The following is a 72089-nucleotide window of genomic DNA, read 5'->3' on the forward strand; positions in this document are numbered from 1 at the left end:
TGGGACGAAGTAGGAGAAAGGTAACTTCTCGGTCCCAAAGCTGTTAGAAAAGCTCAAGAAGCAGTAGCGCTAATTAGATAGCGTATGCTTGTTGCTCAAAGTCGTCAGAAGAGCTATGCGGATGCCAAGCGACGCGATGTGGAATTCAAACTCGGAGATCAAGTCTTTTTTAGGATATCTCCTATGAAAGGTGTGAACCAGTTTGGGAAGAAAGGCAAACTTAGTCCCCGATTTATAGGTCCTTTTGAGATATTGGACAAAGTGGGAGTAGTTGCATATAGATTAGCCCTACCGCCAGCCCTAGCAGATAGCCACAAAGTGTTCCACATCTCAATGCTACGCAAGTATGTGTCAGACCCATCTCACGTCCTCAAGTACGATACGATAGCACTCCAGGAAGACTTGAGTTATGAGGAATGACCGGTTAGCGTCCTAGATAGAGGGATGAAGCAGTTACGATCCAAGAGTATTCTGATAGTCAAAGTCCTATGGAGTAATAGTTCTGAACGAGAGGCAACGTGGGAGTTAGAGGAGGATATGCAAGGCCGGTATCCGGAATTATTTGGTAAGTAAATTTCGAGGACGAAATTCTTTTTAGTAGGGGAGAATTGTAGAGTCCAAGAACTTTACTTAGTTAGCTAGATAGATAGTGATAGCAATAGCTAGTAATAGTTATAGTATATTTATTACTGTGGATTTTGGTTCAAGCCGGGACTTAGTTGGGCACTTGTAGCAACACTTGAAGATTTTATAAGTTTAACCTATAGTTTAAGAATATTAATTATAACCTAAGGTTTGATTAATATGAATGGTTATGAAGATGATAATTATTATAATATAAGGTTTAGATAAGACCCAATAAGATATTAACACTTGTCATGTGTATGCTTCATGAGAAAATAAGTATTTTTGAGGAATAAGTTTATTAAGAATAATATTTGAAAATCCTAGGGTCTTCCAGCAGCTTTGAAATCATTAAAGGACTTAGTCAAGGTTGTTTACTCAATTCAAATTATGCTGAAAAAAGTGTAATTACGTGTATAATATTTCAGCGTAAGCCGATATATCGCAGCTTTAGGGGCGATATATCGCCACACGAGGATACAAAAAACACGTAACTTCGTACAACCACCTCGACGAGCCTCAGGCATATGAGCCCAGGCGATATATCGGCCCTAGGGCATAAATTTTGAATGATTTTGAAATCGAGCTCATTTTAATCCTTAACCTCTTGATAACTGAGTCTTCAGCCTCTGCTGAACGATTATTCAAATGTTTTTCAATTAAAAAGCCATTATTTTATTCAAGTTAAATGAAGATCTTTTCATTCTTGAACTCTATATATAGGACCTAGTACCTAGCCATTTCTTCATTCTTCAAGCTGAGTTCAGAGTCTACAAGCTGCTAGGTTTACTTTAGAGTGTTAAACACTTGGGTTGGGGTTATAAGCTTATCAAACACTTAGGAAGTAAGGTTTATAGTGTATTTCAGTTTCGAGGCGTAGTTCATTCATAGAAGTATTCGAAGGTATTCCTATTCTTAGTTCCTTTCAGTATTATTTCATTAGTTTTTTAGTTTTTCTCTACTCAATTCCTAACTCAGTATTATTTATTCTTGGTTAGGCATCTAAGTTCTTTGAACTTGAGGTTCTCGTTGGTAAATATCTTCTCGATGGTTTAGTTCATTCTTTTCATCTTTTTCTTTTAGAATACTCACCTTTCTCAATTATGGTTTTAGGAGTGTTCCAAAATCCCGACCTTGTTCTCATCATCCCGGTATTTTGGTAAGGAAAATAGGATAGTTCTTATGTGATATATGCTATGTTTATATAAAAGTGTTATGATTATGCTATAGTATGACTTTATGTGTTATGATATAAGTATGTTTGGGGCTTATAGTTGTTATATAGCAAACCCTTTCACATTTATGTTTTGGGGCTTATAGTTGCTATATAGCAAACCCCAATAGTTATATGTTTTTGGGGCTTATAGTTGCTTAACTAGCAAACCTCATTATAGTACGAGGCTTATAGTTTCTTAGTTAGCAAACCCCAATAGTCACCATGTACATGGATTAGAGTTATGATATATGTGTTATAGTATATGATTTATGTTCATAGTTTATGTGTATGATTATGTTTCATGTTTGTAGTAGATTTTCCTTGGTGGGCATTAGGCTCATTCCTTTATGTTTTATATGTGCAGGAAAATAGTTATGGCGGCGAGAAGGTTCTTGGCAACTTGGGAATGTGTATTGAGGGAGAATGGAAATCGGTGGACTGCGCGAACGATTCGAGGATGAAGTTGTTTAAGTCTTTTAAATTATGATTTCTATGTATTTCCGCACTAAATTTTGTAACCAATTTATTTAAGTTATGTTCTATTTTATTTTCAAACAATGGGATCCCATATCCTAACTAAATTTTATGTATTTTAACCTTGGTTTTACAGTTTTTAATAAAGTTACGACTGTTTTGTATGTAATTTTTCTTAAGATTAGTATCTACGAATAGTAGTTTATTAATGGTCCAAAGTGTAGAATAGTTGGGTCATTATAGTTGGTATCAGAGCAACGGTTCATCTGCATGAAGTTCTCCTCGATACACACACTCAAAGCTCCGAATCTAACCGCCAAGTAAGTGTTTAAGTTATAGTTATTATCTTTATATGTATAGCTAACGATTTTAGCCTTTATGTTTCAGTTAATAATGAATGGAGCATTAACATATGAGGATATCCGAGCCATTAAGTCTTTAAAGAGAATTAGAGAACCGAAAAACACCGTAGGAGTGCTAGAAAGAATCACTCGGAGGCTGGTTTTGTTCCACAGCGAAATAGGTCATCTCCAAGAATCTAAGCAGATCATGATGAGAGCAACGGAGCAATACGTTTTAGTAATTAGACTATTTAGAGATTATCATACTATAATTGCAGCCTTAGAGGAAATATGGGAAACAATGGATAATGAAGATGAATTACCGGTAGCATTGAGATATTATTTTCTCTTAATTAGGTTCACTTCAAGAATGGTATTTCAGTTTACAAATGAGCAAAAGCATAGGATTTTTACGAACCTTCCTCGAGGGCATTTTGAGGCACATGATAATGAGGACTGTGAGGAGTTAAATGATGATATGCTAGATGAAGGATCGGATATAGAAGATCCCGGTTTTTAGAATAATTAGTTTCATTGTTTGTTTTAATTTATTATTTGTTTTATTTTATGGTTGTAAATAGTGGAAACTTTCTTTTCCAAATTAATATCATGGTTATTTTGTTATCATGTATGAGTTTGATTTTCTTTTGCAATCATAATAAATAATAAATAAAATAAATAATGACTAAGTTCGGTGAGGGTTGATACAAATCAATGAACCAAGTTTCTATATTGAGAGTTAGGGAGCCATAGTAGTGGGAACGATTTTTACTGATCCCAGCCCTCCCTCAATATGGTTAACTTTGGATCAAAGATGAGTTTTGAGCTTGAGAATTAAGTCATATAGGATGATTAGAAACAGACTTAGAAAATAATAAAGATGGCTTATTTTTCTAAGTATAGAAACCTACTCTAACAATAAAGAAGACTTATATAATTTTCATAAGAAGTCATAATCAATAGGTCCGAGTTGTGTTTGTTTTAGAATAAGTTTTGCCTTAGAGCCTATTAGGGTAAAGTTCTGGCATGTTTCTCTCAACTGTTAGAACTCTGCTGCGATGTCGCTCCGAAGATCTGCTAGCACCAACGAAAACGCCTCCAACGCTGCTCCAGTGAACAATGAAGCCCCTCTGATTCGCAAAAGGGGGGTGCGTGCTACTGCCAGCTACAACGCGCCGCCGACACCAGCTGACAACACTGCGGAGATCACCAGACTACGACAACAAGTCGAGGAACTATTGCAGCAACAGGGACAACAGGCTCATCCCTAGACTCAGCCTCCGCCGCAGCCACAGCCACAAAAAATGGCCTCAGCACCCCAACAAGTTGGTCCATATGGGGGATGGCCAGTGGCGAATTATGCATTGTATCCAGTACAGCACATGGAGCCAGTTTATGAGAGGTTCTGTAAACATCATGCTTCGAACTTTGAAGGGACTACAGACCCCTTCGAGGCAGAAGAATGGCTAAGAAACGTGGAGCCAATCCTGACGCAGATGAACCTCAGCAATGTGGACCACATATCCTGCATTTCGTCTCAAGAAAGATGCCAGGATATGGTGGGACTTAGTCCAGCAGACGCATGATGTTGCCACCATGACTTGAACTCGATTTGTGGAGCTGTTCCACAAAAAGTACTATAATTCGGATGTACTCGCTTCAAGAGTTGAGGAGTTCACTGACCTAAAGCAAGGAAGTTTATCAGTGGCAGAGTATGCTCGGAAGTTCGACCGTTTGGCTAAGTTTGCACAGGAAATGGTTCCAACTGACTATCTGAGGGTGTTTAAGTTCATTAGAGGACTTCGACCGAAGGTCGAGCTAGGGGTTAAATTAGCAAACCCAGGAAATACTACTGATGCCGACGTTCTAGAGACGGCAATAGAAGTAGAAAGGCTGCAGGCTAACATTAGTAAAGAAGAAGCTAGTAAGCCTGAGCCTAGGCAACAGGGTCAATCTCAGACAAGTCAGAACAACAACCACAACAACAACAACAATCAGTCCAGCAATAACAAAAACAATGGTCAGAAAAGAAGGCAGCCTGACAATAAGCAGTCCGACATTGATAAAAGGGCACGGACAAATAATGGAGGAAGTAGGTCAGGTTTTGTAGAATACCTGCCATGTTCTAAGTGCCAAAGGAAACATCCTGGGAAATGCCAGGCAAACACCATAGGATGTTACAACTGTGGTCAAGAGGGACACCGAAAGAAAGAATGTCCTCAGCTCAAGTCAGAGGGGAAGAAGGAAGATAAGATGGTTCCTGCCAGGGTTTTTGCCTTAACCCAAGGAGAGGCTGATGCTAGCAATAAGGTGGTCACAGGTCCGGTTTCTATCCTCAATAATATATGTTCTGTATTATTTGATTCGGGAGCCACTCATTCGTATATCTTGTTAGGAATGATAGAAAAACTAGACAAACCTTGTGAAAGATTTAGAACTAGGTTTGTAACCGAATGCCCTATGTGCAAGAGGCGTCATTTGGGAGATTTCCCTAAAGTAAGGAAGGAAGAACCCAAGAAAGCGGACAGCTCGGCCCTAACTCGAGTGTTCACATTGACACAACCAGAACCTGAGGCGTCACCATCAGTAGTTACATGTCAGCTTCTTAGTGCTAGAACCCCTTATACTGTTTTGATTGATTCTGGTGCTACACAATCTATCAATAATTCTACTAGCAACAAAAGAATGTGTAGACCCTGTGATTATTATGCTGTGGGGTTCAGAACCTTGTTACCCACTGGGGAGTTAGTGGTATCCAGGAGATGGGTTAGATCTTTGCCCGTGACAGTGGAGGGTAGAGAGTTGTTAGTGGATTTGATAGAGTTAGTTATGACTAACTTTGACATGATTCTTGGTATGGATTGGTTAGTGAAGTATGGGGCAATTATTGATTGCAGAAGGAAGATGGTCACCTTTGAGCCTGAACGTGAGGATCCTTTTGTGTTTGTTGGTATTGTGCATGGACCTCGCATACCTATGATTTTTGTTTTGAGGGCTAGAGACCTATTGCAAGGAGGTTGCATTGGATTCTTAGCCAGTGTGGTGGACACCACTCAGGTCATCCCAGTAAGACCAGAAGAGACCAAACTAGTCTGTGAATTCCTGGATGTGTTTCCAGAAGATTTACTAGGGTTGCCACCACACAGAGAGATTGAGTTCGTGATAGAACTGGCACCAGGGACGGAGCCAGTTTCTAGAGCACCTTACAAAATGACCCCAGCTGAGTTGAAAGAATTGAAAGTATAGTTGCAAGAGCTGTTGGATTTGGGTTTTATCAGACCTAGTTTCTCACCTTGAGGTGCGACAGTTCTATTTGTGAAGAAAAATGATGGTTCTTTGAGGATGTGCATTTATTACAGAGAACTTAACAAGCTAACAATTAATAACAAGTATCCTCTGCCAAGGATAGATGATCTATTTGATCAGTTGCAAGGTATGGTTATCATCAGTTGAGGGTCAAGGAGGGAGACATACCAAAGACTGCTTTTCGCACTAGATATGGGCATTATGAGTTCTTAGTCATGTATTTTGGATTGACTAATGCCCCAGCTGCTTTTATGGATCTGATGAATAGAGTGTTCAAGGATTATCTAGACCAGTTTGTGATCGTCTTCATCGATGATATCCTGGTATATTCTTAGTCATAGTTAGAGCATGAGCAGCATCTAAGGTTAGTTCTACTGAGACTGAGGGAGCACAGACTATTTGCAATGTTCAAGAAATGTGAGTTCTGGTTATCTCAGGTATCTTTTCTTGGGCATATTGTCAGTAAGGAGGGGATTACGGTAGATCCAGCCAAGATCGAGGCAGTCAGAGATTGGCCAAGGCCAAAGAATGCTTCTGAGGTTAGAAGTTTCCTTAGGTTGGCAGGTTATTATAGGCATTTCGTGGAAGGGTTCTCTAAGATTGTTACTTCATTGACTGAGCTGACACGTAAGAATCAGAAGTTTGTGTGGTCAGACAGGTGTGAGAATAACTTCCAGGAATTGAAGCAGAGATTGATTACAACTCCAGTTCTGAGTCTCCCTACAAATCAAGAGAAGTTGTGATTACTGCGATGCTTCACATCAAGGTTTGGGCTGTGTTCTGATGCAGTCAGGGAAGGGGATCGCTTATGCTTCATGTCAGCTGAAGGAGTATGAACAGATATATCCCACTCATGATTTGGAGTTGGTGGCTGTGGTATTTTTTTTAAAGGTATGGAGGCATTACCTATATGGGGAGAAGTGTGAGATCTACACTGACCATAAGAGCCTAAAGTATTTCTTCACATAGAAAGACTTGAATATGAGACAAAGGCATTTGCTGGAGTTAGTAAAAGATTATGATTGTGAAATTTTGTATCACCCAGGAAAAGCCAACATGGTAGCTGATGCTTTAAGTCGGAAGGGTCTTGGAAAAATTTATAGTGTGAGGCTGATAGCCAAAGAGTTAGCAAATGATATGACCAGAGCTGGTATAGAGTTGCTAGTGGGCCAGTTGGCCAATATTATGCTATAGTCTACACAATTGGAAAGAATCAAGGAGGGTCAGTTGGGTGATCCACAACTGATCAAGATTAGAGAGGATGTTTTTGCTGGAGCATCCAGAGATTATACAGTGTCTGATTTGGGCTTACTGAGATACAAGGGTTGGATATGTGTTCTGTTAGACACTGCATTGAGGTGGGAGATTCTGGATGAGTCTCATACTACACCTTATTCTTTACATCCAAGCACCAATGAATATGTATCAGGATGTGAGATCGTTGTATTTGTGGCCTGGGATGAAGAGGGATGTAGTGGAGTATGTGGCTAAGTGCTTGACATGTCAACAGGTCAAGGTTGAGCATCAGACGCTGGTAGGGCTATTGTAGCCTCTGGATATCCCAGAGTGGAAATGGGAGGACATCACGATGGATTTCGTGGTGGGGTAACCCAAGACTGTTGGTCAACATGATTCTATTTGGTTTATTGTGGATCACTACAATAAGTCAGCTCACTTCTTGCCCATGAGGACTACATATACAATTGACACTCCATGGAGCATTGAGGTTGATCGTGTCAGATCGGGACCCCACTTTTACTTCCAATTCTAGGGGAGTTTATAGAAGGCCATGGGAACACAGTTGAAGTTTAGTACTGCTTATCATCCTCAAACAGATGGACAATTTGAGAGGATGATCCAGTTATTAGAGGACATGCTGCGAGCATGTGTGCTGGACTTTGGTGGATCTTGGAGTAAGTATCTACCTTTGATAGAGTTTTCCTACAACAACAGTTATCAGTCTACCATTGGGGTTGCACCTTATGAGATATTGTATGGTAGGATGTGCAGATCTCCCATTCATTGGGATGAGACAGGAGAAAGGAGATACATGGGTCCTGAGGCAGTTCAGAGGACCAATGAGGCCATTGAGAAGATTAGAGCTCAGATGCTTGCTTCTCAAAGCAGACAGAAAAGTTATGCAGATCCCAAGCGCAGGAACGTGGAGTTCCAAGTGGGAGACTATGTTTTCCTTAGGGTCTCGCCATGGAAAGGGGTAAGAAGATTTGGGAAGAAGGGCAAGCTGAGCCCTAGATTTGTAGCTCCATTTGAGATCCTGGAGAGGATTAGTTAAGTGGCTTACAGGTTGGCCTTACCACCGACATTGTTAGCTGTGCATAACGTGTTTCACGTTTCATCTCTTCGGAGGTATGTATCTGATGGGACTCATGTTTTGGGCCATGAAGATCTAGTGCTTGAGGTAGATCTCTCCTATGAGGAATAACCAATTCAAATACTTGACAGAAAGGATAAGGTCCTCGGGAATAAGGCCATACCTTTGGTTAAGGTATTAGGGAGGAACAACAAGGTCGAGGAAGTGATCTGGGAGCTGGAGTCAGATATGCAGGATCAGTATCCCGAGTTGTTCAGGTAAATTTTGAGGACGAAATTTCTATAAGGAGGGGATAATTGTAATGCCCTAAAATCCCTAATGAGGTTTAATGGTTGGATTAGTAGGCCGAGAGGGCCATAATTGATTTATTATGCCATTAATTGATTATGTGCATGTTTATGTGAATTATATTATAATATGATGTTAAATGCATGCATGTGGGTCCACATTTCATCATAGGGGCATTTTGGTAATTTGGCCCATTGAGGGCGTAATTGTGTCGGCGGGTTGTAATTTTTATGCTGTAATGACCATTTTGGATTGTAAATAATTTGTAAACATTTTTATGGGCCCATGAACAATTTTATGTTTTAAATAAAATATATCATTTCCTTTTGATCGGTTTTTCACCTTAGCCTGTTAATAATACCTAAATGCACATTTATAACCAAAGAACTCGATTAGCGAGTTAAGAACGGTTCAAAGCTCACAGTAAAGGTCTTGGAGTAACAAGGGCGTTACAGGTTTGCTTTCCCTAGCATGCAAGTTCTCATGGTCTTCTTCCACACATATATACTTTTGCGCTCTTTCGAAGAAGTCATCTAAGTTTGTAACCTCCTTATTGAGCATGTTATCCCATAACTTGCTTCCTGGATGAACTTCAGCTGTGATAGCCATCTTGAGCTCTGCTTTAGTTCAACTTCTCATGGTCTTCTTCCACACATATATACTTTTGCGCTCTTTCGAAGAAGTCATCTAAGTTTGTAACCTCCTTATTGAGCATGTTATCCCATAACTTGCTTCCTGGATGAACTTCAGCTGTGATAGCCATCTTGAGCTCTGCTTTAGTTCAACTTCCCAGCTTATTTGCTTCCATATTGAATCTATTGATATAACTCTTTAGGCTTTCACTTTCACCTTGTTTTATGTTAGCGAGGCTGGTATTTGGCATAACATAATCACAGACCGCATGGTGCTGCTGAAGAAATTCTCGATAGAACTACTGCCATGACCTGATTGTTCCTGGCCTTAACCTCTTGAACTACTTGTACGCAGCTCCTTTCAGTGTAATGGCGAAGCAATGGCACCTGGCCCTGCTATTGACCCCCCTTAACTTCATCAAGTCATTGAAGGCTTCTAAGTGATACTTTGGGTCCGTATTGCCCTCGTACGGAGTCATGCAAGGCGCTTTGATGTTGGTGGGGAGTTGCTCAACCTAGACCTCCCTTGTGAAGGGTGACTCGCGATCGAACTCATCGTCACCTCTGTGCCCCCAGGCGCAGTGACTATCTTGCTTCGAATGCTTTGCATTTCGATGTCTAGTTCCCATCTCTTTTTGTTTAAGGAGTCTCGTGGGTTCTCAGGGTGAACCCTTGCTTTGGTTGTGTCCCTCGGGGGAACTGCAGGGGGTGTGGTTTTACCTCAGACCCTCTCTGATTAAGTTTCTCCCTCGAGTCAGGTGAAGCTCTTTTGGAGGTGGTCCATGGTTTGCACCTCCCGTATGTGGGGTTCGCGCCAGGTTGAGCCGTTGGTGTAGAACCTTCGTTGTGTCCTGGGCGAAGGGTATGACTAGTAGAGAACCTTCCACCATCCACGAGTATGGTGGTTTCTCCTCGTACAAGTTCTTTCTATCTATGCTTGGGAAGGGGCATGCTTGAATTCCATTGCAGCAGGTCGCTCAACACCTTTAGCATATTCTCTATTGTCGCTTCCCGCCTTTGATTCTTTATGTGAAACTTGCGTATATCATCCTTGTAAAAGCGAGTTTTGGAGATGGAGCTCACGGAATGCACCCGCGTACTCTTGTCGGGCCTGCGCGTAGAGGGACCTGGATCCCAGTGGCCAGAGCACGGTGCAGTCAGCGGTTGAGGAGGAGGGTGCATACCCAGGCTACCCACAGGGGTGGCAGATGGTTCAGGATGACCTTCATTAGGTTGGATAGCTAGGGATGATGCCTCCTTCTCCTTTCTAGGGGATGGATGTTCCTCCAGCATACCTCCATCCTCAAGTGGTGGAGGGTCTCTTTTGGAGAATCTTAGTTGGTCTTTGTTAAGGTGGGTCTTAACATCCTGAGATTCTCGTAGGCGTCTTGAACGCCTTGGCATTTCTTCTTGTTGAAATTGATGGAAGAATAGCAGCTTGATACTTGTCCTTCCTACAGACGGTGCCAAACAGTTGATAGTAAGAACTCGTCAACCAAGTTAGACCGGAAAACTTATGAGCTTAAAAATAAATGAAGAGCTGTGCAGAAACTTAGAAGAACCTAGGATAACTATCTGAACTTAGAATCAAGTTGCAGAGTGAACATGGAGAGAATATTTGTACTATCAAGAACTTCTGGTTACAATGCATCACTTTCTGACCCCTTTCTTAGTTAAAGGAAGGTCTTATTTATAGGTGAGCTCTAATGGCTCTTACTACAAAAATTTTCCTATATGACAAGGCACTTCAGAGGATCATGGAGAAGACGTTAATGGTGTCGGGCTTCAGGCCTGTCGGGCCTAACATTTTTCGGAGGCGTAAGAGGAGGTATGCCCCTTCTTAGTACTTTGTACAACCACTACTCTTTTTGGCTTATGTACGTCCACTACTCTTCTGATGGTCATGTCTAGTTCGTACTCCATACTAATTGAGCCTTTTTCGTACCTTTTCTTTACCCATGCCTTACTATGTCCATGAGAGCTTGAGTGCAAGGAATTTATAGCTCGAGGTCAAGGAGGAACTTTGCCTCTAGACTATAAGGACTCTCCGAACTTATTTCCTTTCAAGCTTAGGGATGGCGTTAAGTTGGTATTCCAAGTTCGTCGAGGCCTTCCAAATCATCTCCTTAGCTTCAAGGGAGCCTTGCACATGTTTCATAGTCTGAGGAGGGGTTACTCCTATGCTTGGGCTTCAGGGGGTACCCTGAGCTCGCCCCCTGAGCTTTCCCTCCTAGGTTGCCCCCTAGGTGAGCTCACCCCCTGAGCTCGCCCCTAGGGTCCTAGGGGTGTGAGCTTGGCCCTCGTGTCTCCTCCATCTCCTCAAAGAAACTCTTGGGTGTTGGCGTCTTGTTTGGATTTTCTTTTCATTTCTTCATGCTCACATTAGGTTCTTAGTAAATAATAAACTCCATGGAGCCTTGAGCTCTCCCGCCAAGCCCTAGGGAGTCTTGAGCTCGCCCCCCAAGCCCTACAGTGGCTTGAGCTCACCCCAAGCTCCAGGAAGGTGCGAGTTTGATCAGGCTTTTCCTATTTCTTGGGACTCCTTTTGGGCGGTTTACTTGATGTGGAATTTTGACATCCAAAAGAACGACAATTGGAAACTCTTTTGTGTTCTCAAAAAGGAAAAATCAAGACTATGAGAAACTTAAAGAAGGTCTCATGAAAAAACTAGAGGGGTGGAAAATGAGGGCCTTATCTTACTCAGGGGAGCAGATCATGATCAACTCAGTGGCTTGCAACACTCCTTTTTATACGATGTCAACCTCCAATCTGCCTGTTACTTTTTGTAGAGAACTTGACATGTATGCCATGAGATATTGGTGGATTGGGAACTTGGATAAGAACAGATTCCTAGCAACAAAAATTTGGGATACTTTTTGCCAACCAAAAGGGTGTGGTGGTCTTGGTTTTAGAAGATTTGAAGACATGAACCGAGCACTACTAGAGAAATTGGCTTGGCGAAGTACTGTAGGAAATAGTCGTTCTGGACTACTCAGCACATAATAAGTGATTCCTATGTGTTGAAAGGGATTCTTTCGTCAAAAGTGCGATTCTAAAGGGCACCAGCTGTGTCATTGCAACTGGGAATCAGATCAATATATGTAAGCAGCCTTGGATACCTTGGCTTGAATATGGGCCTTTCAGAGACTGTATGGAAATAATGAGACCAAAATCTCCTCATTTCACTAAAGTAGCAGACCTATTTCTCCCTGATAGAAGAGAGTGGAACTTTCAATTGCTATGCATGCTATTTGGTATTCATTTCGGGTGACAAATTGGTATTATCCTGATTTTGAGGCAAGAGGAGATGTATAATGTGGTTTGGAAGCCAATATTGGATGGTTATATGGAGCACCAAAAATCTCGATTCAACTATTGGGACAATCTGTGGAAAAAATTGTGGAACCCAGGCATTCACCCTTTGCTTAGCATAGTTCTCTAGAGGATAGCCTCAGAAGTTTTACCAACAAAGAGTAAGCATCATTTCCTAAGTGAAAAAAGCTGCTTGTTTTGTGAAGACAAGAGGAAACGGTTAGACATTTGTTCTGGGAATGCCCATTTGTAAGGGCTCTATGGTATGCAAATCCAGGAAGCACAAGAGTTGACCGAATAACTGTTGACTCTTTCAAAGAATTCCTGGAATTTATGTTAAGCTCGAACCATTGTAGGGCTAATATTGAGCCTACTCTATACTTTGCGTGTGTTTTGGACATCATCTGGAAAACACTAAAATGCTTGTTTGAGAAAGGGAATCAAACTATGTTTACTTTCGCCCATCGAAAACCTAAAGAAAAGATATGATGAGTTCGACAATTGTATCCTGGAATCAATGAGTCATCTTGAAGTTGAATTGAAGTCAGTAGTAATCTCCAAGTGAGGGATCATGTAGATAAGCAAATTTTTGTTGACGAGGCTTTTAAGGATAAGTTGGCTAGACTAGCAACTTATGACAGACAAATTAATGCACAAGGTTGGCATGGGAAAACATAATGCACATTTGCAAATAATGCCATGCATGGGGAGTTGCTGGAAATTAGAATGGCAGTGGAGAATGATTGGAAGAGAATAGTTGTTTTCTAAGATTGCTTGGTAGCAGTCAAAACTTTGTCAGCTGGGAAAAGGTTATCAAATGGGTGCTATTGGAGTTTGTCAGAAGTTCTTAGCCTCATTACTAGATTCAGGTTTTGTAGTTTTAATTATGTTAGAAGAACCGATAATAGTTTAGCTGATGGTTTGGCAAAGCAAGCTAGAATATAGCCAAAATGCCATTGTTTTTCATAGGGAGGGACCCCTCTTGTGGTACCCATTTTTTTTTTAAGTTAATGAACACTTTTCATTCTTGAAAAAAAAATTAATACCCAAATTGATTTCATCTATAATTCACAAACCCAACTCTTATACAATTAAAAAAACCAGCTCTTTGTTCTAAAAAAATCAAACCAAATTTCAATATCACATCTCAAAATCAAAACATATATCCTTTCCTTGTTTTTTTCCTTCTTCCTCAAACAGTCACTCATTTCCATCATTTTCCCTCTTTCTCACAGATCCATGGTCGTCGGCTCTGTAGACACGAGACCCACCTTCACCCACCTCAAACGAGCCCATGCCTCACCCACGATGACTCCTGCAACCTAGAAATGAGCATCGTCGACAATGACTCTTGTATCCTAGATCCACGACCCAGAAGGAGCCACTGCCCCTCCTCCCTAAAGGGCTTCTGCTCCCTCACCTTCAGATCCACGACCCAGAACCATGACCTCTACAAGAAAAGTCGAGATATACCAAGCTTCATCATCACTCTCCTCAAAGTTCCACTCATCACCTCTTCCAACCCAGGTCGAGATCTGCCCAAGCTCTCCTCTAAGGTTTGTGCTCGTAACTTGTATCAGTAATAGAAGAAGAAGAAGAAAGGATTTATATTTTGAAAGAAACGTGTTTCAATTTTAGATTTAGGTTTTATTTTAAATTTAGTTTTAAATTCAGTTAATATAAATTAACTCCAATTTCTAATTAATTTTGGAAATGTTTAATTTTAAATTTTTAGTATTTTTTTGACAAAATTATTTTTTGTACTTTTTAACAAAAAAATAGATTTTTTATTTTAAAATACACATTATTATTTCGTTAGCTACCTAAAAAAAAATCTAACAAAAGTATTATTCAGAAAAAAAATCTAACATTCAGAATCATTCACACAGCAAAATCTCTATCAGTCATAGTTTCAACAGCAAAAATACTATTTATTTACAAATATATATATCTTGTTTTTTTAATACCAAACAATAACAAACTATTATCACACCCAATATATCATCCTAAGTATTTACATGTAAAGGGAAAATCACATAAGGTCCACACAACACAATTCATCATTGGTACCGTCGTCATTAGATTCCCTAACAACCGTCACAAATCATAATGGGTACCTGGACATATCTGACTCTTTTGCCTCTCACACTGTATCTCTGTCACCCTCATGTCAGCTGGCGGGGAACCGCTTTTGTTTATGAGAGAGAAGAAGAAAAAAGAAAACAAACAAAAACAAATCTACCTCTACTATACTATACAACAAAACATTGAAATTATTCAACCTCTTTACAGCACCAATATTAATTTATTAATTTATTGCCATACTTATTATCTGTATCCTTGTTTTTCCCGTTTCGTTATGTATGTAATTTAGCACAAATATGGGAAAAAATAACATATTGTTCTCAATTGAAGGACAAAAGAAAGATGTTAAAAATAATGGTTATGCTGTCTTATTTGGATTCAAAATACTGATTATTAATTATTTATGATTTGAGACACATAAAATAAAATTTAATAACTATTTATATTTTGTAAATATCATGTGTGGCTGATATAAATTTTTATGTCTGGGATAAAAAGCGGAGAGTTGATATTTAATGGAGAATTAGTTTTCATCTAGCTAGCTATAGCAAAATATATATATATATATATATCCTTACAGCCATATGTGTAGTTTTTAATTATTGTGGGAGTGGGTTTGAGTGAGTGCGAGAAAGAGAGGGAGATAGTACGGGTTTTCATAAAACCGCCCACATTGTACAAACCACTCACACCACATCACACCGCACCGCACCGTAATTTGTGGTTTAGAACCCTTCGCGGTGCGATTGCGGTTTGTATTTTTGCCAAACCGCACGGTGCGCTGCAGTTTGCGGTTTTAAATTTTATAAATGCGGTTCAAACCACACTGCACCGCATCATTATATATATTAATTTTTTTATATTATTTTTTTCAATTATTCTACATTTAAAGTTAATGCATAAATATTTATAATATAATATACACAATATCTAGAAAGAAATATAATGTTTCATAGGATTCTAACATATATTATACTTCAAGCTAAAGATATTCCTCCTTAATTAAAATAATATTTACTTTTATATTACATTTTTTATTTATTATTAGTTTGTTATATTTTTATTGTTTTGCTTATAGTTTATTAGCTTGTTGTACATTTAATTATTTTGTTAAACACTCTATGATTATGAGATTTATTATGAATCTTTCTTAATTATAATATTTAATTGTTAAATTATTTGGCTATAGGTATAAACTACCAAAACTGCACCGCACCACACCGTATTTTTGTGGTGCTGTTTGAGGTTTATGCGGTGCAGATTACAGTTTGGAAAATTGTTCAAACTGATATATGGTGCGGTCCAAAAAATTAGAAAAAAACCGCGCCAACCGCACCATGAAAACCCCTAGGAGATAGAGATAGTGAGAAGACGAGAAAAAGAAGTGGGGGAGTTGTGACCTTGATTTCCATTGCCGTGCTTTTGTGGCAGCCTTTATAAAAAAATTTCTTCTTTAATGCAAAAATTGTGACCCTAAAGCTATTAGCCTATCACATTGTATTATATATCATCCCAACAGTGAACACTAAGTACTAAATACTTATTCTCACTAGTAGCCACACTACCTTTCTTGTCACTCCCATTGCCCTTGGGGAACTCAATAAAATGACCCTATTTTATAAGGTAATACTAACTCTAACCCCACATTTATGTTTCTCATATTTTTAACATTATACCCATGTGAAAAGACTAGCTTACCCTTATTAACATTAGGCGTCTTCCTCCCATTTTTTCCCTTCCCATTTCGTCTTCAGCCCCTTCTCTCTCTTCCTTCTCTCTCATAAAGAGAATAAACACTCATCCTTCTCCCTTTCTCTCAAATCATCATCAAAGAGAAATCATCACAATTTTTCTTCTCACGAAGCTTTGGAAAATGATGTAATCTATCATAATTTTTTTTTTCTTCTCACCCAAGTTGAAGAAGATTGAAGATTCTCCCAAACTTGAAGAAATTTGAACATTTGATTTGATAATGAGTAAGTTTTTTTTTTATTTATAGGTTATGGGTGTCTTGTTTAATAGTTTAAATGGAATTTTGGAACTACTATACACTAAAAAATCTGTGAAAAGAAATAATTTTATGTTGAGATGACGAATTTTCGAATGATTTTCGTGATTTAGGTCACTGTGTTCACACTTTGTTCACACATTATTCACACTTAGTTCACATTTTCGCGATTTAGGTCACTGCGTTCACATTTTGTTTACACATTATTCACACTTTGTTCACACATGATTCATACTTGGTTCACGAGTACTTAACACATGATTCACATTTGGTTCACATATGATTGACACTTGGTTCACACATACTTCACACTGGGTTCACACACAGTTCACACACGTTTCACACTTGGTTCACACATGCTTCACACATGCTTGCTTCACACATTTATTTCTTATTTCTTTTGGCTAGTTTTACCTAATAACCTTTGGATTGCGAACCTTTTGTCGTATGCTATACAGGTCAAACACATATAAATATTGTGGTGTTATATAATGGATCGTGGGAACAAGTTTTGAACGAAGGTTGGTCATTTAGTGCTAAACAAAGCAAGGGTATGAAGGTGCCAAAGACTATCACTTACAATAGTCTTGTTGATCAATTGTATACTTTAATCGGAGCTGACAAGTCTCGTATTGATCTTGACTTAAATGTAATCTATCATTTTGGAAGTAAAGGTATCCCTTCATCTTTGATTAGTAATGATGATGATGTTGCTTTTTTTCTTGATGAGATAGGAACATCTATCAATCATCGGACACCCCTATGTGTGTCTACTATAGAGAAGAGAAGAAATGATCATTTGGTTACTAAAACACGTGAGTTGTATACTATTCCTCAAGTTGAAACCAAAGTGAATGATGATTTTTGCATTGATGGCAATGAAGACAGTTGTGATGATGATAATAATGATGCAGATGGTAATGAAGACAATTGTGATGATGATGATAATAATGATGCATTAAGCTCAGATGATAATGAAAATATTGATAGGCCTACCTACAATGATATACTTGTGAAGCATAATTTACAACAGTCAACCTCCAATGAAGTATTGAAGAGCCATGATTCCTCAAATAATAGAGGTCGTAAAGTAAGACAGGTTGGTGAAGATAATCTATGGAGTACTCCACTTTTGTTGAATCAAGGGGAAAAAGGCTCTACTTCAGCCTCAACAGCTCAATTACTGACATCTTCTTCGAGTATCAATTCGTGGGAAATAAAAGAGGGTCAAATATTTGAGAACAAGCAAGAGTTGAAGATGAAACTCCATCTTTATGCATTAAAGAAAAACTTTGAGTTTAAAGTAAAGAAGTCTGCGAAAAATATATAGTGTACAGTATGTGTTGATGATAAATGCAAATGGAGGTTGAGGGCTACAAAATTGGTTAATTCCAATATGTTGGAGGTTCGTAAATTTTTCGGTGAACACACATGTTCATTGGATGTTCGACATAAAGATCACCATCAGGCATCCCCATGGCTTATTGGACATGTCATAAGGAGAAAATTTGAGGGTGATAATGTTAATTACAAGCCAAGGTCAATTGTAAAAGATATGAGTTTATCATATGGAGTTCATATGAGCTATGCTAAAGCTTGGAGGTGTCGAGAGCATGCATTGGCTTACATAAGAGGTGCACCAGAATCATCATTTCAAAAACTTCCCTCATTTCTATACATGATGGAGCAAAAAAATCCTGGAACTGTTACTCATTTGCAGATGGACAATGAAGGTAGGTTCAAATATTTCTTCATGGCCTTAGGTGTTTCTATAATGGGGTTTAAAACATATATTCGCCCAGTTATATGTGTAGATGGAACCTTCTTGACTACTCAGTGTGGAGGTACTTTGTTATGTGCCATGGGACAAGGTGCTAACAAACAAATATATTCAATTGCATTTTCAGTAGTTGACTCAGAGAATAATGACTCATGGTTGTATTTTCTATTGAGGTTGAAGGAAGCGATTGGTGAAGTGGAGAATCTAGTATTCGTGTCTGATAGACATACTAGTATAGCAAGTGCCTTGACTAAAAAAATTTCTAAGGCACACCACGGTGCTTGTATACATCATGTTAGCGTGAATATTTAGGTGAAGTTCAAACTGACCATTGCCATGAAGAATTCTTCGTTGCAGCGAAAGCTTATAGAAAGCGAGAGTTTTTACCCCATTTTGAGAAGATTAAATTCAAAGATCTTGCAATTGCTCAATACTTAGAGAATCAAGTGGGTTTTGAAAATTGGGCTCGTTCTTTCTTTCCTGGTCATCGATATAATTTAATGACTACAGGTATTGCCGAAAGCTGGAACAATGTCATTGCTGAGGCACGTGGGTGGCCAATTACTTGTCTTAGGGAATTTATGAGGCACACTTTACAAAAATGGTTATTCGAGCATCGAACTGCAGCATCAGCGGCTACAGGTCCTCTTGCCACAGAAGTGGAAGCTGATTTGCGAAAGTTAGCAGACAAGTCCACTACCTCGTTCCCTTTTCCGTCTAGTCAGTATGAAATACAGTATTGGATGGTGATCTTGATGGAGATGTCGACCTGAGGAGGAAAACATGTAGTTGTAGAAGATTTGATTTGACAGGTCTTCCTTGTGAACACGCTCTAGCTGGTGCTCGAGATCGTGGCATTAGTCCATATAGTTTATGCTCCAGATTCTACACAGTTGAAGCGTGGTTGTCATCCTATGGTGGATCTGTATATACGCTGGGTAATGAAGAATCTTGGGTGGTACCAAATGACATAGGAAGTATGATGATAGCTCCTCCTTTAGTGAAGCAAAAGGCTGGTCGTCCAAAGAAGAAACGACGTTTATCAAAGGGTGAGAAGAATAGCAAACAACATAGATGTAGTAGATGTGGTGTCCTGGGCCACAATCAAGTGACGTGCACCATTGTTTGTCCCCCGCCGTTTAGACATGCTTAGTTTGTACTTTTATTGTTTTACTTTGTACTCTTCAATTGCGAAATTTGAATTTTTAGATTGGTTCAGTAATACGACTTTTTGTGTTAAAGTTTGTTGTTTCGGACACACCTAATTCATACATGCACGTAAATCACACATAATTCACACATAGTTCACATCTAATTCACACATATTTCACACGTGGTTCACACATAATTCACACATAATTGAAACCTGGTTCAAACTTAATTCACACCTAATTCACACATAGTTCACACCTGATTCACACATATTTCAATCCCGATTCACACATATTTCAATCCTGATTCACACTTAATTCACACCCAATTCACACATAACTTAATAAGATAAAAGTGACAAAGATTTATCCATTCCACTATTAAGATGAAATAAACGAAGTCATTCAATACCATTTAATGAGATGAAGTTGACATAGTTTCTTCATACATCCAAAAGTAAGATACATATATTTAAATAAAAGACAACTGTGGTTGTAAGTTATGGTAAAACAAATCTACACAAGTCTTTTTTCTAAAGAAATCCATGTTGTCGTCATTTACTTTGGATAGCGGTTTTTTGGCTAGCAAGTACTCCAGATGTTTGATGACATATACCCCACAATCGCCACTGCAAAGGAAATAAAGTTTTTTAATTATTGGAGGACCATAGTGATTATTTGCAATATAAATATGGTTAACAGAGTTATACCTAGTTTTGGTCTGTGGCACTTTTTCTGTGCCAAGTCTTGTGATCTCAAAACGCACTTTCTCTGCTTGTAGTTGGACATCTTTCCTATGACTTAACAACCCACTGGATTGAATTAGAAATGGTAGCATTTTTCCCCATCTGCTCATTTTATTCTCAAACTCCTTGTTGGAGACCACAGTGATATCAGCGTCATAAGCTTTTATAAGATAGCTTGTCAATGATATCTCTAACAACACCCAATGTGTCCCAAAAAAATTAATCGGGGTAAACACATCGTCAATGTCTTTCCAACTCCTTTTGAAATTGTTATCATCACCTACCAAGTAATCAAGCACTTCTTTTGGCCAAATGTAGCTTGATTTGATTTTCCTCTTGTTGAATTGTTCCCAATGTGGTTCGAAGAACTGTTGGAACATAGAATCCACGATGGTGAATCTTTCGGAGTAAGTCTTCTTGTAAGTGTACACTCGTTCTTTCATTAACCCTAAAGCTGCATAAATGTGCTGCATGCCAAATATTATAAGTATATATACATCACATTCAAATTATATATATTTAAAAAAAAATTATTTCAGTAGTCTTACCAGTCCGTCCAGCCATGTACGTGGTGTAAGTAGCTGAATAAACCATTTTGCTGTGCACGAACCAACCAAGAGAAAATAGGCTTATCATTCTTTTTTAAACCAATTACCCATTTCTTAAAACGTCTCATTTGCTTTTAGTCATATGGTTGTAGGGGATTAATTTCACAAGGATCAGTTACAATTGTCTTTGCTTTCTTTTTCTTCCTAGTTGGATCAGTAAACTCGGAACCAAAAATTCTTTTCGTTGGAACCCTCCTTCTCTTGAATTCCACCCCAGCCATATCTTCATGAGATACCACCTTACAGCTAGGGCTATCTTCTCCAACAACGTGCTCCATAATAAATGTATGGTGTGGTGAAGCAAGATGCTCATCTGATAATGAATCCTCAGAATCACTACCTTTACGTTGCGAGAGCACTAATTCAATTAGATAATCCAACTTCTCCTCCATTCTTTGTTGGTTACTTTTCAAAGTGTCAATATCAGCTAACAACTTTTCGTGGTGGGTGTTAATTGGAGTTGGTATCTCTTTCTGGTCTTGCTCGTGACGATGCCCATCTGCTACATCGGGCTTTGTGGGAGATTCCTCACGTTCTTCCCTTTCAAACTCCAATTCCACATCATTGTCTACAAAGCTAATAACACATCCCATGAGTAGTTCATCTGGTCCTTGAATAATAGAGTCATGAAATTCTTTCTCTTCGGGTCTTGGATTGAGCGTGGCCTTCACAAGATTCTGCAACAAAATAATAAATTAATAAGGTATAAACATTACTTATAAATCACAAACTCAAATAAAATCTTAATGACTTACACTTTTTTTCTTAAATACACCTTCAATATCTTTCTCTTTCAGCATTTTATGCGCTGACCAGCTAAGCATTCTTGGAAAGGCAAGGGGTTGTTGATCAGCAAATGCAGAGAACTTTGTGAAAATTTCATAGGCCCAATATTGCAGAGCAATGGCATAACCATAAATTGTGTACTGAGGTGCTGGTCTTTTTCTCTTTTGCTCAACATTCTTCAAGTATTTATTCCTTAGCCTTTCCATATCTTTTGTCAAGCCGAATAATGTCTTCTCGTACGATAATCTCCCCCAAGGATAGTTGAAGAAGTCATCTTCATTTTCCACCATGGAAAGGACATCAATAAAGCATTTCTTCTTTGGTTCACTAGGTAATAAAAGAGAGTCTACCAAAAAACATAGACTTAATTTCCATACGTCTTCTTTCACATCGCACCTTTTGAATCCATCTTCCAACTCTTCAGAAGACAAACATTCTTTATTGTTCAAGTATGTCTGGAGAAGTCTTTTACTCTTGGTCATTTCTTTATACTTTGCCTGATCCGGAGAAATTCCACAATTCAATCCAGTGATCAAACCAAATTCACTAATTCCAAACCTTGTATTCTGACCACAAATATTAAAATTCAAGCAGTATTCGTTCTTTCCTCTACCAACAACTCTCCTAAGCGGTAGCTGGTGAATAATAACTCCAGAATATTGTAGAGGCGGAGCTAAGAAGAATTGCTTGAATGGTGACTGTTTCGCTCGTTCCAACAAGTCAAATGTTGTGAACTTCGTTATTATTGTACTCATAATGCTCCCTCCCCTATACGCAGCCTTTGCTGGATAATGCCTTTCAGTAGGAAGCATGAGGAGTGACATCTGAAAAGGTAAATTAAATAAGCGCTTAATACATAACTCAGATATATTCACACTTTCTTCACATATGGTTCACACATGGTTCACGCATAGCTCACCCAAATTCACACCAACCTCACACATAATTCACACCAAATTCAGACATAGTTCACACTAAATTCACCTCTATTCACACAAAATTCTAACAAAGTTAGTATTTAACAAATATATACACATAATAATCCATAAGCCATCCCACTGTTGGTCTTGCTTGAGCTAAGATATTTCTCAATCAAAAACTCAAAACCTAAAAAAATATTACTTACATTCTGCAGAAATAAAATGATATTTCAAATGAGTTTTTCTATATCATTAAAAGATACTAGTTTTTCAATTAAATTCACATATAAACATTAAAAGAACATAAATTATTGTGAAGTACACACTCCATAAGGATTCAATTAAAAACAATTGAGATAAATATGGTACCTATTCTTTAGCTACTTTGAGCATGTTTGGCATTTGATAATACTCATTCATATATTTGATAACAAACTAGTGCATTTGAGTTACAAGTTCCTTCCACAATTGATTTTCACTTATATATCATACATAATATGCTAATAAATTTATTACAATAAACAAAAAGAAATATATACACACTAGAAATTGAGGCCGTGCAGTTTTATAATAATTCACACATTATTCACCATAAGTTCAGAACATGGTTCACACACCATTCACACCAAATTCACACATGGTTCACACATCATTCTCACATCGTTCACCATAATTTCAAAACATGGTTCGCACATCGTTCACACACTATTCACACAAAATTCACACACTATTCACACTAAAATCACACATGGTTCACACCAACTTCACTTCATACATGGTTCACACTAAATTCACACCACAATCACACATGGTTCACACCAATTTCACACATTGTTCACACTGAAATTATATATGGTTCACAACAACTTCACTTCACACCAAATTCACTCCTTATTTCCCAATTAAAACATGCCTCAAGTAGTTAGAAATTTAACCAAAGTCCAAACCTTACATTCTTCTAACATGTTTCCAACCACAACCATCAAATCTCAAAGCATCAATATGAAAAATTCAAAATAAAACAAAGAAGTCATAAATAATATAACAACAAGGGATCCCAATAACAATACATTGGACTAGGGTATCGGGCTTGCAAGGGGAGTGTGGGGTCTTAGGTGTTGTAAACCTTGGGCTCCGGCGACGTGGGCTCGACGATATGGCTGTGAAGCACGGCGAGGCAGCAATGTGGGTTTGTGGGGTCGGGAGCAAGCGGAGGGGATGGGGGTTGTGGTAGATTTGAGAGAGAGAGAAGGAAGAGTGTAAAAGGGGCTGAAAACGAAATGGGTAAGAAAAAAAGGTGGCTGTGGAGATGATGATGCAACTGGGAGGACATGCATCGGTGTGAGATGAGGTGGGTGCTGGCCGGAGACGACAACACCACCGCAGCTTCGACGAGAAGATAGTTGGGTTTGGGAGGGAGGGTTTTCAACGGGAAGGGGATGAGAAGAGTGAAACTGAAATAGGGTCCTTTCTAATTATTTGTTTAACAAAGGGGTAATTTTGTCCTAAAGAGTCAAAAATGTGAAAAACTTTAACTAAGGGTTAGAGTTATAAATATAGGGCTGAATAGGGTTAATTAGTGTAGTTACCCTTGCCCTTCTTTTGGGTCCCAAGCCATTCGTTTTACTTTTCTCTCTTTTTTTTTTTTTACAAATAATAGTCTTATTAGTCAAATATGAGGGATGATAACGATATAATGAGTCAATGAGTTATTATAACCACTTTAACCTCAACATCTACAATCACTCAACCTTACTTGATTCCACAAAATGTAATGGTAAAATTGAGAAAAATAGTGCCACACTAGTTTAAAGTAACATTTTAAGGAATGATTTTGATTGAGAATCACTTGTTATTACTAAGATGTCTTTAAAGATACAGGCTCTCAATGAGTACATAAAAATCAAATATTAATAACTCAAAATGGTTAAGGGGTGAATGAGAAATTATCACCTAAAGTAGGCAAAATGATAAGCGAAAATAATAGGATTTGTGTTAGTCACACATAAATTTGAATACCCTTTCAAAGGGGTATATATAGAATTTCATATAATTATCTTAGAAAGTTGATAAGCAGTGAGGCTCTCTTTTGCGCTCGCAGGAGGGGTGCAAATTCATTGTGGGTGGAGCAAAATTACATGCGACTTATGGGTGCTTACACGCCTTGTGGGCACGAAAGCAAGCCCAAAAAATCTAGTCTGTGTTGGACTTCTTTTGCTACCCATAATTTATTTTCCTTCCAAATTTGACAAGAATATTCTAGAATAGTCTAAACAAATTTGGGAGATCTCATCCTTGCCTTTCACAAAAATTTCTTCAATTTTTAAGCAGTTACCTGAAATTGACTTTTTGGGAAGTTACCCATTTTTGTTTGCTTGATTCTCAAGCACTTGGTCCCCCTTGAAGACTATAAATAGAGGGTTTCACCTCATTGTTAGACATACCATTTGAAATTTCTCTCTTCATTTTAAAAATTATCTTCCTCACTCTCTTGGTTCCTCGTTGAAGATCCTCTAAGTTCATACCATCTGGTGTCATAGCTCTCCTAGTCCTCAGTCAGATCTTGGCGGTGTTCTTAAGCATTGGTCAGTTCGTTAGGAGTATAAGCAAGGTGCTTGGCTGCTGCTAATATACCGTTTTATCCTGGAAGACAAGTGTTGTTAGCAATCCTCTAGCACCCATGGAGGAGGCATAATTATTTTAAGGAGATAGTGGTGCACTAGACTCGGTTTGACGCAAAAGCGATATTTATAATACATGTGCTTTAATTTATTTTAATATATTTGTACTCTCTTCATCTTCACTTCTCACAATATATGTTTATGTTAGGTATTTTATATCAATATCACATGTTATTTATTTTCTTTATAACCAATATCACATGCCTATTTTCTAACAATCTTAAAACAAATATTTGTTAAATGTGTGTTATTACTTATATTACTAATATTGATATTGCCTAGTCACTGTGTAATTTATTATTACCTATTAATATATTGTGATTGTGGAGAAGTTTGTTTTTGAACTTGTATAAATACTCACTAGAGAAGTTTTGTCAGGGAAGTTGGGCTTTTAGTGGGACAATTTGTGACCCCAACAGACTCTCCTGGGAACTGAATATTTTCAAAAGACTAGACTTGTTGAGGCAAGAGCATGGATCCTTCTAGAGTTTTTTGGAAATTTTCTACCTAGGTTTATTTTTTATCTAGAAAATTAACACTTTCGTTATGTATTTTTCTGAAATGTCAACTAAGTCCAAAATGGATGGTGTGACTGTTGAAGGCCAGAATCTAGGAATAAATCCTACTATGGGCCTAGTGACAACCCTTGCTGTGGGCCAAGGGGCAACCTCTGATATGGAAAAGATGTCGATGATGTCTTATCCTAGCATTCTACGGAAGAAGTTTGATGGGTAAAACTTCAAGAGGTGGCAACAAAAGATGTTCTATCTGACCATTCTGAATCTCGCAAGAGTCTTGATAGAGGATCCTCATAACTTGAAGGAAGTTGAGACTGATGTCCAAGACATTGCTGCTATGAACGATTGGAGGAAATAGATAATCTATGTCGGAACTATGTCATGACTTGTTTCGACAATTCTCTGTATAATGTTTATCTTTAGAAGAACTCAGCTAAAGAACTTTGGGAGTCTTTAGACCATAAATATAAGACTGGGGATGCTAGCAACAAGACATTCATCGTGGGCCGCTTTTTGGACTGTAAGATGGTTGACTCCAAAACTGCCATCAGTCAAATTAAAGAGTTTGTGGTCATCTTGCATTAGATCCATGCAGAAGGAATGACTCTAAGTGATAGATTTCAAGTGGCATCCATCATTGACAAGCTACCACCTTCATGGAGGGACTTTAAGAATTACCTTAAGCACAAGCAGAAGGAGAAGGGCACTTAAGATTTCATTATCAGACTTCGGATTTAAAAGGACAATAGGACCTCTGAGAGGAAGTCAACTGCCTCCTATGTGGACAAAGCTAATGTATTGGAGTATGGTCAATGCTCCAAGGCCAATAAGAACAACAAAGTGAAAGGGTCCATCCAAGCTGGGACTGAAGGGAGGAATCTCCAAGAAACCAAAGTTTCAGGGAAAGTGCTACAATTGTGACAAGCTTGGTCACAAATCTTCTAATTGTAGATTGCCAAAGAAGAACAAAAACAAAGAGGCCAACATCATCGAGACGGTGACTCAAGAAGTTTCTAAAATCAATATCTCGGCAGTGGTGACTGAAATCAATTTGGTAGGATCAAACCCAAAAGAATGGTGGATTGACATTGGGGCAGCCCACCATGTCTGCTTTGACAAGAAGATGTTCTCCACCTTCGAGGTATTGAAAAATGGAGAGAAGATGTTCATGGGAAATTCTGCTACCTCTGAGATAAAGGGCCAAGGCAAGGTGATCTTGAAGATGACTTATGGGAAAGAAGTAACACTGAACAACATTTTGTATGTGCCTGATATATGCAAGAACTTAGTGTCTAGTTCACTGTTGAACAACCTTGTCATTCGCATGGTGTTTGAGTCAAATAATTTACTTTCACTAAGAGTGGAATGCATGTGGGAAGAGGTTATATGAGTGGAGGAATGTCCAATTTATGGCATGATAGACTAGGACATGTTAATTATGATTCTTTGGGCAAACTTATTAGCACGAACCATTTACCAACATTTGAAATAGACACTAAACATATATGTGAAACTTGTGTAAAGGAAAAACTAATAAGATCATCATTTCATAATGTTGAAAGAAATACAAAACTACTTGAATTAATTCATAGTGATCTATATGATTTAAAAATAATTCAAACAAGATGTGGTAATAAGTATTTCATTACCTTTATTGACGATAGCACGAAATATTGCTATGTATATATGCTTAAAAGTAAAGATGACGCTATAGAGAAATTCATTCTTTATAAAAATGAAGTTGAGAATCAATTTGACAAGAAAATCAAGGTCTTAAGGAGTGACCGAGGTGGTGAGTATGAATTACCTTTTGTTGACTTCTGTGCTCAACATGAGATTATACATGAGACCACAACTCCTTATTCTCCTTAATCAAATAGTGTAGCTGAGCGAAAGAATCACACATTGAAAGAAATGATGAATGCGATGTTGTTAAGTTCTGGTCTAGCCCAGAACAAGTGGTGAAAGGTTATTCTTACAGCTAATTACCTTTTGAATAAGGTACCTAAAAAGAAAAGAGATCAAACTCCATATGAACTATGGAAAGCTAGAAAGCCATCCTATAATTACCTTCGAATGTGGGAATGCCTTGAAAAATTTGTAGTATAACTACCAAAATTGGTAAAAGTTGGTCCAAAAACCATTGACTGTATGTTCATTGGCTATGCTCAAAATAGCAATTCATACTGCTTTCTTGTGTAAGAATCTAATATACCTGATATACACAAGAATACAATAATGTAGTCGAGTAATGCATCATTCATTGATGTATACACAAGATCTAAGGAAATATAAAAATAAATTCCCAACCCAATAGTACCATATAATTAACGATCCATCATTCAACCATACATTCAAAAAAAAAAATCATCCATTCAAAAAAAAAAAAATCAACATAAATATAAAAAAATGAAAGAAATCCACAAAGCATTTAATGAATACATATATGTAGACCACTCGGTTACTAATTGTTGGTATTAATTTGAATAAAATCAGGGACGTAGCGGAAGGTTGGCACTAATACAAAAACTGGCATTTGTGTCAGTTCCTAACTGCCACAATTGCGTTTTTGCGTCAGTTTTCAAAGTGACGCGGAATCCCATGACGCAAACCAGGCTGGTAGTTCCCCACTGATGCAATTGCTAGGCATTTGCGTCAGTGGGGAACTGTGAAAAATCTCGCATTTGTGACAGTTAGACATTAAAGCAAATGCCTAGCAATTGTGTCAATGGGGAACTGCCACAAATGTTAAAAAACAAGGTTTTTTGCATTAGTTTAGAATGGTCACATAAAATATTAACCAGGAAAATTGCAAATGTTTATGCCAATTTCCCTAGCCTATTTTGAGAAAATAATAATAATAGTAGAAACAGAAAAACAACACCAGAAACATAAAAATAGCAACATAAATAGAAAAACAACAACATAATTTTCTTAAACATTTGTGATCAAATCTACAAAAGTAATTCAGATTTCAAAGTTAATCTATGTATATAGTTATAACTTGTGTTCTAAATTTATATGTATTAAACACTACTTAAACTAAAATTTCCTCATCAACTTGCTCATTTGCTAACTGAGATATTCCATGATTAATTCAGTCCACTCATCCCGTATCTCGTTGATTTTGTCAGTCGAATATGGTGCCGTATTCATAAAACTAATTAGGAAATATTTAAAATGATAAGTTAGAAATCATCCAAATAAAATCATGAGGGATGATTTAAATTAAAATTAAAAGATAAAATAATACCTCATTTTTGAAGTAGGTCTTTAGTCTAGGCTGTGAAATCAACTCTCTAGCAAACTTCATAATGTAAAAGTCACACTCGGTTGGTTCAGTTTGGTTTCGACACTATTACAACATAGTTATCCAAATTTAAGTATTATATTTAGCAATTTATAATAAGAATAAAAATATGTCAAAAACTTTAATACGTTAAGTAATAATTTACTTTCTTTAGGAACACAAACTTTTAGTTTGATGGACTCTTTTTCTCTTCGGTGTGTATCATATTGATCCAATGCCCTGCACAAAATATTAATATTTACCCAGATATGAGTTTTGAATGAAATCATAAATTAATTAATTAATATGTATAACTTACATGATAATTGTCTCCTTGATTTCCAGACGAAAACGTGAGTTTACAGGATCTAAAAAAGCTAGCGAATGACTGTGTGGCTGAATTAATACTAACATCCAATGATAGCTACAACCAAAAAAAACTTGTGTAAGATATTTATCAAATATATATATATATATATGAATATAAAATTAAGTTGACTTACTTGTTGTTCCAAGGACAAATTAGAATTTGTGTCTCTAGCTCCATCTGTAGAAACTCATCGAAGAGATATTTAGTTCGTGCTTCATTAGTTCCTGCATTAATGGACAATAAAGTAGGATGCATGAAAGTGTACTTGTGGTTCAACCCCTTCGTTTGCACTAAATCATAGAGCAACCTACATATAATTAATAAAGTGAATAAACTATTAAATTTGAAGTCACACTAATTAAACTAAAAAATTATAAACACCATTGTACCTCATATATAATGCCAGCTCAGTCTATCCAATCATCTCATAGTAGAAAAAGTAGAGGATATCATCTTTCCCTAACTGAGCATTGTATATGAATCTAAATACCCTTTCTACAATTGGAATTTCTACCACATGGTTACTTTTCCATCGATCAATAACTTCAGCAAACACTTCAACATTCTTGTCATAGGCACTTCTGTAGGCCCTTGTGTCAATGGCTCTATCATTTTTTTTGATTGTCTTGGTTGTTGAGTACAGGGCGCAAGTGGCTCATTCATTTGTTGATTAGTAAGGATCCAATGTTGTGGCCATCCAACATCGTACCCGACTGCTTGTGCAACCAATCTATATCCTTCAATTGTAAGTGGATGCAGTAAACTGCGTTCTCTTGAATGGCTACATCAACTCTCACACGATAATTTACCGGAGGTAGCTGAACGCTATGTATTTATGTGCAACAGGTACTTAAAAGTTTCCCCTCTGCAACTATATTTTGTGTCAAACCAAGACACAACTTACAATTAATCTATTACATTACAAAATAATAGAAGTTAGATTTTTCGATAAACTAGTTTATTTTTACTTTATCCAATATATGAAATAATGAGTTAATAGGAAACTATTACCTCATCAGGAAACATTGAATGTGGTGGTGGGGGAGCACATGGTGCATGTGTAGGTGGTGCAGGAGCATATGGTACCTGTGAAGGTGGTCGGTGAGCATATGGTGCATGTGTCGGTGGTGGAGCGGCATATGGTGTGTGTGGTGTGTTTGAGGCTCCTCCTACACTCGAACCAGAGGCATTTGATGATCCAAATGCATCGCTCTATTGAGATGCAATATATGCCATCAACTAGTTTAACTTTTCCTCCTATTGATGTGCCCTTTCTTCAGATTGACACCATTTCTCTTCAAGGTCTTTATAACGAGCTTCTTCCACACCTTTTTTCTTGTGATTGAATCTTCTTGGTGGTGGGACATGAAAAAATGTACGGGGAACAACATGTGCACTGATCCCCCTAACCCGTCCCCCATGCTCTAGAGTGCCTAATTGTAAGGACCCGACTCACTTAAAGACCTCGGACCATTAAAACTACTAAGACATAAATATTATTTTTGAAGACATAGATAAAATAATAGAACTTTATTAGAAAATCCAAAATACGGGATCCCATTTTTATTACATAAAATCATAAAGAAAACAAAACCTTTAATTAAATGTTCAAATACTAAATGCAGAAAATCATAAATACATAGTTAAAAAGACTCAAAACATAAACGTCATCCTCGATCTTTCCCATCAGTCCAATCATTTAGTTCTTGCCAGATAAACATGCCAAAGCCACCTAGAATCCGTCCCGCCTTCCATGTTCATTTACTTGCAACATCTAAATAAAAATGAATGAGCCTAATGCCCAGTAAGGAAAAACTACAAAAACATATCATAAAACGTAAAACATAAATCATAAAACGTAAAACATAAATCATAAAATGTAAACATAAATCATAAGACTACAAATTAATGGCCATTAACTCATTACCATTGTATGTGATAGAAACTATAACGCCCCAAACTCTAGGGACCATTACAGTGTGCCTTGTAAATAGTGCTAAACTCGTTAATCGGGTCATTTGGCCAAAATCTTGTAACTAAGTATGATTAGCAGTTTAGGGATTAAAAACTTTGGGGAAGATGTAACGTTTACTGTATACATTGGGATCCCAAAAATATAATTTAAAGGCGTATTATAAGAAAATATTTACAACAGGCCGATCTAAGCGGCAAAACAGGGTTTAATTCTAGTCCCTCTTTCAACCCTCGGCCGTGGCGGTCGAGCAGCTGCATATGTACATGTCGTCACCTAAGCTCTCCATCTCAAGGATGGTCCAACTTTCTTTTGCCTTTACCTGCACCACATAGCACCCGTGAGCCGAAGCCCAGCAAGAAAACTTAATATGCTCATGAACAGTAATAATAGGTCATCAAATCATAAGGCACACGCCAAGCAAATATAGCCCTAACCATATAGGCAAATGAGTTCATGTAATGTTGAGTATAACACATCAACCAATGATCACAATAATCATCCAGGGCTTTTAGCCCAAAATAAAAAGAGTGACAGTGGTACAGTCACTAAGGTGGGTCTGTTCCCTTTATAAATAAGTGATCCTTTCACTAGATTAAATAGGATAGGTGCATGATGACTAGTGACCAACGTAACCTTCCTCATGACCATAGAGTCATAACCATGGAGTACTGCTCCCTAGCCATGTGACAAGCTTCCACCTAGGCCTTTGGCCCTGGCTCTGAGTAACTAATCTTAGACTAGACAAGCGCTTATAAATTTCATCGACCTTAGGTTCGGTCCAGCATTAATACCCCATATGAGTCATTCAATGCTGATATCGATTAGATCTAATCTTCATTCGACCCTGCATACAGGACGCTTATGTCGTTTCTGACTCTTAGGTCAGTGATACGCGACCAGTTCTGATTCTGAACAATTGGTACCATACACAAGTAAGCAATGCCACCAAACATATATCATATGTCAAATATTCGAATACAGGGCATTTAACATGCTTACTCAACAATTACTAGCACAATTAGGATCATGCATAAACAAAGAGGCTCAAGCTCTGAACAATATCATATTCGGTATACATAGCATGTCCTAATCATATGTTTCTCATGCATTACATTTAAGCATTCAACATGCATCAAGAATAACCATGCATGTCACATATACACAGGGTGCAGTTTTCTTACCTCGGGTTCGAGCAAGAATTAGAGAAAGAACGACCCTTGAGAACGATCAATCCTTAATCCTTTAGCGGTTACCTAGTCATAACACAAAAAATCTCCAATTAATTAAAATCAACCAAGAAAGGGTCTTGGTCTAAACCCCACTCTCGGAACCCCGAAATGTACCCACACAGTGGGTAGATTCGATCTCGGGCCTTAAGGATAGAAACCTCGAGCCAAAAACCCTTAAAAACACTCAAAACGGGGTTCTGAAGAAACAAGGCAGCACTACAGCGCTACCCTCCTAGCACCCCAGAACTCTTCACAGAGCCAAACCACCCTAGCTTCCCCTGCAGGTAGCGTTGTAGCGCCCTATACTGGGCGCTGTAGCGCTACCTTGAGCCAGCAACTGCCCAAAAACTTCATCCTTCGATTCCACCATTTCTAACCCAAACCAAAAGCTTCCAAACATCAAATTAAGTCCCAAATGAACCCAAATACGATCCTCACATGCCTCAAGCATCACAACCCCAAGAACCCTAGCCAAAACTCCAATCAATTCCCAACTTTTCAACTCAAAAACCAACTGAAACTTAACTAAGAAAACAAAGCAAAACCAAGAGTTCTAATGGCTAAAAACTCACCTCAATCTCAACAACACACCCTCTTTAGTGATGGAGCATAACCCTAGCTTATTCCAGCTTGGTTCCTTGGCTTGATTCCTCAAAAAGAGCTTGAAAATTCAAGGAGAAATGGAGGAGAAAAAACCATTGGGAGATAAGGAAAGCAACACTTTGTTTTCCTCTTCTTTCTACAGCCTTAATGGCTGATATAAATCTTTAAGGGTGAAAAGACCTAAATGCCCTCAAGTCTAAAATAAAGCCTTAATAGTCACCAAGGGAAAAATCGTCCTTTCGCACCTATTTCATTAATCATAATTAACACCCTCCAATTCCCACTATTCTCAATATTCTCAAATACCCATAAATTATATCCCATTACCCTTTAATTCCCGGTAATGCTCTAATCATTAGAATTACCCCGAGACCCACCCCGAGCCTCGAGCTTAAACCCGTTATGACCAGATCGAACACTTGCATTCCATGATCGTCTCATGCCGAAAGGCTCGAACAATGCACATATAATGTGGTACCATTCATAACTCACCCACATGCACGAAAATACACAATTACGCCCTTAACGGGCCAAATTACCAAAATGCCCTTATAATTATAAATACACCCATATGCATGCATTTATCGTCATATAATAATATAATTCACATAAACATGCATATAATCACCAAATAATATAATAAACCAATTATGGCCCTCCCGGCCTCCTAATCAAAGTCCTAACCCTTATTAGAAAATTCAGGGCATTACAACTATCCCCTCCTTATAGAAATTTCATCCTCGAAATTTACCTAAACAGCCTGGAATAAGCATTCCGCACAACTGATTCCAGTTTCCCAAGTCGTTCTCTCGACCTCACTGTTCCTGCAACATACCTTAACCCAAGGTACACTCTGTTCATCAGAACCTTATTACTTCTGTTACAATCTGAACTGGCTATTCCTTACTGGAATACTTAACCTTAGCCTTCAGATCCTTATAACTCAACTCATGAGTTCCTTTAACTCATGTCCCCTGCATGGAAATACATAACACACTGCATTCAACTGACAGTGCCAAAGAAAAGGCTGATCCATAGTCAACCTAACCAGTCTTATCCAAGACTCAACTGCCGAGATAATCTAGGGCTTAGCTTGCCCTTAACTCCTCACCCCTTTCCATGGTGATACTTTAAGGAAGATACATTCTTCTACCTAGAATTCCACGTTCCTACTTTTCAATTCAGTAAAACTTTTCCATTTATTCTGAGAAGTGAGCATCCAAGCTTCAACCTTTAATAATCTCAATTGTCCCCTGAACCAGCTCAGAATCCAGATATATATTAACTCATTCATCTTATAAGATGTTCTTCCAATAATAATTGGATAACCCTCTCTCTCTGATTTACCATCAGTCTAAGAGTAATAAACTATACTGAATTCCATCTATATACTCATTGCCTTCTTAACCCTTCCAAAACCTGGAAGTCACACTAGAGTCTTCATCTGATAAGATAGACCCTGAGTTTCATGAAGGCATTGTATTCCTTTCTCACATAGGGATCTGAATACTGATCAACTGTATTGTTTACTCATTCTTACTGGTAGAAGTGAACTCACTTGGACTACTGGTCCATCATGACTCAATGCTCTCTTATTTCCATTATAAAATACTCAAAGGCTACCATGTCCTCATCGATTCCTGACACTCTGATCTGACTCGCTAACAGGCTAAGACCTTTACTACACATCCATTACATCCCTCTCCATCTCAGGCCATCACTATGAAGCTTTCATATCTTGTTACATTTCCATGATGCCTGAATGAAGAGAATAGAAGAATAACACAAGATTCATCCAGAATCTCCCAATTAATTCCAGTGTCCATCAGATTCTAAATCCGACCTTCATACCTCAACAAATTCATATCTGACAATGCACAACTCTTAGCTAATCCAGTTAAGACATTCTCCACAATCTTCCTATCTGTGGTTCACTTAATTGTCTTTCCTTTTGATCTTCCCTGAGATGGTAATCTCAAACATAAATCTGGCCACCTGGCCCACCAGAAACTCTACCCTAGTTCTGGTCAAATCCTTTAACCAACACGTTGCATAGGCAATCACTTTTCCCTGTTACTGAGGTGTCACAACAACCTCCAAACTAATTCTGATCTACAAGAAGACTCAGAATTAATTCCCAAGGCACTTGCAATATCCTTACCATCCAAGGAAACTCTTGCCCCCAAAGTGTTCCTTGACTTTGGAAAATCTTCACAGAGAAATCATCACAATACCATCGTCCAAGACGATCACAATCCCCATTCGAATAAACCTTTGAATGCCCTGTTCACCTGATTCATACACACTTAGCATTAAACAGATCCTTTATTTATCCTTTTTCCTCGATCTCTAACTGGTACTAACCAGATCAAAGATCCCCCTTAGAGAATTCTGTTTTACTCGGTAACTGAACCTTAAGTTCTTACAACCCTACTGAACCATTCAAAACAGTGCCTTAAACCTGATTCCATCCCTGGCAAAACCCCTGGAAACACATCCAGAACTCACAGACTAGCCCAGCCTGTCCCGATCCCACTGGTGCAATCTAAGTGGTATCCACCACACTAGCTAAGAATTCCATGCATCTCCCTGCACTAGAGCTCTAGCTCTCAATACAGATGACATAAACATATTAAATCCATGCACAGTGCCAACTGCCACAAGGCTTTCCACTCTTAAACCCAAGAGACACTATTCCTTTCTTGCCATATAAAATTGCTTCATAATTACTTAACCAATCCATACCCTGGATCAAAACAAAGCCAGTCATAACCAGCTTTATCCAAGTCACTAATGAGTCCTTCAACAATAATTCACCTAATCACTTAAATTACCAATACAATATCACTTTTCATCATAACATAACCATATGACCTGTATATCACTTTATACCTCTCTATATGCAACAAATAAGGAACAGCATGGCACCAAATCGGCCAGCACAAAATAAAGATCAAAACCAAAAACTGACCTGCCACCCCCGAGGAACCAGTCTCGGTCTCAGACTCTGACTGCCTCGGAATAAACACTTGAGCTGGAATCGAGCTGTCTATCCCCTTTTGCTCATGCTCTCTTAGCCTTGGGCAATCCCTCTTGAAATGCCCAACCATGCCACATGCAAAACATACCCTTGCTCGACATTCTACCAGATGACGCCTCTTGCACCGAGTGCATACTGGACGAGTCTTCCAACCTTCATTCTTGCTTGCTTTAATAAGTGGAGATACCACTATATGAGCAACGTGCTCTCTGGCACTCTTCTTCCCATCTCTTATGCTCTCAACAGCAAGAGCCTTCTCTACCACCTGAGCATAGGTAGAGACTTCATGCACTGGGGAAACTCTAATGCCCTGAGCTATTCCAGGATTCAAGCCCTAAGCAAACTTTTCCTTCCGAGATACATCTGTGGGTACCATGTCTAAAGAAAACTTGGCCAACCCATCGAATCTGTTAACATACTCGGCTACTGTTGCTTTTCCTTGAACGAGATTCAGAAACTCATTCATCTTAGCAGTCTTAGCTGCATCACAGTAATACTTCTCATTAAACAGCTGCCTAAATTCTTTCCAATCCATCATAGTTGTGTCTCGTGTCTGGGATACTACTTCCCACCACGTCCGGGCATCATCCCACAATACATTTGTTGCACAGATCACCCTATCATGACCCACCGGCCCCATACTATCAAGAATTGAACTGATCATGCCCATCCATTGCTCAGCTCCGAATGGATCTAGGCCTCCCTTAAATACTGGAGGGTAATATTCCTGGAATCTTCCACAGAGAAATTCCCACCCGTTCTCAACCCTAGGCTGAGCCAAAGCTGGTGCCACTCTTGGCACAACAAAGTAAGAGGTGCTCCCCAACAGATTCTGCTATTGCTTCAAACTCCTAATCTCTTCCTCCTGCCTCTGCAATCTTGATTGCAAATTTGTGAGCATCTACTGAAAATTCATAAGAGCAGATGAAGAACTAATACCCTGGCTGTAACTCCCAGCCTCATTATAACCACCACCATGCCTCATTATCTGCATTGAATATAAACCTGCTGATTGAATCTGCAGTCAATAATTTGACCCATTAATCATAACGAGCATATCAAGGGTTTTTTTTCCCACGGGATAAACCTTACCACACAACATCACAAACCACTTGCAGTGCTAAAAACATGCCCATGACATTCATACATCAATCATAATCCCTGTTCTTCCAACATTCACACCATGCCTCCAACTCCAGCATGCAATATCACAATTATATATTCACAGAGCAGCTAATCATATAATCACATCCATATATATATATATTCAAGGAGCATATAATCATATAGTCAAGAGCCAGGCTCTATCAGAATCTCATGCTCTCTAATACAATATGCAGGTAAAGCATTTACATTCTATTTAAGCAGTTAAGCACGTAACTACAGAAATAGTTACCATTCCCTGAGTGAAGCTATCTTCAGTGACGAGTGTACATGCCCAGCTTGTCTTCAGGAACCATAAACCTTGGCTCGCTCTGATACCAAAGTTGTATTGCCCCAAACTCCAGGGACCGTTACAGTGTGCCTTGTAAACATTTCTAAACACGCTAATCGAGTCATTTGGCCAAAATCGTATAACTAAGTATGATTAGCTGTTTAGGGATTAAAAACTTTGGTGAAGATGTAACGCTTCAATAGAACGTTTACTGTATACATTGGGATCCCAAAAATATAATTTAAAGGTCTATTACAAGAAAATATTTACAACAGGCCGATCTAAGTGGCAAAACAGGGTTTAACCCTAGTTCCTCTTTCAACCCTTGGCCGTGGCGGTTGAACAACTGCATATGTACACGTCATCACCTAAGCTCTCCAGCTCAAGGATGGCCTAACTTTCTTTTGCCTTTACCTGCACCACATAGCACCCGTGAGCCGAAGCCCAGCAAGAAAACTTAATAAGCTCATCAACAGTAAAAACAGGTCATCAAATCATAAGGTACACGCCTAGCAATTATAGCTCTAACCATACAGGCAAATAAGTTCACGTAATGTTGAGTATAACACATCAACCAATGATCATAATAATCATCCAGGGCTTTTAGCCCAAAATAAAAAGAGTGACAGTGGTACAGTCACTAAGGTGGGTCTGTTCCCTTTATAAATAAGTGATCCTTTCACTAGATTAAATAGGATAGGCGCATGATGACTAGTCACCAACATAACCTTCCTCATGACCATAGAGTCATAACCATGGAGTACTGCTCCCTAGCCATGTGACAAGCTGTCACCTAGGCCTTTGGCCCTGGCTCTGAGTAACTAGTCTTAGACTAGACAAGCGCTTATAAGTTTCATCGACTTTAGGGCTGGTCCAGCATTAATACCCCATATGAGTCATTCAATGGTGATATCGATTAGATCTAATATTCATTCAGCCCTGCGTTCAGGACGCTTATGCCGTTTCTGACTCTTAGGTCAGTGATACGCGACCAGTGTTTATTCTGAACAATTGGTACCATACACAAGTAAGCAATGCCCCTAAACATATATCATATGTCAAATATTCGAATACAGGGCATTCAGCATGCTTACTCAACAATTACTAGCACAATTAGGATCATGCATAAACGCATAGGCTCAAGCTCTGAACAATATCATATTCAGTATACATAGTATGTCATAATCACATGTTTCTCGTGCATTGCATTTAAGCATTCAACATGCATCAAGAATAACCATGCAGGTAACATATACACAGGATGCAGTTTTCTTACCTCGGGTTCGAGCAAGAATTAAAGCAAGAATGACCCTTGAGAACGATCGATCGTTAATGGCAGTCACCTAGTCATAACCAAAAACAATCTCCGATTAATGAAAATCAACCAAGATAGGGTCTTGGTCTAAACCCCACTCTCGGGACCCCGAAATGTTCCGACACGGTGAGTAGATTCGATCTCGGGCCTTAAGGATTGAAACCCCGAGCCAAAAACCCTTAAGAGCACTCAAAACGGGGTTCTGAAGAAACAGGGTAGCGCTACAGTGCTACCCTCCTTGCACCCCAGCGCTCTTCATAGAGCCAAACCGCCCTAGCCTCCCCTGCAGGTAGCGCTGTAGAGCCCTATACTGGGTGCTGTAGTGCTACCTTCAGCCAGCAACTGCCCAGAAACTTCTTCCTTCGATTCCACCATTTCTAACCCAAACCAAAAGCTTCCAAACATCAAATTAAGTCCCAAATGAACCCAAATACCATCCTCACATGCCCCAAGCATCACAACCCCAAGAACCCTAGCCAAAACTCCAATCAATTCCCAACTTTTCAACTCAAAAACCAGCTGAAACTTAACTAAGAAAACAAAGCAAAACCAAGAGTTCTAATGGCTAAAAACTCACCTCAATCTCAGCAACACACCCTCTTCAGTGATGGAGCATAACCCTAGCTTATCCCAGCTTGGTTCCTTGGCTTGATTCCTCAAAAAGAGCTTGAAAATTCAAGGAGAAATGGAGGAGAAAAAACCATTGGGAGATAAGGAAAGCAACACTTTGTTTTCCTCTTCTTTCTACAGCCTTAATGGCTGATATAAATCTTTAAGGGTGAAAAGACCTAAATGCCCTCAAATCTAAAATAAAGCCTTAATAGCCACCAAGGGCAAAATCGTCCTTTCGCACCTATTTCATTAATCATAATTAACACCCTCCAATTCCCACTATTCTCAATATTCTCAAATACCCATAAATTATATCCCATTACCCTTTAATTCCCGGTAATGCTCTAATCATTAGAATTACCCCGAGACCCACCTCGAGCCCCGAGCTTAAACCCGTTATGACCAGATCGAACACTTGCATTCCCTGATTGTCTCATGCTGAAAGGCTCGAACAAATCCACATATAATGTGGTACCATTCATAACTCACCCGCATGCACGAAAATACACAATTATGCCCTCAACGGGCCAAATTACCAAAATGCCCTTATAATTATAAATACACCCATATGCATGCATTTATCATCATATAATAATATAATTCACACAAACATGCATATAATCACCAAATAATATAATAAACTAATTATGGCCCTCCCGGCCTCCTAATCAATGTCCTAACCGTTATTAGGAAATTCGGGGCATTACAGAAACCATCTAGGTCCTCTTGCTACTATGTAGAGGTAGGTTTAAACACAAATATAGTATATGATAGATACCATCTACTTCCTCTTGCTACTATTTAGAGGTAGGTTTAGACATAACTATAGTCTACGATAATGATAAAAATCTCGGGATTTGCTTATTTGCTATCTAAGCAACCATATTTCCCAAGCGACTAAACATAATCATAACACAAAAAGTCTAACTTATTTTCCTTACCTTGAGTGTGGAGAGAAAAGGAAAGAGAAGATAGAAAATGCCCAATCAACTTTAAATACAACACATAGCATATAAACATAATCATAACACATAAAGTTTAACTTATTTTCCTTACCTAGAGTGTGGAGAGAAAAAGAAAGAGAAGATAGAAAACGTCCAATCAACCTTAAATACAACATAAGATATTTATATTAGAGCCTTATAATAAAACTATACTTTCAAGAATTTTCTAAACTTCATAAAGACATACCTTTAACCTAGAACCAAAATGATGAAATCCCTAGTCTTCTCTCTAATGTCTATCTCCAACAACAACACCAAGAGTTTGGATACTTGGGTAGATTTTGGTTATATTGGCTTCATGGGGTTCAATATTACGGATATAATAGGGTTTAGAAAAGAAATAGAGTTTAAGGCAAAAATAAAGAAAATAGAAGAAAAAGATCCCGAGCACTATAAGAACTAGTGTTCCGGTTATGGCTATGTAGAGTGTTTATGGAAAAATGGAGAGAGCTTTTGGGACTATGGATTTTGATATGAGAGGTTTTTGAGAGCTTTTGAGTGTGAGAAAAATGGTGAAGGGTAAGTCTCTATTTATAGGCTTCAAACCCCAACTCCCTTCCTTGATTTTCTCCACACTATTCAACTTAAATTTTAAAAATCAAACTTTCCCTCCACTATATGGTTTTGGCCAGCCTAGTATTACTCCCTTCTTGTTGCTACATCATCTCCAAGTATGCCACATAGTCTCCATTTGGTTCAAACTTTAGTCAAAGTCCAAGCTACTATCCTATATCTCGTAACTCTGGACCCTTCTATAGTAAAATTAATGTAACTGGAGCTGTAGAAGTCTGATTTAGACCATTTTTATACTGTTGGATATCTAATTAAATTATCTAAAACTTTCTAGAAATACTATTTTTCTAAAATAGCTATATATATAGGTCAAAACTAGGTCCGAAGTTACAGTATCCTAAAGTTACGAAAACTGCACTTACTTATCTAACTCTTAGTTCAACCATCACACTACTATCTTTACTTAGTTATTTGACTACTTAAATTAAATATTTTAAATCCCCAATTATCTAACTCTTCTTGACACATAGTCACTTAATTCAAATAGATCTAATCTTGTCTATCTTTAAAATCTAAAAAGAGTCAAATCTTTCCTATTTTTGAGCCAAACCTAAGACTAAGCTATTTTGGTTTTCATTTTAATTCTAATACCTTGACTTAGTTTAATGCCACATGTTCACTTCTTAATACATCAAATAACATGTGCATCTAATACTTCATAAAACTATACAGTAATTTAATCATATGCTAAAATAATTATAATTACCAAACTATAATTATTTCTAAGTCATAAGTTAATAACTTAAAATAATTTAAGCTTAAAGCAATCTTTATTCCACAACTCAAGTCATAACTAAATCTAACCTAAGATCATATTTAAGGAGCTTATAAGAAAATAATAACCTTGGTTATTACACTAATGCTATAGTTAGTATATCGTTTGAACCTTCCTCCACCAACTCCCCATCTGATATTTTTTGCCTGTATTCCGCCTATATACATAAAATAATTAAATCAATTAGAATTTAAGACATACATTAATCATGAAAATTATTAAAAAAAAGTTGAAGCACACTTACAATCCTCTTCACCACCTATTGAACTTCTTCATCAATAACTTCTCTTTTCTTGTTCATTCGTGCCCGTGTCCATATCTCAGATCTATCAGATTCGGTCAACTCATGAGCCAATTCCTATTCCATTTGTTGCTGTACCAGTGCATAACCACCATGCCCTGAGTTATGTGGATACTTGTTCTGAGCCCGAGCAGCTTGTATTTTTTTTCCTCATCTCTTGCCAGTATGGGGTTAGTCTTTTCGCAATAATTTTTCTCCAATCTTCAGGTTGGTAATACTTGGAGTAGTCTGATGGTGGCTTGAAAAGAAGCTCAGGAGCTACATTCTTATATACATAAACAAGATCTTTTGTTAGTCTTGTTTTTTCCAATTTCTCCATGTTTTTCCTTCTTCTTTGAGGACGTCAGTTTTAGCAGAATTTGGAAGTCTGAACGTAGTTTGCACAAATGAACGCAAAATTTTTAAATTTTTTTCAATAGATTAATTTGTTATGATAAATTTAATAGATAATATTAAAGCTTACCTGAATTTGACCCCATAAACTCTCCTTTTTATCCCTCGGTATTTGTTTCCAATTATCGACATCTAAAGGAAGGATTGTATGTGATAGAAGACCAATGGTGTTTTTCATCTTGGTCCCCCCTTTTCCCATCGCTCTACCAAAATGATTGTACTCAACCTCATAATTGCGACCCTCACTACATGCTTTGAATACATCACTACAAATCGATTTGCCCCTATACTTCTTATCTTGTGTATTTGTTGGTGCGGTAGGATTAACTCCCTCCAGACCATTACCATCATCATCAACAAATGGATCGCCCTCATCATCATATGATGGATCCATAATAAATGAATTTGCAGTTAAGTGAACAACAATTGTATATGTTAGTGCACTTAAATCTTCACAATGCTCAACTATATAGTATATGGTATAAACCTCACAAAATACATTAAAACAAAATAACAAAATTACTATATATACCTTTAATTATCTACCCACAACCCTTCACCATTCTCGTGTATATAGTCATCATCATTATCAATGGTAACATCAATAGGTGGTGAAGCAATTGTAAATATTTCTTGTTCAAGTAAAATATAAGCGCTCCTAGACTCTTCGAATAGACAATCTTTCGGTTGACTTGTTAGGGCAACTGACCATCAAGCATCTACTAGATCACTCACATAAAATACTTGCTTGGCTTGTGACGCCATTATAAAGCGGTCAGATTTATGTCCTATTCAATTTAAGTCCACCAAGGTGAATCCTAATTCATCTGTTTTGACTCCTGTAACATCCCAAATTTACTATTAAGGCTGAGTGCCTTGATTACTGTGCCGGGCGGGCATAAGTGGGTTTATATATGTGGAATTAATCAAATAAATGTGTGACTATGTGGCATACATGAATTATATGGTAACATGAATATATGTGCATGTTTATGTGTATTAAATATGCATGTGGGCCCGTTCTTATTTATAAGGGCATGTAATGACCCAACTAATTCTAAGACTTTGTACCATTAAAAATACTACACATAGACCCTATTCTTAGGAATACATACATACGAAACATTCATAACTTTATTAAAAACTATGAGATGAATGTTGAAATACATGAAATTTGGGGTGTGATATGGGATCCCATTGTTTGAAAATAAAACATAACTTAAATCTTAAATAAATTCGTTACAAAATCAGGTGCGGAAAATACATAGAAAACATAATTAAAATGAATAAAAACAACGTCGCCCTTGAATCGTTCACGCAGTCCACTGAATCCATTCTCCCTCAACACACAATCCCAAGCTGCCAAGAATCTTTCCGCCGCCATAACTATTTTCCTGCACATATAAAAATAAAGGAAAGAGCCTAATGCCCAGCAAGGAAAATCTACTAAAAAGCATGAAACACAAACTATAAACATATAAGATATGACTATAAAGATGTATACCATATGGGACTATACTATTAATGGCCATTATGACATGTGATAAACCATCTATGTCCCCCTGTCTAATATCTGAGGTAGGTTAGATCACATGATAGTATATGATAACCCATCTAGGTCCCCTGTCTAATATCTGAGGTAGGGTATATTCATAACTCTAAACATAAAAATAATAAACACTAGGGCACTAAGCAACTATGAGCCCTAGATAAAACATAACATAACGTATTGTGGCATAAACATAACACATAAGCATATAGAAACTATCCTGTTTTCCTTACCAATACCGGGATGTGAGAACAAGGACGGGATTTTGGAACACTCCTAAAATCAACAATGAGAAGGTGAGTATTTCTAAAAGAAAAAGATGAAAAGAAATAAACTAAAACCACCGAGAAGAAGAGCTTACCGAAAAGAAACCTCAAGTTCAGAGAACTTAAATGCCTAACCAAGAATGGAAAATATTGAGTTAAGATTTGAGTAGAGAAAAACTATAAAAAACTAATGAAACATACATAAATGAACTAGGAATAGGAATACCTTTGAATGCACTATAACCGAACTACACCTCGAGATCGAAAAACACACTATTAACCTTACTTGCCAAGTGTTTAATAAGCTTAAGAAAATAAAGCTTATAACCCCAACCCAAGTGTTTAACACTCTAAAGTAAACCTAGCGGCTTGAAGGCTCTAAACTTAGCTTGAAGAATGAAAGAAATGGTTGGGTACTAGGTCTAATTTATAGATTCAAGAATGAAAAGATCTTCTTTTAGCTTAATTAAAGTAATGAATATTTAATTGAAAAACATTTGAATAATTGTTCAGCAGAGGCTTAAGACTCGGTCAAAAAGATTCAGAGGCTTGCCAAGATGTTATGGGTTGAAGTCAGCTCGGTTTCAAAATCATTCAAAAATCTTGCCCTAGAGCCGATATCGCCTGGGCTTATATTCCCGAGGCTTGTCGAAATGTTCGTGCGAACTTACGTGTTTTTCGTATTCCCCGAGTGGCGATATATCACCCCTAGAACTGCGATATATCGGCATACGCTGAAATATTATACACGTAATTGCACTTTTTCAGCCTAATTTGAATTGAGTAAACAACTTTGACTGAGTCCTATAACGATTTTAAAGCTGCTGGCAGATTCTGGAGTTTTCAAATATTACTCTTGTAAAACTATTCCTAAAAAATACTTTAATTTATAAATAATCATGCACATGGCAAGTGTCATGATCTCATTAGTTCTATCTAAACCTTATAGTATAATAAACATCATCTTTATAATCAGCTATATTAATCAAACCTTATGTTATAATTAATATTCTTAAACTATAGGTTAAACTTATACAATCTATAAGTGTTGCTACTAGTGTTCAACTAAGTCCCGACTTGAACCAAAATCCTAGAAATAAACATAATACAACTACTACTAGCTATTATTACTACTACTATTACTACTATCTAACTAGCTAAGTAAAGTTCTTGGACGCTACAATTCTCTCCTACTAAAAAGAATTTCGTCCTCAAAATTTACTTACCACACAATTCTAGATACTGGGCTAACATGTCCTCCTCCAACTCCCACGTTGCCTCCTGTTCAGAACTATTACTCCATAGGACTTTGACTATCAGAATACTCTTGGACCGTAACTGCTTCATCCCTCTATCTAGGATGCTAACTGGTCGTTCCTCGTAACTCAAGTCTTTCTGGAGTGCTATCGTATCGTACTTGAGGACGTGAGATGGGTCTGACACATACTTTCGTAGCATTGAGATTTGGAACACATTGTGGCTATCTGCTAGTGTTGGCGGTAGGGCTAGTCTATATGCAACTGCTCCCACTTTGTCCAATATCTCAAAAGGACCTATAAAACAAGGACTAAGCTTGCCTTTCTTCCCGAACCGCTTTGCGCCTTTCATCGGAGATATCTTCAGGAAGACTTGATCTCCGACTTTGAATTCCACATCACGCCGCTTGGCATCTGCATAGCTCTTCTGACGGCTTTGAGCAGCGAGCATACACTTTCTAATCAGCGCTACTGCTTCCTGAGCTTTTCTAACAGCTTCGAGACCAAGGAGCTGCCTTTCTCCTACCTCGTCCCAAAGTAACGACGATCAACATCTTCTTCCATAAAGTAACTCATAAGGTGCCATCCTGATCGTTGACTGGTAGCTATTGTTGTAGGAGAATTCTATCAATGACAAGTACTTATTCCATGATCCTCCAAAATCAAGTACACAAGTGCACAACAGATCTTCTAAAATCTGTATGGTACGCTCTGACTGACCGTCTGTCTGAGGATGAAAAGCTGTACTAAGACTTAACTTAGTACCCATGGCTTGCTGTAAACTTCCCCAAAATCTCGATGTAAACACCAATCCTCTATCAGACACTATTGTCTTGGGGTTTCCATGCATCCTTACTATTTATTGGACATAGATGTTTGTGTATTGATCTGTTGTGTATGAAGTCTTAACAGGCAGGAAATGAGCTGACTTGGTTAATCTATATATTACTACCCAAGCCGAATCATGTTGCTTACTTGTTCGTGGCAAACTTGTCACGAAATCCATCGCTATCTCATCCCATTTCCATTCTGGTATGCTAAGTGGTTGCAATAAGCCTGCAGGCCGCTGATGTTCTGCTTTCACTTGCTGGCATACTAAGCATTTAGACACAGATTCTGTTATATCCTTCTTCATCCATGGCAACCAATATATTTCCTTGATGTCGTGTGTCATCTTGGTCGACCCTGGGTGAACTGAGTATGGGGTGCTGTGCGCTTCTTCTAGAATTGTCATCTTAATCTTTTGATCATTTGGCACGCATACCCGATTCTTATATCTCAATAACCCTTGACCTGATATTGAGAAATCTATGGCCTTACCTTCTCTAACTGCATCCATATGTGCTACTAGTGTGTCATCATGCCCTTGCCCAATCCGTATATCTTCTAGCAGATTCGACTGGATAGACAAGTTAGCCAGCTTACCAACAATGACTTATATTCCAGCATTTATCAGCTCCTGCTGTAGCAGCTTTTCTATTCCGCCTAGTGCTGCTAAACTTCCATAATTCTTCCTACTTAGCGCATCGACAACTACGTTTGCCTTTCCCGGGTGGTATAGGATTTCATAGTCGTAAACCTTCACTAGCTCTAACGACCTGCACTGCCTCATGTTGAGCTCCTTTCTGAGTGAAGAAGTACTTTGAACTTTTGTGGTTCGTATAAATCTCACACCGTTCTCCGTAAAGATAATGGCGCCAAATTTTCAACGAAAAAACCACCGCTGCCAACTCCATATTGTGAGTTGGATAGCGTTGCTCGTACTCCTTCAGCTGCCTTGAGGCGTAGGCTATCACCTTGTCATTTTGCATCAGCACACAACCCAACCCTTGCTTCGACGCATCGCGATAGACTACAAACTTATCGTTGGGTGTCGGTACACAGAGTACTGGTGTTGAGCACAACTTATATTTAAGCAACTGGAGGCTTTCTTCACACATATTAGTCCAGTTGAACCTTTGCTGCTTACGGGTCAGGTTGGTGAGCGGAGTGGCTATCTTAGAAAAGCCCTCTACAAACCTCCGATAATAACCTGCTAATCCCATAAAGCTTCTTACTTCTGACGCATTCTTTGGTCTTGGCCAATCCTTCACAGCCTTTACCTTGGATGCGTCTACTGCAATTCCGTCCTTGGATACAATGTACCCGAGGAATGCTACTTGTGAAAGCCAAAATTTGCACTTCTTGAACTTGGCATAAAGTTGATGCTCCTTTAGTCGTAATAAGATCAACCTTAAGTGTTGCTCGTGCTCGACTTCGTAGTACACCAAGAAGTCGTCGATGAACACTACGACGAATTTATCCAAGTAGACCTTAAAGACTCTATTCATTAAGTCCATAAACGCAGTTGGAGCGTTGGTAAGACCGAAAGACATAACTAAAAACTCATAATGCCCATAACGAGTTCTAAAAGCTGTCTTAGGAATGTCCTCTTCCCGTACCTTGAGCTGGTGATACCCAGACCGTAGATCAATCTTTGAGAATACGGTCGCGCCTCGGAATTGATCAAACAAATCGTCAATCTGGGGAAGCGCGTACTTATTCTTAATCGTTACCTTATTCAGCTTGCGGTAAGCTATGCACATTCACATACTTCCACCCTTTTTCTTCACAAATGGAATCAGTGCTCCCCATGGCGAATGGCTAGGTCTAATGAAACCCAAGTCTACGAGTTCTTATAGTTGCGTCTTTAACTCCTTGAGTTCTGTAGGTGCCATCTGGTATGGTTCCTTGAAGATAGGCTCAGTGCCCGGTACTAATTCGATCCTGAAGTCAATTTCTCGAGTCAGCGACAACCCTGGTAAATCATCGGGAAATACTTCTGTGAATTCTCTTACAATGCGGCCGTCTCCAACCTCAAGTGGTGTTTCCTTTACTAGATCTGTGATGCTGGCTAAGAATGCTTGACATCCTTTTTCTATCATTCTTTGGGCTTTGAGAGATGATATTAGCGGGGTGCGTAATCCTGAAACTTGTCCCATGAAGCATAGTCTCTGCCCGTCAGGAGTCTTGAACATCACTTTCTTGCGTTTGCAGTCGATGGTCGCGCCATGCCTTGCTAACCAGTCCATGCCTAGTATCACGTCGAAGTCTTTAATCTCTAGTTTTATCAGGTCTCCTTATAGTTCTACGTCCTCAATCTTGATCGGTATGCCTCGTACTATTCGTGATGATAGAACTACTTTGCCCGAAGGCAACTCTGTTACAAACCTAGTTCTAAATCTTTCGCAAGCTTTGTCTAGTTTTTCTATCATTCCTAATGAGATATACGAATGCGTGGCTCCAGAATCAAATAATACATAACATATATTATTGGGGATAGAAACCTGACCTGTGACCACCTTATTGCTGGCATCAGCTTCTCCTTGGGTTAAGGCAAATACCCTGGCAGGAACCATCTTATCTTACTTTTTCCCCTCTGGCTTGAGTTGAGGACAGTCTTTCTTCCGGTGTCCTTCTTGACCCCAATTGTACCATCCCTTGGTGTTTGCCTGGCATTCACCAGGATGTTTCTTCTGGCACATAGCACATTGTGGGTATTCTACATAACCTGACCTATTACCTTTATTATTCGTCTGTGCCCTTTTATTGCTATCGAACTGCTTATTGTCAGGATGCCTTCTTTTCTGACCGTTGTTGGAATGATTGCTGTTGTTGTGGTGGTTGTTATTTCGACTAGTCTGAGGTTGACTTGACTGTTTAGGCTCGGGCTTACTGGCTTCTTCTTTACTAACATTAGCCTGCAACCTTTATACTTTTATTGCTGTTTCTAGAACATCGACATAGGTAGTATTTCCTGGGTTTTCTAGCTTAACCCCTTGTTCAATCTTCGGTCGAAGTCCTCTAACGAGCTTAGTCACCCTCAGATAGTCAGTTGGAACCATTTCTGGTGCAAACTTAGCTAATCAGTCGAACTGCCGAGCATATTCTGCCACTGATAAACTCCCTTGATTTAGGCCAGCGAACTCCTCGACTCTTGAAGTGATGACAGTCGAATTATAATACTTTTTTTGGAACAACTCCACAAATCAGGTCCAAGTCATGGTGGCAACATCATGCGTCTGCTGGACTAAGTCCCACCATATTATGGCATCTTTCTTGAGCAGAGACGAAACGCAAGTCTGGCAATTTCCCCAGTGTTGTCAACTGGTGGTGGCGGCGGCGCATTGTGGCTGGCAACATCACGCACTCCCCTTCTGTGAACTGGAGGGGCTTCGTTGCTTACAGGAGTAGCGTTGGAGGCATTTCCATTGGTGCGAGCAGATCTTTGGAGCAACATCTCAGCAGAGTTCTAACAGTTGAGAAAAACATGTTAGAACTTTACCCTAATGGGCTCTAAGGCAAAAACATAATCTAAACAAACATAACTCGGACCTATTAATTATGACTTCTTATGAAAATTATATAAGTCTTCTTTATTATTAGAGTGGGTTTCTATACTTAGAAAAATAAGCCATCTTTATTATTTTCTAAGTCTGTTTCTAATCATCCTATATGACTTAATTCTCAGGCTCGAAACTCATCTTTGTTCCAAAGTTAACCATATTGAGGGAGGGCTGGGATCAGTAAAATCGTTCCCACTACTATGGTCCCCTAACTCTCAATATAGAAACTCGGTTCATTGATTTGTATCCACCCTCATCGAACTTAGTCATTATTTGTTATATTTATTATTTGTTATTTATTATGATTGCAAAAGAAAATCAAACTCATACATGTTAACAAAATAACAATGATATTAATTTAGAAAAAAAAGTTTTCACTATTTACAATCATAAATAAAAATAAATAAAATAAATAAGAAACTAATCTATTCTAAAAATCGGGATCTTCTACATCCGATCCTTCATCTAACATATCGTCATCTATCTCTTCATAGTCATCATTATCTTGTGCCTCAAAATGCCCTCGAGGAAGATTCGTAAACATTCTATGTTTTTGCTCATTGGTGAATTGAAATTCCATTTTTGAAGTGAACCTAAGTATGAGAAAGTAATATCTCATGGCTACCGGCAATTCATCTTCATCATCTATCGTCTCCCAAATTTCTTCTAAGGCTGCAATCACAGTAGGATAATCTCTAAAAAGTCTAATTACTAAAACGTATTGCTCTGTTGATCTCATCATGATCTGCTTAGATTCTTGGAGGTGACCTATCTCCCTGTGGAACAACAGTAGTCTTCGAGTGATTCTTTCTAGGACTCCTACAGTGTTTCTCGGTTCTCTAATCCTTTTTAAGGCCTTAATGGCTCGGATATCCTCATAAGTTAATGCTCCATTCATTCTTAACTGAAAACATAGAGGCTAAAATCGTTAGCTATACATATAAACATAATAACTATAATCATAAACACTTACTTGGCGGTTAGATTCAGAGCTTGAGCGTGTGTATGAAGGAGAACATCATGCGAATGAACCATTGGTCTGATACCAACTGTAATGCCACAACTAATTCTAAGACTTTGGACCATTAAAAATACTATACATAGACCTTATTCTTAAGAATACATACGTACGAAACATTCATAACTTTCTTAAAAACTATGAGATGAATGTTGAAATACATAAAATTCGGGGTGTGATATGGGATCCCATTGTTTGAAAATAAAACATAACTTAAATCCTAATAAATTCGTTACAAAATCAGGTGCGAAAAATACATAGAAAACATAATTAAAATGACTAAAAACAATGTCGTCCTTGAATCGTTCATGCAGTCCACCGAATCCATTCTCCCTCAATACACAATCCTAAGCTGCCAAGTATCTTTCCGCGCGCCATAACTATTTTCCTACACATATAAAAATAAAGGAATGAGCCTAATGCCCAGCAAGGAAAATCTACTAAAAAGCATGAAACATAAACTATAAACATATAAGATATGACTATAAAGATGTATACCATATAGGACTATACTATTAATGGACTACACTAGGGCACTAAGTGTTGACGGTGAAATCTCATCAACGAAATTAGATCGGAAAACTCAAAGGTAAGTTAGGTGATGTTTATATAAGAACTGAGAATAAACTTTAAGGAAAAGTAAACACAGATAAATGATGGAGCAAGTCTTGGTATATTTCTCAATAGCCTCTGCTTACAATGAATTTTCCAACCCCTCATTCTGAGGGGTCAAGCTCCTTTTATAGTTGGGCTCTAATGGCCCCTTATACATGGTGGTCCCTTGGGACAAAATAGTACATAAGTACACTGTTAGGGTAATAGCACAGGTGGGAGTGGAATGGGAAGAATGGTGGAGCAGAAGATCATAGTGTCAGCCTGGTACATAGTCAGAGGCATGCATATAGTGCCTCCACTCTCTGCACAAATCCGTACCTCCACTACCTGTGTGATACAGGTGTCAGGGTCATGCTTCTGTCCTCCTCATGGTTGTACGTCATGCACTCGTACACGTACGGGTACTATGTACCCGATGGTTATTCTTGCCTCTCCAAGGCATGTATCTGCTCAAGGCTATTCCACGTCCTACTAAGTGTATGGAAGCTATTGTGTTGACATGAACGATATACTCAGTCATCTATTCCACTATTGGCTCTATACCTAATAGTTATTGGGTCTCTCTTATTGCTCTTCATCTCATGTGACTCATAGGGAGAGTGGTGCCCCGTTGGTGGCACTTACCTCAGGAAGAGTGGTAAGGCCTCTTCAACGGGGTCTGCTGCGTGTGTGATGAAGCATGACGCCTACAAATGGGATGAGGGTCTCATCTTGTGAAACCATCACTTTGCAGCCCCCACACTACGAGGCCCCTGGTATATGGCCGAAGGGTGTTTAGTGGAGGCTATGTCTCTTGAGGCCTTTGACGTGGCCAGTGCGCAAGGCGAGGCACACGAGGCCACTAGGTATGCGTGGCCCTTGGGGGCGAGGCCCTTGGGAGCGAGGCTCCTTTGACGCGTGCCCCCATTCGCATGGCCACCTGATGCTGCGGACGTGGCTGCACGAGGCCGAGGGCCTGCTGGGGCGCGAGGCCACCTGGTGTGCAGGCGTGGCTGCACGAGGCCGAGGACCTGCTGAGGCGCGAGGCCACCTGGTGTACGGGCGTGGCTGCATGAGGCCGAGGGCCTGCTGGGGCACGAGGCCGCCTGGTGTGCAGGCATGGCTACGCGAAGCCGAGGGCCTATTGGGGCGCGAGGCCGCCTGGTGTGCGGGCGTTGCTGCGCGAGGCCGAGGGCCTGCTGGGGCGCGAGACCGCCTGGTGTGCGGGCGTGGCTGCGCGAGGTCGAGGGTCTGCTGGGGCGCGAGGCCGCCTGGTGTGCGGGCGTGGCTGCGCAAGGCCGAGGGCCTGCTGGGGCGCGAGGCTGCCTGGTGTGCGAGCGTGGCTGCGCGAGGCCGTGGTGCGGGGGCACGCGAGGCTGTGTCGTGCATGGGCGCGAGATGGGTCCCTAAAACAGTTGGTGCGATATGCCCGTAGCATATCGGGTGTACACACGAGGTGTTTATGGGAGCCTATCACGCGCTTTTAGCCTTTTTATAATTGTTGAATTTCGAGCATCCACATTTCTCATGAGACAATCTCCTGTATTCAAAAAAGGGCCTACAGGCTCGAGTCCAATTGCATGATTAAGTGGCCTTTATCCCTCTGTTCTAATCAGGGACTAGAGATTTCTTATTTGGTGGATTTTTGGCATCCACACTAAGCAACTATGAGCTCTAGATAAAACATAACATAACGTATTGTAGCATAAACATAACACATAAGTATATAGAAACTATCTTATTTTCACTACAAGAAAAAATGCTTTTAATAACACCAAAAATGTGTTATCAAAACCTACGATAACACTTTCTAATGTGTTAAGACAGACTGTGTTATCGTAGGTCAGGGTACTTTACATAACACTTTATCAGTGTTATACAGATGTGTTATTGTACTATCAACGATAACACAATTTCTGTGTTATTTTAATATATAGATAAGTGTTGAATTATGTTATTTATAGTCGATACTATAACACTTTTTTTGTGTTATACTACAATTTAGTATAACACTTTTTTTGTGTTATACTAGACTTTACTATAACACATTTTTTGTGTTATACTACACTTTAGTATAACACATTTTTTGTGTTATACTATACTTTAGTATAACACATTATTTGTGTTATATAATGAAGTTTCCATAACATAATTCTTTGCATAAAAAGTGTTATTGTAATATATATTATAACTCAATTTACATATTATTGTTATATTTAGACATATTTAAATTCTCATTATATATTTTATTTATATTACACTAATTTATTCTATTATATTTTAATTTTTTTTATATAATTAAAATTAGCTTTCTAATATATACTAGCATCATCAAATGAACTTGATTTTTAAATAACAAAAAGTAAGAACATTCTACATTGAATTAACAATCCACAATTTAGTTTAAAACATGCAACACTGTCATTAACAACAAAATATTCTTTAAGTATTCAAGGAGTCTAAAAGTTACTACTTTCAACACAAAGAAATAAACAAAGTTACTACTTTCAAGGAGTCTTAATTATCCTTTTATACTTCGCTTGTCATATCTGCAAAATAAACAAAGAAATATGTTATTGTTATTATCTAGCATCACAAATTACTTCTAGAAAAATGCTATGGAAATTATATCCAAGAAAGGACACCACATACAAAATAATAGATTCACAACTACACCAAAACAAACAAAGAAACCAAACACTAAATTATAAGACATTAGTTATTTTTTGAGTATGAAAATGTACCTCTTGGAATAACTTTTTTAGAAGGCCATGCAACTGTGGAACCAACTGCATCTTGTATTGTAAGCATCGCATGATTAGGACGAAATAAGTAAGACTCTGGTACAATAGCAACATCAACCCATACTCGCATAAAGTCTGGTCCAAGAGGCTTTCCATGTACAGTTATATTTGGATCACTAGAATCCCAACGACCTTCAGCAACAATTGCATCTGCCCAGTCAAGCAAGTAGCAAGCATTCTTCCCTTCTGTAAAGTTATGTCTTTTTTCTAGTGCAATACTCTACCAAATTTATTTTAAGGACAATATATTAGTTTTTGTAATTGTTCTTCTAAAATGAAAATTTAAAACAATAACAACTTTTATAATTTACCTTAGGGGACTGAATATTGTTTGACTGCGGTACATTGCGAGACTGTCCTTCGCTTTGTGTCACTTTACCACCAACCTAAATATAAAACCAATATACATTTTATTGGAAGAAAAGAAAACTAAGATTTATAAGTGCAAGATAAAAATACCACCAAGTGTTCTTTAAGTAGATTCATCATTTCAGTCATTTTGAGCTTCATATTATGTTGCTCTTCTTCTAACTTGGAGATCTTGCTATTACACATATTAACAACAGTTAGCTTTGACCTTGTCACGCCTCTTCCTTGTTCGATTAAACGACCAGATTTTGGGTTACCAAACAATTTTGTCAAGGCATCCTCATCAGCGTTGTCTGTAGTTCCAGATTTTGGGTCTTCAACGAGAATCTCATTCAATGAACCCTGCATATAAATTAGTATAACTAATGTATGCATTATGGAAAATAAGTAAAAATTCACAAAAATTAAATGACTAACAATAGGATTAAATAAATAAAGAGAATTCAGGGGGACTGTATTTTTGAATAAGGAAATATAGAAAAACCTAGGTATGCAAGACCAAGTTCTCTCTAAGTGCAAGAATTTTACTACAGAAAACAGATTGCAAACATGAAATTTTGATGGAATGTAATTCGGTTCTTCTTTGTGTTATTTGAAAATCGTGTATCATTTCTTTTGTTTTTATGCTAATGCAGTGGATAGTGAGAGATAGCATAACAATGGGACTTGAGAGGAGCCTTTCTACTGGGAATTGGGATGTTAAGCGATTTAAGATGAGCCAGAAAGGCATGACACAGGTTGTATACTTCCCATAATTTTAATATTTTTTCCTGTATATATGTTCTTTCAGCCAATTTTAGTTTATCCAATTTTCCTGCATACTTGCACAATGTAAAACTACTTGAATCCCTGGTTTCATTACTCAAATCGTTTAAAATACCTTTTGGTTCAAAATAGCATTTTGTACTAGTCTGATTGTTTCTTTTCATCGAGTATTTAGGAGTACTGAAATATGTTTCTGCCATGATTAATAAGTACTGTTTCATGGGTCATAAAACATTAAAACTTTGGCTGTTAATCAGGGCAAGCAACATGGGGAGGAGGCATTATTTTTGTGTAAAATTTTACAAGAAACTGCTTGATATAGCCAAGGTTAATTCTGTGAAGTTTGAGAATTTTTGGAGATGTAGTTTTCCAATTATAATTTTCAAACTAATCCAGTTATAACTTAGGAATTATAAAGTTTATACTTAGAGAAACATATGAGGACTTTTCTAAGTATTTAACTAAGAAAGCTACAAATTTATATTGGTAATGGTAAAATTTACTTTAGCACACCAAATAATTATTAAGATTAATTAGATATTAAAGGGGTAATATTTTAGCAACTCACTGTTTTATTTAAGAGAAAACTTAAAAAAGTCCAATACCCTAACTTTTAGAGTGCCTATATTTTCAAAAGTAGGTGTGATTTTTTCATTAAAGCTTCAGCACATGTAGACATTTTACTTTTTTAAGGAAAAGGGTTTTGGTATATGTATAGTTTGTCTTTTAATTTGAGCAATATTATCTCAATCAGATAATTATCACCTCTTAACAGAATGATAATGTTTTTTTACTGTCTATGGTTTGTTATGGTTGATATTCTTATTCATTGCTCACTTTGTTTTGACAGACTGTATTATGTATATCTAAGTATGTTTGCGAAATTATAAGCCTACATTATTTGTATCACTGAATTTGTAGCAAAGCAGATTTTTTTGTGTAGCAAAGTACTTCAACCCCATTCTGAATTTGTTCGGTCATATTTTACTCTTAGGTGGCTAATAACTTTACCATTTTCAGGAGCTCTGGGAAGAAAACTAGAGTGCTTCTGTTAGTCTTCAGGTTTTAGAAATTACTGATGTTTTCCACAATGGCTGCTTCCCATAGTATTGCTACAGACATTGGAAAACTTGATTGATTCTAATTTGCTATCTTGAGAACTAAAGAAAGCATAAAGAGATGATAAATTGTGTAGCTGGGTTTATAGCTATATGATCTAAAATAGCATGAATATGTAGTTTTAATATAATAACTGTAATCATAAAGATTTATATATGATCTAATGCTTTAATATATTTGTATGTAGTTGTCTAGTGGATTAATTAGAGAAAATATTATCAAAGAAAGTTAAGTATAGTTATTTTCTTCTAATTGTTTCTGTATAATCTTGTTAATTTCAGAAAATTGAGGATGGGACTTGAGAAGCTAGCTTGCAAGTTATGATTAAATGAGTTTCAAGTATGGTTCATAGTCTCTCTCTTTGTTTCTTCTTGGCTGGTTATTTATCAAATACATTTTAGCGCCCCCTACTGTTTAAAAGGTTCACTTTCATGAAGAATAATAATAGTAGGTTATTTTTTTAGCTTCAACTGTCCACTGATGTTTTTATTTTCATGTCATTTTATAGAAAGAACTAAATCAATAGTTTATTGGCAATAGGGATGGAGGAACTGTCAATTTTTTTTAACAAGAGAAGGTAATATTCTGGTAGGAAACTAATTTACTATCATGAGATATTGTTTATTTTTTCTATTGTTTTGAAAGCTGATTTTTTAAATGGATTTGGTTAAGAATTAGCCTTAATATTAGTACTAATAGGAATTGTTTTAGTGGGACACTCTAAATTCCAATGAATAATCATTCCAAAAGCCTTGCTTTAATTTATGCATCACGTGTAGGACAAATCATGATGACTAATTATATATATGCTATAATGATAACCAAATGCTATAGTGAATCAATGATAAGATCATCTCAGTGATTCATTCATTCTAAAGTTTATATATTCTCTTTTTCTTTTTTTTACCTATTAAAATTCATTCCTTATTGCTCAAATGGTTTTGATTGTTCTAGTGCTGAGATTTTTAATTGTATGTTATAGCAGTTACTTGATTTTCTAGTACCATGATTCTTAGTCCCACTAAAGATTTCTTGGTCTAAATCTATTACTAATTTCTAGTACTTTAGTTTCATTAAGCTTTCAAGAGATTCTAGTGTTGTTTTTAATTTAAAAATCAGATTCTAAAATGGTAGCCACTAACTAATTGGGTTTGGATCAAAGACAAGATTTTAGCTTGGGTTGTGGCAATTAAATTTAATCTATACATATGGAAATAATGAAAACAATATGACTAAATGAAAAATTTAATCTATACATATAATGAAAAATCTAATCTATACATATAAAAGCTTACCTAACCATCTATCAATACCAAGTCAAAAAATTCAAACAACACACAATAAGTTTTCTTCCTTATATCACCGCAACACACAAACAAATTTTCCAGAACCTACTTCTCTAATACACACAAGTTTTCAACCTTCCGTTATCACCGCAGCACACAATTTTAATCTCAGAACCTACTTCTCTATGGATGAATATTTAAGATATTCAAATTCCTCTAACATTTTAAAGATATTAATAATAAGAGTTAAAAGAACAAATTCCGTACCTCTTGCAAATTACCTTTGCAATGCTCCTTGCCAATTCGATCCCCAACCTAAAGAATATAATCAATACTTAAAAAATTAATACAAAATTAAAATTTGTCAATAGATATTAAACAAGCATGTATGATAAACTAACAAACTAAACAACATAGCAAGCAAGCTCAAACAACCAAAAATAAAAGTTGGAATATCAAATAAATGTAACAACAGTGGTTTTATCTTATATTATTTCTTTATTAATCCTTCTTTTAAAAAAGAAACCTTGTGGTTTTCCATGTTTGTCCATATGTAACTTTGATCATTGTTATGAAAATTAACTATATGAGTAATTTGTCCATGTTGGGACTGTTTTATTAGTATTCAAGTTTTGTCATTGTGGTTTTACCTGCGAGAATCCAAGTTTAATGAAGAAATTAGGCTCTGCAACATTTCATGGGAGTGTTATTACTGCTACCAATAAGCCTTAGAAAAAACTGATGAGCAGATGTATTAATAACTCGCACACTATTGAGAATCTCATGTTTTGACCCCTGCATTTTTTTATTATTTGAACTCACCCACTTCGTCAAAGTTGATATTGATACCAAAATCTTAAAATAAACTTTAGCAAAGTAGACTCAACATACATATTAGCATATTTGGTCTCACACAAGCTCGTTTTTACAGATGTGATTTCTCTTTTACTTTGCAAAAGATTTATATCCATTTTTTATTGTTTTTGAGACTAGTTTTACAGTCATTATCAAAATTATGGAACTTTATAATTAACAATGACAGAGAACTTTTAGTAGAACAACCAAACACTGATATAAGCACAGGAAAAAGAAGAGTTGTATTCTCATTTATACATGGAAATGAAATGAAACATCAATGATATGAGCCATTCATGGTTCAGTGACTTCAGTATGAAACAGTATACTAAATGCAGATGTAGAGGTTTCCTACCGTAAGCAAATGCAGAGGCTATAAACTTTTTTTTTTTTTTTTTTGCCTTTCACAATTTCAGTTGCAATTGGTCTGTTATGGGGCATTTTGTACTATTTTGCTGGCACAAGACATCAATAGTGTTTTAAAATACCTATTTTAAGATCTTCATGTAATAAATCATGGACTATATGCATATGCTCTAATTTCAATTATTCTTGATCAACATGAAATGTCATCAAACTGTTTAACCATAAGCACCATATCATGACCAGGAAATGTCATCAAACTGTTTAACCATAAGCAATAGCTGTACTCCTGATGTAGTAAGATTATTCCAATATGATTATGACCAGGTATTGTTTTATGAAACTACAGATTGGGATGGAGGATGGAATGCTGAAATGGGTTTTATGAAATGGATAGAAAACAAAATAATTAAATTGTCAAATGTACTATATATTTTTTTATTGAAATAGTCTAAAATTAATAACAATTACATGAGATAAGAACAAATAATTCTTATCTAAAAATGGTTCAATTAATGAATTAGAATTTCATTACCAAATAAGACAGCCGTGCAGCCATCACCACATACCAAAGACAGTTACTTACATGGAATAAAATTCCCTACTAAACCCAATATCACAACACTATCTTTAAAAGAACTTTATAAAGAAAATATAAATATAAATATATTTTATATTTTATATTTAACAGGTAATATATGTAAATTTGTAGTTTATATATTTAAAGATATCCAAGAGACAATATATACTGATTCGATTTTTAAATATACTGATGACATCTAATGGAGTTGGTCAATATATTTGTAACTTATATGTTATGTTTTCTGCTTATATATTTGGATTGGCATGTTTTGGTGCTGGGAAATTTTTGCCACACAATGACTTGAGTCCATGAATTAAAAGTTCATTCATTTTGCAACTATTTCATATAAATTGGATTAATTTACATGTACTTTAGCTAAACAATAAATTTATTATGTTAAAAAAAATTAAATAAGGCACTCATGAAACAATAATAAAGGCAAATTCAAACACTGCATGGATGGATTGATGTCACACACCCAAATCCAAAAAAGAAAGACTTTTCGACGTTTTAAATTAATAAGTAAAACCCCATAAAGTTGATTTGATTAATTTTGAAAAATCCATATTTAACTGTAAAGGACACCAAATTCAAAATCAATGTACATTTTACCCAAAAATAATGACAGTATATCTCACAGTGCTTAATCAAATCATAAAATGTATATATAGACATGGTTATTTGTCAGAAGTTACAATTTTATCAATCTTTGATACAGATCTGTGAGAGTAGTGACCACATCAAATATTTCTTTTTTTTGAAAGAACACATAAAAGATTTTATTTTTTTTGAACGAACACATCAAATATTTCTTGAGCAACCAAGGTTTGAACTTTTACAGGATATTATTACAATGTTCAACATGCATATAAAAAAATTCTAATAACAACTAATTTTTTTTACAAGATTATTAGTTTATTAAAGACAAGAAGAGCAAATAAAAATTAAGGTTACTTAAGTTGTTTCTTCATTCATATATGGTCTAATAGAATAAGTAAATATGTAGAAATTTTCATGAGATTATTATTTGATTCATATTTACTTGTAAGAGCAACATGAAAATCTGCTTTCTTTTTCAGAAAGACTGTTCAGTGATTCAGTGAAGTACTGAACTTAAACAAATTATTGACCCAATAATAATAAGTAAACAAACAGATATAAAACAAAACCCATTTTCTGAAACATTATTAATAATTAAAATTCAAAAGTAAGTTTAATTCCACACACCTTACATAAATATGTATAGATCAGATTATATGTAGCTAACAGAAGCAGACAAACTGATAGTGAAAGCACAACGAATACGAAAGAAAGAAAAAAAAAACTATATATGTTTTATCAAATGGATAAAGAGCACCCCAGTAATAAGCTAATAAAAATTGTTTGTTGCTGAAGCACTAGTATCAAGCTTCATGAAAACAGAATGTTAAAAAATACAGTAAAGGTGCCTAATTTGTGTACCTGAATTCAATAGTTATATGCTCAGAGTGGCCATGTCATTATGGTTTGCTTATATATATACACACACACAAACATAATGGCCAACTATTGAGCTAAACTATTCATTTACTCAAAGTGATGTGTATGTGAGATATTTAAGCACCATGGTGTCCATTAATTATTTTCTTAGTTTTTATGATATTAATTAAAAAAGTTTTGAGAAAGTACTGCATTTTCTACGTTTTTGGATTATATGTGCTCTGTAATTGCATTATCAACCTGTCATGAAATTAATATAATCCTAATACATATTTAGTTTTAAATAATTAGAATACTATCTTTTTAGCATAACTAGGAGGAGCTTTTATATTTATTTGGTACCAAATTATTTCAGAGCTTGTCTGTCTGCTTATTTTACAGTGTAATGTCTTCTTTTAACCACCCATTTTCATTTGTAAAAGTTATGATTAAATGCTTTCAATTTCACCATCCATCATGCCAGTTTCAAATAATGTTTGTTTGAATCAATTTGATAGCTATAAGTTGGTGTGTTGTGAACCTTTCCATATACATGTATTGACAGTATTGTCATTGTGTATTGTCATTTTTATTGGGTTATTTAAAAAATTCTATCATTATTTGATCACTTACCTGATTAAAAAAGACTAGAGTTTTTCTTCTCTTTCTTTTTTTTAATGACATAAAAGAGTTTCCCTAACAATAGCCTTGGTAGAACATTAGAGTGTAAGCTCTTTCATTCAAGCTGTTGATATTTAATTTTGTTTATTCGTATTTTGCTGAATATTCTTCTTATTTTAAAATATAATACTTAATATTCTTCAATAGTGTGTTACTTTATTTTAGTACCAGTTTTTTGTTGGTTCCTTGATCTGTAATGGAAGTGAAACAAGCACTTTTGTTAGGAAAGGTCATAAAACAGTAGACATGCCTCTTGACAGTGATGTTTTCCAAGTTTTTCTTGGCTACAATGATCCTTAACAGGTATATGCATTTGTCTATATGTATATATTTTTTTAAAATGAGTTTCAATTCTTAGTTATAAATTTTGCTTGTATAGATAGCTATTGGTTTATTCTACATGGTTCCTGAGATCTGAAGCAATCATGATGTTGGGTTTTCTATTTGGTGGAATTAAGTTAAAGAATTTGACTTGAAATTTATGAAATTGTTCAAATGGTTTCATTGTTTGATGGCCTGAAATTAAGGTTCATATTGCACTAGGATACCAACTTGGCAAGACATAAATAGTGTTCATGGGTTACAATGGCCTAACCAGGTTCAAGTAAAGTGTTTTACTGCATGTAAGTTAGCAAGAAACAAAAGGTTGTCGAGAGCAAATTAGTAACTTATAAATTCATCAACTGTACTTATGGTTTATAAGATAAACATGTGTCAAGTAGACTTCTGTAACTTGTTATATTTTAATTGCCTGGTTATTATTTATGTATACATTTGTTGGCATTATGTGGTCATTAATATTATTGATTAGTTGTAGATATCAGACTTAAAGGAAACCAAGAACCCGTGCACACGTGCCTTACACTAGAATATCATGTATACATTTATGAGGTGCATGTACCAACACAGATTTAATACATACTTTAAGCATAAACCTTCCCCTGTTTTAGCAAAAGACTGAATTGTTCGATCACATCTTAATATTTTATTAGGATCTGGAAATGAAAAGAGACCATTTTTCATCTAGACCAGATTTAAAAAGGTCAAACAAGAAAAACCTAATTTAAGAATACCATCATATGATCAGTCATCATATAGCAAAGCAAGTATGACACGCTACTAAATTCTGAGACCACCTGATTCATTTACAAGAGTGCAATTTTCTTTTTCCATTCAAGTAAGACTGTATTCTATCATATACAAGATTTACAACACCAAAGAAAAATGTGAACAAAGTAAAAAAAAAAAAAAAAAAAGAAGTTAATTAAGCAAAAGAAACATGAAAACAGTAAAGGTGCCTAATTTGTGTACCTGAGAATGAGTGAAACAGTTGGTGGGTTTGAGGTATTTCTCAGAATAGAAGAGGCTCCTCCATTGATAGAGCAAAGGAGAACTTGGTACAAAGAGAGGGCTGACCTGCAAGAGCAAGCTACGGGACCTGCAAGACTGAAGAAATGCAGAAGAAATGCCAGAAGAAATGAAGGTTAGAAACAAATGTCCGATAAAGCAGAGCAACAATCTACACAAAACCCACACTGCAATAACAAAAACAAAACAAACTACGGGAAGACATGCAAGAGGGCTGACCTGCAAGAGCAAGCTACGAACGGAAACCGAGAGACCGAGAGAGAGACCGAGTCTACGGGAAACTGAGAGAGATAGACCACGAACGGACCAGGAATGGAAAGACAAAGACCGATTAAAGATTGAAGGGACCGAGAGACCAGGAAGGGGAAGAACGATTGAAGATTGAGGAAATGAGTATAGGGGAAATGGGTACACTGGTTGAGAAAAGTTCAATAAAAAAAAGCTAAGTATTTTGGCGGTACCTTATTTTAAGTTGCCGCCTGAAATTTTTTTCACCTACAATAACTCTTTTTAAATTCTATTATAATCATGTGTTATGGTAATGGGTATTTGGTGTAGTGTTTCCTTACCAATACTAAGATGTGAGAACAAGGACAGGATTTTGGAACACTCCTAAAATCAACAATGAGAAGGTGAGTATTTCTAAAAGAAAAAGATGAAAAGAAATGAACTAAAACCACTGAGAAGAAGAGCTTACCGAAAAGAAACCTCAATTTCAAAGATCTTAAATGCCTAAGCAAGAATGGAAAATATTGAGTTAGGATTTGAGTAGAGAAAAACTATAAAAAACTAATGAAACATACAGAAATGAACTAGGAATAGGAATACCTTTGAATGCATTATCACTACACCAAATACCCCTTTCCATAAGATATAAATATAATAGTATTGAAAAAGTATTATGATACATCAAATAATAAAACAATTGGTGGGAAAAAAAATTTGCGGTACAAAATTTTGGAGCCCGCGTCTTAGTAAAGTCTTCTACTTTTTACTTTTTTATTTGCCTCTACATTTTTATTTCCAAACCTCTATACACTTCTGACCATCCCTCAAGCTATACCCAGTTAGGGTTACCGTCTTCCTCTTCTTCTTCTAATCAATTATCTTAAACCTAGTTGAAAAAATTGGTAAAGACCGAATCTTGAACTCCACCACCTCTTTCCAACGCAACCTCCTACAAGAGCCTCAACGAATGGAAGGAGCCTCTCAGTCGCCGGAAGAGCGAAGTCGGAGACCGAGTGATAACGGTCGTGCGACGATGAGGTGCTCCGACCATTCTAGTGATAGAGCCTCTCCGACCATTCCAGTGACCGAGTGATAACGGTCTCCGGAATCGCCGACTCAGTCGAGGATGCTCTATTAACTTGCTTAGGACCGAATTCATCTCTAGGCTTCCCAACAAGGTCCGTTCTGGTCTTGACGTTGAGTCCAGTCCCTACGATATCGACCTAACTCGAACCAGTGGCTTGAGTGGAGGTTTGTTTCAACTTCAATTAAAGAAAACTCTATTTGGTTACTGAGAAAATGCGCTCAATATTTTTATGTTCTTTTTCTCGTCGAGCATTTGGAAAGCTTGCATTTCTCACTCTAAGAGATGATTTTGGGACAATTCAGGTATCCCCACCTCAGCTTTCTGTCCTTACAATGATCTTGCCATCTCTTTGTTAGATGGATACTTATAATAAAGAAAAAATATAATAATAAGATGTGATTAGGTGGTTTAGTTCTTAAAAGCATGTCTATTTTATGGGATGCTTGATCTAAAATATATAAATTAGTTACCTTTTTTTTTAAAAAAAATGGGGTGTTTTCCAAAGTTTGTAAATTTTGGCGGGTAAGGATGGTTTCTTCAGAAACTTTCTATAAATCTTTGCTCACATTTAGTATGGAAGAATCCTTACTTAAGTTGTTCAATGTTTGAAACAGCTTTATTGTGAAAAGGCGAGATTTTTAAGTGATCAGTTTGACGAGCTTAAAAATCTTGTTGATATTGGTGACATACTTGGTGCAAGTGTCTCAATTTAGCGAACTGAGAAAGGCAAGTACTAAAAAAATTTATCTTTTGCACCTATTTGCGATTAGGTGCTAATTGTTGAATTTATAGGTACTTCTGGGTGAATCTATTCTTACCCTATTTGTATTGGAAGCTATTTAGATAAACCAATGCCATTTATAAAAAACGCCATTGGCTTTGACTGGCTTCTTACTTTTTTTGTGATTTCCCTTTGAGGTGAGAAACTAATTGAACTTATTTCTTTGTTTCTTTAGGGGAGCTTTCTGTCTATGTGAACTCTTTTGCAATTCTTACAAAATCTCTACTGCCCTTGCCAGACAAATATCATGGTCTAACTCATGTGGATAAGCGTTACCGGCAACGGTAAGTTGAGTTTTCTGTTTCTTTTTCACAGTTTGAGTGAGAGTGTCTCTTATGGGAAATAACAAATTGTTTTCTACTGGATGATGATAGCCCACCATTCGTTGCAGTGGTTCTTGCAAAAGACTTGTCTAAATGGCTTTTTAAATAAAATATATATGTTTTGGGGTATACTTGGTTATAACTAAACTTTACTTTTCTTTTAAAGGTACATTGATATGATTTCCAATCCTGAAGTAGCGGATGTATTTCGGAAGAGAGCAAAGGTAAGTTAGGCCGAGGAGTAATTAAAGGCCTTTCAGTTATTTAAAGTATATGTTCTTTCCAGAAATAGTATTTTTATTAACTTGAGGACCTTAGAACTATCTTACATGATTGCTTCAAGTGTACTTCACTTCTGATGAAGTATTTGAATAGACAAAAATAGCATTAAATGACATTTCCTGAGTTGAAGCACGATTCATTGGATTTTATTTTATTTTCTAAAAAAAAGGTTACAGGGTTATAATTTCTATATTAAGTTCCTTAACAGAATTAACACTTATTGAGATAATTTACTTATGCAAGTTATGGATATTTTATCTTTCTTTGAACAAATTTGCTCTAAATATTAGAGTGCTTACGGTGGTTGAATGTATTTAGCAATTATGGAGTTGTTGAAAAATTGAGCAAAAGAAGGATGGTATACCAAGTTGTTTCTAGTTTGGGCATTTTGAAGTATACATATATAAATTCAATACTATTCCCTCGATAGAGTGGTTGAGGCATCTTGTTGTTTCTACATTGAAGATGTTTTGCTATTTTTTCTCTTTGGTGGATTAGATTGTATCAGAGTTACGCAAGACAGTGGAATCTTTTGGATTTCTCGAAGTTGAAAACTCCAGTTCTACAGGTTTGTGGATTTTCTAACTGTTTTATGGTCATATGGTTCATATTAAGATTTAGCATTTCTATAATGGAATTTGACTTTATAGTTTGGCTGAGTTCTTATGTAAGATTACCGTTACTTCTGGTGATGCTTGTTCAATTGCTTAGCTTTTGTTCTTGGCCAAGATATAACTTATTGAATACCCTATTCTAGAATTTTAAAAAAAGATAATGTCTAGTTTATTGTAAAGATGACTGGAGGTTGAACTGTTGAAATACTTAATTGGGAATTCTTTTGGTTCATATTTTATAAATTTTGATTAACTGTATTCATTTCTAGGAATAGTTTTTACTTTTTCTGTATATGACAATTTTTTGGTGCCTTAATTTACATACATTAGTATTGTCTCTATTTGAAGGATGGTTTTTAATTGACTTAATCAACTAGGGAGCAACTGGTGGAGCAAAAGCAAGACCATTTGTTACCTACCATAATTCGCTAGGAAGGGATCTTTATTTGAGGATAGCAACAGAGCTCCACTTGAAGAGGATGCTGGTGAGGATTTAAAGTATATTCATTTTCTTTCGAGTGCTATACTAACATGCATAATCTCTTCAACTGCCCTCTGGAATTTCCAAGGTGTAATTTCTCCAGTTTAACTTGGTCATTTTCCCGAAGCTGCTTTCTAATTTTTATTCATTAGTTTGTGTGTACATGTCAGATTTTATCACTTCCATGGCAGTATTGTTTTGCTAAGCAAGTTTTTTCTGTGTAAAGATTTTATAAAACATCCTTTGTTTCCAATGTAGATTTCTCAAGGCTGATAGTATTTATAGGAAATTCATTTGTCTTTTAATGATAATTCTTGAGCTCTTCTTTATATCTGTACAAGAGAGCACATACAGACAAATTCTTATCCGTCTCTATGCCTACACCAAATTTCTCCTCTTTATAGATTTTACTTTTTTTTTCATATTGGTTTATATAACTATTCCCATTCATTATTTTATTAAAGTTCTCATTTCTTACAATATATATATGTATAAATGTATATATTTATCGAGAGAGAGATGTGCACAGTGCGTAGTTTTCTACTTAGTACTCTTAGTGTCGACATTTATAATCTTGTCCTTGAAGATCAATGCATATTTGCATATCCATCTAATTTATTTTTGTTTTTTTCTTTTTGGTTGTTCTACCAAACTTTTTCACTTGCATGCACGTTTTTGGTTCCCATTATAAAAAAAAAAAAAAATCGACTATCGTCATTTACTTTTCTCTCCATATTATACATTTACGGTTTTTATTTCGTAAAGAATCTGTATTATATCTTGTTATTAGCTTGTTGTTATCTCATCTCTTTAGGAGTATTTCAACCATTGTTTTCTTCTTCTTTGTGTTTGCTTTTAGTTTGGCTGGTAATTATTCCAAGTCAACTAATACTCATTTTTGGTGTATACATGACCTTTTTGCATCTTCTTTGCCATGCCACTTAGTCTCAAATTTGGGTTTGTTGAATTGGTTGTAGTGTCTTTTATAGGGTTATGTATATTCTTCCGCATGCCATATATGATATCATGGTTTGTTTGGATTGAGTCATGTTTCTTTCTTGTTCATTTTATTTGGTTGTTAGTTGTATTATTGTTTTGCATTAGTGACCCAGATTCACATTTCTTTCAAAAATAGCTTTGAAAATATATGTTATATCAACTCCAAAAATTAATGGGTTATATTTATATATATTTTCTTGTTTATCTATTTATCTTTGACGTATATTAATTAACATATAACAATTGCTCATGGTTGCCACAACTACTATATTGCATTGTACTTTAACTTTCTGTTTTGTAGCTAACCCTTGATTTCTCCTTTTATGTTCTGCATAATTTTTTGTTTATTTTACTAATGTAATTTGTACATTTGTTATGTGTGGAATTGTGGTAGTTGAACCATAATATTGGATCCAAGGGTTCTTTTTTGGGGTTTGGTTTCTTGGTTATTTATCTGATTGTCTTTGATTTATGGTTATTGTTTTTGTTCTATTATATGTTTTGCTCTTTTTTTTTTTTTTTATTTGAGTTTCTATCAACATTTTATATAGCATCATAAAAAAACCATTGCATTAGTATTACTGTTATTTACACAAAATAGCAAACCATGTTCTAGGGTTCTCTTTTTCCTCAATGATGTGTCAGTAGCACATATTGAGGTATCATACATTGTCAATGAAATTTTAGGATATTTATCATATCATGACTGGCATTTTTTTTGAACTTTACTAGCTCTATGATGTTCAAGGTCAGTATCCATTTGCATTGTTTATGAGTTGCACTATATTTTATTTGAGTTCCGTATCAATTTGCTTTTTTTATTGGTTGCTGGTTCGACCCAAGGATTCTGTGTTGGAGTGGTCCATTCCACCTATTGACAACTCGAACCGAAGGTCAGAAATTCTTACTGCTGTTTTCCTTTTGAAACTTAATAATTTATTTGATTTCAATTTAAGTGATAGTTATCTTGTATGATGAATTGTTTGCAGTGGATCAATGGAGTTTGTTGTTCCCCCAACAGACTCATCTGTATTTTTCCCGATTTCTGTGAACTTCTCTGCTACTAATACATTCAGTGACTTGAAGGTCTGTCCTTATTTGACTTCAGTTGATTAGTGAATAATGTTGTAAAGTTTGGAAAAAATGCAGATTGATACCACTAGTAATTTTGCTAACTTTGAACTTCTCTTTTGCAGGTTGTGAATGTCTTGCCCCAGAAAGGTGGAGCTCCACCGAAGTTCGGTGAAAGAACGCAATGATGTAGGCTAAACTCATATGTATATAGTGTATTTTTGTTAATTGATGTTTGAGTCAATTTATCTGTAAGTTTTTTTTTTGTTTGACTGCTTAAACTGGTTTTATTATATAAAACTAAGCTTTGCTTAACCTATGCATAATAACTGTTTGATGGAATGCTTCAGTGAGACATATGAGTAAATTGAGTTATTATTATAGCTTTTTTTTTAATCATCTTTTTTTATGGGGTGTGTATAGATGATCAAGATGATGTATGATCCCTTTTGCCCACTCTAATCATGTACCTCTGCCTCTATGCATTACCGTTAGTAGCCATTTATGTAGCAATAGAGGTGTAAGATATATAAATTATATACGTGTATGCCCTGCCCTGCCCTACCTGTATAATACATAATCAAGATGAATGCATTCTTGTTATTTCTTTCATCTTCACAAGTTAGTTTTAATCTGTGTTTAGGAACTATAAACTTTCATTAAGGGGCTGTGAATGGTTTAATATGATAAGGCTTGAATTTTGGGCTTGAATCTGTCTTTTGCTTTCATTAGCCTTTTTATCTCCACTTTCTTATTGTATCTTTTGTCCTCTGTTCTTTGTGTAGCTAGTTGCATATATAACTTTCTTATTGCTGTCTTTGGTTTAGTTTAGTTTGCTGTTCACTTTACTTGGTTGTTTATGGGATACTCATGGTATTTGAAAGCAAAAGCAAAAGTAATATTATCACCCCAAGATAAGAAAATACCAGCAAAAGCAAAACTCAGTAGTGTTACATAGAAAGTTTAGAAATATTATCACCCCAAGATAAGAAAATACCAGGGAAATAGATTTTAAAAAGAGAAAAGCCCCTCCATTAAACTTCCCATAACCTAACTCTAAACACATTTCCCACTTCCAACATAGAAAGAAAGAGAAACTTTGGGAGAATAAGAGGAATAGCATGGGCTTCATAAAGGACCTCTAATGCCATATTCACATTCTACTTGTTAATTTGGATGCCATACTTATTGCCTTGTTGGTTACCTGTCACAAAGAGAATTTTGCCAAAGCTATTTACACATCAATGCTATGTTTGTATTGAACTTTACAGAAAGGAACTAACCTTGCTAGGTCTTTAGAGAAGAAATAAATGGGGATAGAAGTTAGTACAAACTGTATGAATTGTTTCTTCATATTGGTTTTTCTTATGGAATATAGGGTGATAAATTAGTTAGTATGAATTGTCCTTTCCCTTTCTTTTTCTCCTGAGTTGCATAGGTCTGGTTTCTTGGTTTCCTTTACTCTCAAATATGATAAGTTTCAATTATTGTATTTAATGACCTTATTTGTTTTATTTTTCCTATAAAATTAGTTTCTCTCTATGTTCTTTGTTCTTTTTGTTTTTCTTGATTTATATTATTTCGTTATGGGAGTGATTTTAGTAACAATAAGAAACTATAGTGGGTCCATTCAGGTGGAAATTATATTAAATGGTTAATTGGCCCTGTTAAAGCTCTGTTACATTATTGTGATGAAGCTTTTGACGAATTATATTATTTTTATGTCTGGCCACATGACTTCAGAAAGTTTCACTCACATTTCACTGAATTTTACTTCTACAAGAGCTGTTGCTGTTCTTTTACTTTTAGTTGTTGCTCTTCTTTGTGTGTACGAACTTTGTGCTGTGTATGTTACAACTGGTTCAACAATTGCGTATCAGCAATTGCCTTAGCAATTAACCTGCTCTTTATATGTAGAATGGTGTTTAATGGTACATGCAGTTCTCTTGTCTGGAGTTTTGGTCATTTGTTTCTATGTTTTCTGCTTTTGCAGTAGCAATTGAATCTTGCTGTTCTATGCTTTTTATGTGTTGATAATTGAGTAACACTTTTATTTATTGAACAGGTCAGTACGTCAGAGCTGTCTTTCTACATTTATGCTTCGTACTTCCTAGAAATTTCATGATCTTCCAATGCATGCAGGTTCTGAGTTTTTCTCTGTTTGTAGTTTCCTAGGATTGGATCTATAAATTAATGCATGTAGGTTCTGAGTTTTTCTCTGTATTTCTTGTTTAATTTTAGAGGGAAGAAGCAGTATGAACCACCTAGGTACATGACAATAAAGACTGCCATTGAGCAGCTCCTGGAAGTTGTGCAAGCAAAAGTAGAATATGGTAATGATAACTACTACTATTACTCTATAACTCACTCATGTCTTAACTTTGAATTTCAAAGAACTAAATCAGACTTAGTTTATCAATTTAACATTGAATGTTGTTGTATTATGTTGCGTTGCAGTCTGCAATGAAGACACGGAGTGTGTTGGTTTTGCTAGAATTGGAAGTGAAGATCAGATCATTATGGCTGGTACAATGAAGCAACTTCAATTGCATGTTTTTTTCCTATCAAATAGTACTGTAGGAGTGTGCAACTACTCAAATTTTGACGTGTTATTATGTAAAAAATTAAACTCTTCAATATTTTATGCTGAAAGTCGTAACTTTTCAATATGTTGAATATTTAAGACTACTTGAATATTTAAAGAACATTTTGTTGTTGATGACAGTGTTGAATGTTTTAAACTAATTTGTGAATTGTTAATACAATGTTGAATGCTTTTTAC

The 72089-nt window shown here is 36.7% G+C and overlaps 4 protein-coding genes across 4 annotated transcripts; 3 read left to right on the top strand and 1 right to left on the bottom strand.

Annotated features, from left to right (window-relative positions):
• The first annotated feature begins 13020 nt into the window (after window positions 1-13020).
• On the top strand, window positions 13021-19606 carry LOC133804741 (chromatin-remodeling ATPase INO80-like). Its single transcript, XM_062242881.1, has 2 exons — window positions 13021-14081; window positions 17077-19606. Exon 2 carries the CDS (start codon window positions 17172-17174, stop codon window positions 17946-17948), a length of 777 nt encoding a protein of 258 aa, XP_062098865.1. The 5' UTR covers window positions 13021-14081; window positions 17077-17171; the 3' UTR covers window positions 17949-19606.
• On the top strand, window positions 18015-19551 carry LOC133805956 (uncharacterized). The gene is made up of 3 exons (XM_062244101.1): window positions 18015-18639; window positions 18756-19118; window positions 19211-19551. Exons 1-3 carry the CDS (start codon window positions 18015-18017, stop codon window positions 19549-19551), a joined length of 1329 nt encoding a protein of 442 aa, XP_062100085.1.
• Window positions 19607-19890: 284 nt separating the features above from the next.
• Window positions 19891-25147, bottom strand: LOC133805957 (uncharacterized). Its single transcript, XM_062244102.1, has 7 exons — window positions 25037-25147; window positions 22816-22818; window positions 21659-22513; window positions 21010-21580; window positions 20844-20893; window positions 20260-20762; window positions 19891-19927 (listed from the first exon to the last, which is right to left on the bottom strand). Exons 1-7 carry the CDS (start codon window positions 25145-25147, stop codon window positions 19891-19893), a joined length of 2130 nt encoding a protein of 709 aa, XP_062100086.1.
• Window positions 25148-64968: 39821 nt separating this feature from the next.
• On the top strand, window positions 64969-69495 carry LOC133805958 (lysine--tRNA ligase, chloroplastic/mitochondrial-like). The gene is made up of 10 exons (XM_062244103.1): window positions 64969-65058; window positions 65371-65455; window positions 65713-65821; window positions 66027-66084; window positions 66641-66710; window positions 67026-67045; window positions 67134-67241; window positions 68969-69129; window positions 69226-69322; window positions 69433-69495. The coding sequence occupies exons 1-10, from the start codon at window positions 64969-64971 to the stop codon at window positions 69493-69495; spliced, it is 861 nt and encodes a 286-aa protein (XP_062100087.1).
• Window positions 69496-72089: the final 2594 nt, after the last annotated feature.

This window comes from Humulus lupulus, chromosome X, assembly GCF_963169125.1.
Source record: "Humulus lupulus chromosome X, drHumLupu1.1, whole genome shotgun sequence".
In the NCBI taxonomy this organism is placed as follows: domain Eukaryota; kingdom Viridiplantae; phylum Streptophyta; class Magnoliopsida; order Rosales; family Cannabaceae; genus Humulus; species Humulus lupulus.

Coding starts and splice junctions, on each gene's coding strand:
- LOC133804741 (XM_062242881.1), top strand. CDS start 17,172: ATGAAGGTGCCAAAGACTATCACTTACAATAGTCTTGTTGATCAATTG.
- LOC133805956 (XM_062244101.1), top strand. CDS start 18,015: ATGTTGGAGGTTCGTAAATTTTTCGGTGAACACACATGTTCATTGGAT. Junction 18,640..18,755: donor TAGACATACTAGTATAGCAA/GTGCCTTGACTA, acceptor TCTTCGTTGCAG/CGAAAGCTTATAGAAAGCGA. Junction 19,119..19,210: donor CTCGTTCCCTTTTCCGTCTA/GTCAGTATGAAA, acceptor TTGATTTGACAG/GTCTTCCTTGTGAACACGCT.
- LOC133805957 (XM_062244102.1), bottom strand. CDS start 25,147: ATGACACCAGATGGTATGAACTTAGAGGATCTTCAACGAGGAACCAAG. Junction 21,581..21,658: donor GTGTATTTAAGAAAAAAAGT/GTAAGTCATTAA, acceptor ATTTTGTTGCAG/AATCTTGTGAAGGCCACGCT. Junction 20,763..20,843: donor GTACATGGCTGGACGGACTG/GTAAGACTACTG, acceptor TTTGGCATGCAG/CACATTTATGCAGCTTTAGG.
- LOC133805958 (XM_062244103.1), top strand. CDS start 64,969: ATGCGCTCAATATTTTTATGTTCTTTTTCTCGTCGAGCATTTGGAAAG. Junction 65,456..65,712: donor TGGTGACATACTTGGTGCAA/GTGTCTCAATTT, acceptor TTGTTTCTTTAG/GGGAGCTTTCTGTCTATGTG. Junction 65,822..66,026: donor GATAAGCGTTACCGGCAACG/GTAAGTTGAGTT, acceptor TTTCTTTTAAAG/GTACATTGATATGATTTCCA.